The 72,089-nt window shown below is 37.1% G+C and overlaps 1 protein-coding gene across 17 annotated transcripts; it reads left to right on the forward strand.

Annotated features, from left to right (window-relative positions):
* Positions 1-1,568: 1,568 nt before the first annotated feature.
* LOC102615671 (ultraviolet-B receptor UVR8) lies at positions 1,569-26,747 on the forward strand. 17 transcript variants are annotated; one of them, XM_025092852.2, is made up of 19 exons: positions 1,581-1,917; positions 2,394-2,608; positions 2,738-2,767; positions 2,970-3,244; positions 3,546-3,622; positions 6,502-6,580; positions 11,421-11,480; positions 11,683-11,784; positions 11,902-11,995; positions 14,167-14,209; positions 14,329-14,374; positions 14,472-14,518; positions 14,627-14,729; positions 18,765-18,819; positions 18,947-19,013; positions 19,143-19,272; positions 22,607-22,686; positions 26,389-26,485; positions 26,612-26,747. In XM_025092852.2, exons 4-19 carry the CDS (start codon positions 2,983-2,985, stop codon positions 26,692-26,694), a joined length of 1,425 nt encoding a protein of 474 aa, XP_024948620.1. In that variant the 5' UTR covers positions 1,581-1,917; positions 2,394-2,608; positions 2,738-2,767; positions 2,970-2,982; the 3' UTR covers positions 26,695-26,747. The 17 variants fall into 17 exon arrangements, with proteins under 17 accessions (XP_024948627.1, XP_024948626.1, XP_024948620.1 ...); XM_025092855.2 differs by having other exon boundaries at positions 1,582-1,917; positions 2,738-3,244; positions 19,143-19,163; positions 19,236-19,272; XM_025092854.2 differs by lacking the exon at positions 2,394-2,608.
* Positions 26,748-72,089: the final 45,342 nt, after the last annotated feature.

Raw genomic sequence — 72,089 nt, forward strand, 5'->3', positions numbered from 1 at the left:
AACGATGGAGCCGTGGAGGAAGTTTATTTAGTATTTATGTTTAAGCTTTATTGTGTTTTGTACTTTGTGATTTGTGTTTTGGAAACTATTTGATTATGTTTAAATTTTGTGACTTTATGTTTTAAAGATTAACGTTTGTACATTGTGCTTTGGATGGGAACTATTAAGTTTGAATTTTGTGTTAATTTTATTTTTTTATTAAGTTTGAACTTTGTGTTAATTTTAATTTTTATTCATTTGAATTTGATTTCGTAGTATTTTCATTTTTTTTGGTTGGTTGAAAATCGGTAAAAAAGGATTACAATTAAGAAAAACAACTTAAAAAGCAATCTACAAAGCTCAAGAAAACAAAAAATAGTTCAAAATTGCATGAATCCAGTCTGACTCGAAGTAATCTGAATTTTATTTGATTCGATTTCACCTAACTCAAATTGACTCGAATTGACCCAATTAATCCAAATTGACCTATTTAATCCGAATCCAATTTGAATCGAATGCTGACATAATCCGATCCGATCCGAATTATAAATTCAAATTTTAAGTTTGGATGAATTTTTATTCAATCTAATCAACTCAAAATTCGATCGAGTTGATCTAAATCTGATCCGAATCTAATTTTACCCAATTAGAAAATGGGATCCAGCTACGGCACCACCATGGTATCCGTACCACTAGTTTTGTCTTTTGTGTCAGCAGTGTTGTAAAATTTCATTGAACCCCTTTCATTCATTTTTATTTAAACTTTACCTCATAAATATTAAATTAATTTCTATTGCATCCATATAAACATTATAATTAGCACCTTATACTATTTGTTATTTATACATTTTTCTTCTATATTACACCTTTATCACAATACCCCTCTCTTTATCACAAATACCGGCAAACCCGACCCGAATTTCGTTTCCATTTTCGTCCACGCCACCGGCCAAGGTTGGTACCGATCGGAAGATCGTGCGATGCCAGTCATCTCCACGCCATCCTTGTCACAAAAATAACCGGGTCAACCCGACCCGGATTTTGTTTCTGTTTCCGGCAACTCCACCGGCCAAAGTTGGTATCGATCGGAAGCTCATGCGATGCCGGTCATCTCTATGCTATCCTTGTTGCCGTAAAGCATTCGGAAAGCTGCCGATCGAAGCCGTGAAAAGTCACAGAATCCCCGCTTCAATTCGCCGTTGTTTCTCTAATTTCCGGTGACGCCACCACTTGAGTTTTGTTCTCTACAATTCCCTCTGTCTTTTCTGACCAACTACTGCCACCAGAGGAGCCGATTTGCTGTTGATCGGCCGTTGAAGGATTCACGGATTTGGGAAAAATGAACTTAATATTTGTGAAGCAAAGTTTAAATAAGAATAAATGAAAAGGCTTCATGAAAGTTTACACAAAAAAGATAAAAGTAGTGGCATGGTGCCACTATTGCACGATAGGCGAGTCCTAAAAAATGAGTCAGTGGTGTTTTTTAAAGTATAGCTGCCCAATCGATGCCGATAAGTTATGATACATAACCATTTGGCTCAAAACAAAATACTACGGTACACGTGGCTATAGATGTGGGTAGCCATTATTCACTTATTTGCTATGGGAGTATGGCAAAGGAAATTGCCGGAGGCCGAAAATCTTTAATTTTACTGATCATTCTGTTTAAACAAAAAAAAAAAAAACTTACTGATCACTCACAACTTTCAAAAGAAAGGAAAAAGCGAATCAATCGCAAAAAGGAAATTTTTTTTAACTTAACTGATCAATTACCACCACGAGCGGCTGCACCAGTCACCTCCACTGCCTGCCGTACTACGTTTGTCGTTCGTGGATATCAAAACCACCGCGAAGCCGAAACGAATAGACTGATGTCTCTGCCAAGATGAGCGCCGATAGTCGTTAATTGTCTCGAACGAGCTCTTGCTCTTGAGTACAGTAATCTACTCTTTCTTGATCCGTTTTCGCTTACCGTACACTTGTCTATATGACTGATGGCTTGTCATCTGGTGTTAGGGTCTTGGATTGATTAGAATAATATAGAGAATTAAAAGGAAAAAGAGAGGAAGAGAGGTCAGCACAATCTTAATTTTCATCTAACTATAACCCGAAATCCTAATTGAAAAAGGAAAGCATCCTAACACTAACAAATAAAAATAACCTAGAATCTAAACATCTCTTTGGTGCTTGTGAACAGTGGCAGCAGGAGGAAATAACTGATCAATATATTTATTTTTATTGGCGGGGTTGTTGTTAGTGAAATTAGTTTCATTGTGCTTAACTGATCGATTTTTTTTTTTTTAATTTTTTTTATGCTTTTGTGATTGTCTGTATTTTCTATTCGCATAAGATATACACGAAGTACAGGTTCCTACTTCCTAAATTGCTTCAATTTTTCAATTTTATACACCCAGATTTCTGCATTGTTATATGGGTTTTCTTGCCTGGATAAAATCTGGGTCTTTTATCAGATTCAGGAGCAGAATTTTGCTGCGCCTGGATTACCAAAATTCCTAGACAGAGATAGAGTGCATTTGCTCTTGCTATAGCAAATTGGAATAAGGAGTGTGAGAAATACAGTTTCCAACCAAGAACAAGATATGCTTTTATAATTTCTTTTATTGTGCAGGTGGGTGTTCATTTGAGTTAGAGAAATCAGCCGTTTTGTGTTCTTTCTTGCTAGTGAATTTCATTTCGCAGCTGAAGTCTGTTCCGTCCTGTTTTTGCTGCTTATTCTTGTTTGATTTCTCTTTTACAGGTAGCTTGCAGCGCTTGGTTTGAGAGATACGTAAGAGTAGATAAAGGACTAAACTTATTTAACTATAGCAACTTAGCAAGTTAATTAATATTTGAATTTTCATATATTCTGTCAACCATTTGAATTTTTTTTTTTAAATAGAATGGTTCATGCAAGATATCTCTAGTACTAGCCAAGTCCCTAAAAGAAAAAAAGACGACATTAAATCTTTTTAGATCTTTTCTTGGTCTAGTTGATGAAAGACAATGTTGGGTAGAAGTTTGACTGCAATGACAAAATACCATCTTAAACAAGATATAAAGTTAGGATCAAAATTAGGGATATGCAAAAGATGGATATCAAGCACACTGCAAAGGAGATTTGCAGCTTTGTGGGGAAATGGAGACTATGGAAGGTTAGGTTTGGGGAGCTTGGAGTCTCGGTGGAGGCCTGTCGTGTGTTCTGCCTTTGAGAAACACAGCCTCAAAGCCCTTGCTTGTGGTGGAGCCCATACCTTGTTCTTAACAGGTTTATTTCTTTATTTTTTTTCTAAGATAAATTACTTTAGACATTTTATGTTGTAATTATTCTCTTCTCTATCTAATAAAAGATATAGCATTCAGTCATGCCCTTTGTTTTATAAAAAAATTTGGTTTTATTCCTCATAAATTTGGTGATGAATTGTGAAGATTGTGGGCTGTGGCCTGTATTCAGGTTGGGGCTCACAAATCATTCTTCACCTTTGACTGTTCAGGTAGAGACTCATAAATTGTCCTCCACCTTTGAGTGTTCAGTTAGAGACTCATAATTCATCCTCCACCTTTGACAGAAACTGGCTGCATTTATGCTACTGGTCTTAATGATTTTGGACAGCTCGGCATATCAGAAAATATTGGTTACTCTTTGGTATGATAATTTTACTTTTCTGCTTAGACTTTTCCTTCATCTTTTGGGCCTTATTTTGGTTAACAATCACGTTTAGATTCAGCTAGACAATCACATTTAGATTCTCCCCTAGGGGCTTGACCAAGTGGCTTTCTAGCAGTTTTATTTGGCTGATCATTGGAGTTTGAATTTAAATGATTTTGTATAATTCCCTATTTTAATAAGACCATACAAGTAAAATTGGGTGTGGGTTTTGGCTTACTACCTGGAAGGAAAAAGGATTGAAGATACATTTTGTCATTTTACATGGTCCTTAGTCAAACCAATTAAGAGACCGTAATAAAATCTTATTTTGACTTTCAAATCAAGTGTTTCTCATGTGCATTTTTAAGCTTGTGAGGTGCATTCAGTTGTCATGCTTCTACCTGATAATGAATTTTAACTTTTACTTGTTTGGAACAATTAGGTTTCAGACAGTCAATGACTTATAACTCAATTTATCACTTTTTCCATCTATATGAAGTTTCCTTAATTCTTTACTGCCTTTTCAAATAGGTTTGGGACTATACATTTTCATTAGGGTTGTAGGAACTAACTTTGTAATTCCCTATAACTAAGAATGGTAAGTTTCCTTAGATTGTTAAATCTTACCCTATAACCCTACATAACAAAAATCATTAGCATTAGTTCATTTGAATTAAACAAATGATCTCAAAATTTACTTGGAATTCAATTTGGATTGCAGAAGCAACTCCAAAAATCACACAAAAATTTTCTCCAAAGTAGCAGAAGAAGAAAAGGGGGAAAACAGTGTTTGCTTGTACCAAAGAGCAAACAGCTTCTTCCAAGTCTAAAACTCTTTCTAGTTATTGAGGACTTGAGAAATTGAAGACTATTTACCTAAATGGCTTTTTTGTCGCCACTTTTTTGTTGTGTTTCTAATACTCCAGGATGTAAATCAGTTTAATAGAAATACAAGATCAGCTATAGTTCCTAATCAGCCCACTGTTGTTTTTAGCATTGAAAAGAACAACAGATCTGAACAAAAGTGAGGGTAGAGTCTTGATGTGAGAGAAAGAATAATGGGGTTGCTGTGGGCAGAAAATAGATTGAGAGACTCGAAATTGTTTGAGTAGGGAGAGAGATTGAGAGGCTGAGACATGAGAAATAGGAGACAAAGGCAGCTACATGAAGTGGAGGAGAGTAGTGAATGATGTTGGTTAGTTTTAGTTCTCTATTCCATTTTTCATAATTCAATTAAGTTCTCCTGAATCATCAATACATTTTATTTAACTTTTTCATGGAAATATAAGTTAAAACGTTTTGGGCAAGGTTATATAAGACAATTGAGCAGCTTTGGATTCTTGTGATACACTCCTTAAGGAGAATGCTTTTAGCTTATTTCATGGAAAGAGAAAAAAATTAAGCCTCTTTGTAAGAGTGCGATTCTTGTATTTTTATGTGTGTTTTGGGAAGAAATAAAGAAATAATGGATAATTTGGTTGCGGTAGAGATTCTTTGCTTCCCAGAAAGATCTACTTTCTCTACTTCTCTACGAATCTTGGTTTGGAAAGAGTTTGAATATACTTCTTTCTTCTTTATCCGTCATAATTACCAAGAGGTCGTGATATAGCTTGTGTAGTTGAGAGACCCTTGTTGGGGGGATCATAAGCATTTCTCATGGTATAACAAGTAGATTTTGTGATTTTTTAGTTCTTGGATGTTGTTTCATAATTGCCAAGAGGTCGTGATATGGTTTGTGTAGTTGAGAGAACCTTGTTGAAGGGATCATGAGCATTTCTCATGGTACAAGAGGCAGATGTTGTGAATTTTTTAGTTCTTGGATGTTGTTTTTTCTCATTATAGCTTTTTCTTTAGAGCTGTCTGTGGACATTTGGTCCTGTTTAGTAATTTCTTATGCTGAATCCATATCGTTCATTGTTTTAGTTTTCTTTCTATACTACTAAACAAGCTACCCTTATTTCAGTTGGAAGAAATTAGGTTTTTGTCTCTACTTTATCCTACACCAAGTAACTGGGTTCTTAACATGCCTGGTCTTGTCTGTTAGGGACTTGAATTCCCCTGTAGGAGCTCCACATGTGCAGTGAAATATGTTGATAAAGGTAGTTACCAGAAATATTTCATGCATTAAGTTCAGAAGTGGTCTTCAACTGGTTAACTAGTGGACAGTGTTTGAGTTCATCTTGGTTCCTATTTTTACCTATTAAAGTTTTTATTTTTGACCTAACAGCTGCCTTTGTCTTGTTTATGATTACTCTTTAATCATTGATTAGTAAAATACAAGTATTATATGTTTTCAAGATTTTCCTACACTTGTATGACCTAGAAACTTGAACTCTACCTAGTGGTGGCATGGATTTATATGATTATTCATTAATGTGTTTGAGTTGGATGCACTTGGATAGTAGTACAAGTGGTAAAGGCTGGTTGGGTTGTAAATGTTTTAGGTTCTGAGATTAACAAAGCCAGCAAGAAAGTAAAAATGTAAAGGTTGGATGTATTTGCTCAAGTCTTAGGAAATAGTTTTTTTATTTTCTTTTTTCCCTCCAAAAAGATAACTAAGGGGCAAAAAATGAAGTTTTGCTGTTTGCCCTTCCATTGACAAAACAGGAAAAAAAAATTAGGCATCACATGTATATATAGTTTTTTTAATATCATGATTAGTGCATTGTAATGAGTTTTATATGCTGTGATATGTATTTCAGATCACAGATGAGTGTGGCAGCACTGCATTGTGGTAGCTTTGGTCTATTGTTTTGTTTGCCTTCACCCTCATATATTTGGACTGAATGTTTCTATGGTCCTATTATTAAAGACAATGCCTTTGGAATATGAGCGTTCTTTTTGAATTTTCCACTTACCCTATTATTTTGTTGTAGGAGCCACTTAGGATTTCCGGACTCAAGAAAGAAGTTGTGCAAATCTCAACTGGTTACCATCACTCTTCTGCCATTACAGGTTTTGAGTTAGGCAGAACATTTATGTAGAGCTGTGCAATATCTATTAGTTGAACAGCGGTAGTCAAAACTTAGACCCCTTTTTTTTCAAAGAAAAATGCATTTTTGGAAGGGAATAGTAAATTGATCCATAAATCTAATAGAAACTGAAAAGAAAGAAGAGCTGAAGTCCAAAATATCTAATTTGGTAAAAGGTCTAATTTGACTTTTTATTCTTCCCATCAGCACATTCAAGGCTACATGAACAATGAGTACTACATCTACCAATTTTCACATTTCTATATCTTATGTCTGAGATCTTTGTTTATTCTAAACGCTAGTTTCATCTCTTGTGCGGATGCTGATAGGATTTTCATTTAAGAGGTGCTATAAAAATAATCAGGCACATTAGAGGGAGGGAGGGAAGAGATTTTGTGAATGCTCGAGCAAAAGAATAAAACTAGGTAATGCTCAAGAGTTATAGAAACAGGGTTCATGCATGCGATTAGATATAATATTGACTAAACATTCCACTCGGGAAGAGGAAGGTCCTCGCATCCATATGAATCAATGAACTAATAGTAATACCCCAAAATAATATCAGTTGTACTAAGAGTAAATAAATGATTGGGTGGTACTTGCTAAGTTTCAATGGTAAGCCCTGCCATAAACTGATAAGCCCTGAATTGAAATGGTTAGATAAACAACACAGTAGAGAGCAGAATGTTGTTGGAAGTAGGAAAACTTGTATTTATCTGCAGAAATAAACTAAAACACCCAAGCATTCAAGAGGCTTGGTATCTCTCCCAAAATGAGCAAGCTCACTACAAAATAATTCTCTAAATCCCCTTCCCAAAAACCAGCTCCTCTCCATATAACCTCCTCACTTCTACGCCCAAATAGAATAACAGAAAAACTCTTAACAAATTATCAAAACCGAAAACCATCAACTTATTACTAACAGAAATGCATAACAAACTCTTCTCTCTATACTACTTGATGACACGTCAACCACGATTGGTATTTCCGAAATTACCCTTGCGCCTTGCATATGTGAAACGCACTTGTGGCCTAACATTACCATCCGCCCAAACTTTCACCTTGTCCTCAAGGTGGAAATCGGGAAATTGTTGTTGGATCAGATGAAAATCCTCCCAAGTTGCCTCAAATTTAGGCAAGGATTTCCATTTGAGCAGCACCTCCACTTCACTAGATTGACCATTAACCTTAGGACGAACTCCCAACAATTTTTCAGGTTCCACCACGAGTTCAAGCTCAGGAGTCAACTGTGGGGGGATAGTGGGGGAAAAGGATGACATACCAAGTGCTGCCCTCAACTGCGAAACATGAAAGACAGGGTGGAGTTTTGCTGTTTGAGGCAGTTCTAGTTTGTATGCCACCTTCCCGATACGCTGAAGAACCTTAAATGGACCGTAGTAACGTGCAGCTAATTTCTCACACTTACGTTGAGCGAGGGAGCGCTGCCGGTAAGGTCTTAGTTTCAGAAATACCAAATCACCTGCATTGAACTCTACATGATGGCGCTTTTGATCAGCTTGCAGCTTCATCCGCTGCTGGGCACGAAGCAACTGCATCCTCAGATCGTCCAGTATGGCATCACGATCCTCCATTAACTGTTCCACCAAAGATACCGAAGCAGCTCCTTGCTCATACTGAATAAGAGGGGGTGGATCCCTTCCATAGAGAGCACGAAATGGAGTACAACGTGTAGAAGAGTGGAAGGAAGTATTATACCAATACTCAACCCATGCCAACCAGCGAGTCCAACTTCGAGGTTTTCCAAAAGCAAAGCAGCGTAGATACGTTTCCAGACAACGATTGACAGCTTGTCCATCAGATTGTGGATGATAGGCGGTGCTTCTTTTGAGAGTAGTTCCCTGCAGCTTGAACAATTCACTCCAAAAATGGCTCAAGAATATCCTATCTCGGTCAGAGATAATTGACTGTGGTATCCCATGAAGCCTAACAATTTCACGAACAAAGCTTCCAGCAACCGAAACAGCAGAAAAAGGATGTTTCAATCCTATGAAGTGAGCATACTTACTCAGCCTGTCCACCACTACTAAAATGGCATCCTACCCTTCAGAACGAGGCAGCCCCTCAATAAAATCAAGTGCGACTTCCTCCCAAACCTGGGCTGGTAGTGGAATAGGTTGAAGTAACCCCGCGGGAGTAGTGGCCAAGTACTTATTCTGCTGGCAGATGGTGCATTCCCGTACAAATCTGGTGACATCCTTGTGCATACCTATCCAATACAATTTTGCTGCTAAGCGTAGGTAAGTTTTTGTTTCTCCCGAATGTCCCCCAATCGGAGTGGTGTGAAACTCTCCTATGAGAGCAGAAAGAAGCTTAGAAGTCTGAGGAATAACCAGCCGACTCTTGTAGAACAATACTCCATGCTCAACTGAGAACCCCACGTGAGATTGTGTACCTGAAGTTATGTCTTCCCTTAGTTTTTTCAGAAAGGTATCCTCTGCCAACTCAACCTTTAAGGAATCCCAATGTTGCCACTGAGGAATCGCCAAAGCTGAACACTTTGCTGGTTCTGTTAAGCGTGAGAGTGCATCCGCTACTCGATTACTTGCCCCACTACGATATTGAATATCAAAATCATATCCCATGATTTTGGTGATCCATTTTTGATATTCAACTCCAACAATCCTCTGCTCCAAAAGGAATTTTAAGCTCTGTTGGTCTGTTTGCACAATGAATCGCCTTCCCAGCAAGTACGGCCGCCATTTCAGGATTGCAAACACTATGGCCATTAGTTCTTTCTCATATATGGACTTAAGGCAAGCCCGGGGCCCCAAAACTTGGCTGTAGTAAGCTACTGGCTGTTGCCCCTATAGTAGAACAGCCCCTAACCCAAAACCAGATGCATCAGTCTCAACAATAAATGGCTTTGTGAAATCAGGCATTGCCAACACAGGGACCGAAGACATAGCTTGTTTGAGTTCTTCAAATGCCGCTGCAGCTTCTGGACTCCACCCAAACCTATCTTTCTTGAGCTGATCAGTCAAAGGCGATGTGATTCTGGCATACCCAGCCACGAACTTTCTATAATACCTCGTCAATCCCAGAAATCCCCTTAACGCTTTCAGATTAGTGGGCGTCGGCCACGAGTTCATGGCTTGGATTTTACTTGGATCCGCTGCCACCCCTTGTCCAGAGATGATATGGCCTAAGTATGCCACTTGAGTCCTTCCAAACTCACATTTTTATCGGTTGGCATAAAGGTTGTTGGCCTGCAATATTCCCAAGACGAGAGCCAAGTGCTGCTGATGGGATTCCACTGAAGGGCTGTAAATTAGAATGTCATTGAAGAACACTAGCACAAACTTCCGAAGATAAGGCCGGAAGCATCATTCATCAAGGATTGGAAAGTCTTCGGGGCATTCGTTAGTCCGAAAGGCATGACGAGAAACTCGTAGTGTCCATCATGCGTTCGAAAAGCAGTCTTATGAACATCCTGACTACTGACTCTGATTTGATGGTAGCCCGACTTTAAATCTAGCCTGGAAAAAATTCTGGCACCATGTAACTCATCTAGGAGTTCATCAATGACAGGGATGGGATACTTATCTGGTACCGTCGCTTTGTTGAGAGCCCTGTAATCCACACAAAAATGCCACGATCCGTCTTTCTTCTTAACCAACAAAACTGGGCCCGAGAATGGACTATTGCTGACTTGGATTATTCCCGCATCTAACATCTCCTGAATCAGTCTTTCAATCTCATCCTTCTGGGCATGAGGATAGCGGTATGGTCGGACACTAACAGGTTGACTGCCGTCTTTGAGCAAAATGGAATGCTCATGTCCCCTGGTAGGTGGTAAGCCCATGGGCATGTTAAAAACCAATTCGTATTCAGCTAGGACTTGGTTTAGATTCGTTGGCACCTCAGGGCTCACTTCGCACTGACCTTCAAATTGATTACATTCCACCAGAATTCCAGCTCCCTCGTGCTTAATGGTGTGCATCATTGCCTTCAATGAAACCAAAGTCTTGCCAAGGGAAAGATCCCCTCGTAGAGTAACAGATTCATTTCCGACCATGAACTTCATCACCTGTGTCTTCCAATTTGTGTGTGTCATCCCCAAAGTTTCAAGCCACTGAACTCCTAATATAGCATCCGAGCTCCCCAACCCAAGCGGTAAGAATTCCTCTACAATATCTATTCCCTGTAGATGAACAATGAGTACTACATCTACCAATTTTCACATTTCTATGTCTTATGTCTGAGATCTTTGTTTATTCTAAATGCTAGTTTCATCTCTTGTGCGGATGCTGATAGGATTTTCATTTAAGAGGTGCTATAAAAATAATCTGGCACATTAGAGGGAGGGAGGGAAGAGATTTTGTGAATGCTCGATCAAAAGAATAAAACTAGGTAATGCTCAAGAGTTATAGAAACAGGGTTCATGTATGCGATTAGATATAATATTGACTAAACATTCCACTCGGGAAGAGGAAGGTCCTCGCATCCATATGAATCAATGAACTAATAGTAATACCACAAAATAATATCAGTTGTACTAAGAGTAAATAAATTATTGGGTGGTACTTGCTAAGTTTCAATGGTAAGCCCTGCCATAAACTACATAAATAGTTAGAGAAGAAGAGTCTGTTAGCTAAACACTAGCTACAGTGCTTAGATGAAATAGTTTTGTTTGGAAATGTGCTGCTTCTTTTATTTTTTTTTCATATGGGTTTTGAGAGCAATGTCTATTTATGGTTCAATATTGTACTAATATGCCTACATGTAAGTATAGCACGTGAGATTAGTTTGTACCATTATGCCTTTCTGATTGCCTTTCATTCTCTAATTTTTTTTCTTTTCAGTGGATGGGGAGCTCTACATGTGGGGAAAGAACTCAAATGGACAGCTTGGCCTTGGAAAAAGTAATAGTTGAACCTAAATTTTATGTTAGATAAGTGTGTGTTATAAATATACGCATATTTTCATGCATACATAAATTACATCTGCCAGGTAATAGCCTTTGTTGTATTGCTTTATTTGCTGAATTCGGAATTCCTTAATATAGTGAAGATGAGATAAATTTAAAGACATTTTCACCTAATGATATGTTGTACTGATATGCAGAGGCAGCAAAAGTAATTCCGATACCAACTAAAGTAGAATGCTTGAGTGGAATCTTTACCAAACAGGCGGCTTTGGGCTTTGAGCACTCAGTTGCTGTTACTGGTCTGGAACTAAGAAAAGATAGATTCTATTTTATATACTAGTCAGTATTGGCGTTTATTATTCGGAAATTCTAGGTACCAACCATTGTTGTTTCTTGGTTGTGCTTGCACTCTCCAGGTGGGGGAAAGGTCTTAAGTTGGGGGGCAGGAGGATCTGGAAGACTTGGTCATGGCCAAGAATCAAGCATTTTAGGGTTCTTAAGAAGCACCAGGTTTCTTTTGATGGCTTTATGACCTAACTTTTTTGTTAGACAAAGAAAAGTTAATACAATCTCTAAGACAATAATTGTCATCTTTGTATCAGGGTACAAGGTTGCAAGCTATTTCTGAGTGTACAATTAGAATAGAGCACTGAAATTGTAGATACATCCTGCAAGATAGGTACAACCTAAAAATCATGGATTCTGATATAAATAAAGTAAAAGTTGCCTATAATTTTTAACTGATTGCCTCTAGACTTTTCCATAATCCACCTCAAGTTGGCTCAAAGATGCGGAACATGCCCAGCTTGCTCTTCATATTCTCAGATGACTTTTTGTCAGTACTCTTCGTAAGAAATCCACCTACTGTTTGTTAGTAGGAAGAATGTCATACATACCACATCCCCCTCCAGCTTTTCCTTGATAAAGTGACTATCCACCCTAACATGTTTTGTACGATCATCACAATCCTGCAACTTTCTTCCCTTTGGCCCTCTGAAAAGACTTCTTAATGGTTCTTATCAAGCATATGTTCGCACATAATCAAGCTCTTTGTGTAGACCAGACAGGAATTCAAACACTTTGTCGTCTTGTGTTTTCTTGTAGTTGGCACTATCTGCTGCATGGTCGCACTTGAAGTCATAGTACTGATCCAGCTCCTGCCACAAGCCTATTATTCACTAACACCTTGGTCACCTCATTAAATTCTTTGATCATTGAACTTATCTCATAGATTTGCGTTGAGTCACGGAATAGGTTCCATCATGATGTCCCATTACTTCTTTCCTGTAACAGGTCTGGCTGTCCTATTTCGTGTTCCATAGAATTAATCAAGCCATAACGCGGTCGTTGAGTTTTTCAGAATACCATGTCTGAAACCCAAGGTCATGTTGCTCTGGTGCCTCTGTCAAACCGGTCAAGTACACAATCTACCCTTCTCGAATACCTGTTTTCATAAATAGGGACCGTTGAGAGAAAATTTTGCACATTCAACTTGTGTGTAGTAATCTTTAGAGATGGGCTATATTGTGCCTCAAACAGTTTTGGGATTGATTGCGTTGGCCTTATACAGCTGCTAGATATCCCTCTTTGTTGACTTCAGACATTGTGTCACTTCTGATAAAACCAGTCCTATTTTAGGGGGTAAAACCTATAGTGATTCTAGTGGGATAGGTTCTGATCAAATGAGCACATCTCTAGGCGATAATCATTATCTTGGATTGGTGTACATGCTATTTGTAGGTGTACAATTAGATTAAAGCAGGGAAATTATATATACATACATTCTACAAGATAGGTAACAGCCTAGAAATTAGGGATTGTGGTGTACAATTAAATTAAAATTAGAGATAATTTTTAATGAACGTTTATGGACTTTTGCACAAAAAACATATTTCTTATTCTTCTTAATTGTTTGAAAAATTTGTAATTCCACATTCCTTATTAACTGTCTGATGCATGGTTTCTCTTAATAAATCATAAAGTAATTACGAAATTTCGAGGTGGATAATGCTAAAGCACTTCATGTATGGTAATGTCATGCATATTGTGGTCTGAGTGGTATAAATTTAGTACTTGTCTATGTGTTTGTGTATAATCCTGCATAATTTTGAATGTTATCAGTTTCGGTACGTAGACCAAATAATACAATGCATATCTGGTGTTAATGCATATAACTGTGGAACTACATTTATTGTTAACTAGATTAATGAACATTTTTATCAGCAATCCTTTTCTAAGTGAGCAGTACTAGTGGTTATTAAGTGGGTTACAGTTCATTCAGGAAATGGTTTTGATGTGGGCTCTGCAAAAGAATTATGTTGGGATATACTCGTGCAATTTGATAAGTACCTATTTTAAGAATCAAGAAATTCTATGGTTTGAATCTTTGGTACTCTTTATATATTGTCGCATGTATTGTAGTTCAATTGTAATTTTTTGTTATGTTTGTTCCTACTTTCCATATTAATGTTCTATTAAGAATCTAAAAACAAAGATAAACTGTATCAATAAAGTCAACTCTTTTCTATGTGGCATGTGTACTGACTTGAGCATCTTGAAGCTTCCACATTTCTTGTTCTTTCTTCTATCCATTTTTTTTTTGAATTATTGTTATTTTATCCATGATAAGAACTGTATTTTTTTTTCACAGTTCTGTATTAATAGATGCTTTCTGTGTGCAGTGAATACACACCGAGACTCATAAAGGAACTAGAGGGGGTTAAGGTTTTATTCTTGTTATAAATCGAATGTTGATGGATGTTGTGATTATTCATATATATATATATATATCTTTGTCTTAGTATTATCGTGGTCTCCTAACCTTTTGGTTGATGAATTGTTAGGTTAAAATTGCAGCTGCTGGATTTTTGCATTCAGCATGCATTGATGGTATTTCATGGACCTTTCTTATAGCCAATCTGCATATGACTTGGCTTTCCAAATAATATTAACTTCCTTACATGTCATTGTTTGTCTAAATTTGCAGAAAATGGCCGTGTCTATATATTTGGCGATAGAGCAGTGGATAAGATGGTAAGTCCTTAATCTAATATTCTTTTGAGGATTTTAGCCATCAAAGTTACTTTCTGCTGTCATTTCTTTACGTGAGAAATAACAAATTCTTAATGAAATAAACTGTAGCTCTTTCAAGAGGGAAATCATGCGAGAAGGCCATCCCTGATTAGTAAACTTCCTTACTCAGAAGAAGTTGTATGTGGTGGCTATCACACATGTGTTTTGACAAGTAAATTTTTTCTCCTCGTGTGTTTCAATTTCATCTTGGGTTATGTTATTTTAAGAAAATCACAGGTTATCAAGGAAACATAGATTAAAAAAAACATTTTTTTCCCCTGATAAGAAATTCAAAATGTTTTAATGATGAAAAATTTCAAAACAGAAAGTGGACCAGCTGTCCACTAAGAAAACCCAAAACTTAAACCTATTTGTGTTATACAAAAGTATAGCCAATCACCTCTATAGTCTATAAAGGCTAGAATCAGCTATAACTCCCCATCTCAAAACCCCATCCCGGTTTAGATGTTCTTTTTTTTTGGTTGGGAGGGGGAGGGGGGGGGGGGGGGGGGAATGAATCTTGAAACTCCTTAGAAACTGAAGCCCTAAGTGAAGAAGAAGACGAATTCTATCCCACAGTTCCTCAAGATTATCTGCACTTTTCCCCTAAAAAATTTGAAAATTTCTTTCCTTCCATAATACCCAAAATAGAGTTGTTACTCTAAATTTCCAAGGAGTCTATGTTCCTCTACCTAAAGCAAATGAATACTCCATAAGAAGAGAATCGACCCACAAAATATTAGTTTCTTTGCACAACTTAACATCAGAACTTAGAAGCCACAAAACAATGAAAAAAAAGATGATTTGAATTTTTACACTTTTCTTGCATGTCACCAAGGAGAGACAAAAATTAGGAAACTTTCTTTGAATCACTTATCCAAGATTTAGTTTTCCCTGTGCCAAGGCCCACAAGAGATCTTGAATTTGAGGTTCGGATGGCAGCCTTCTAAATCATTTTGAAGTGTAAAAACTCTCCAGCAGAAACATCATTGTACAACTTCTTAGAATATGACTTGCAAGAATACTGTCCTGAGGCTTCCAACTTCCTTATCCTTTTTGTCTTCCTCCAATTCATCAATATTGATTTTTTCAATACTTAACATAAAGGTTGCAAGTTCTTAAACCACTCTATCATTCATATTTCTTTTAACATTGAACTTCTAATTCCAATTCGTATAGGGTGGAGAGAGAGCCATGCTAGAAAAAATTGACAAAACACAGAACCTGTACAAATGGAGGAATTTCTCACACCACAAAAAATCACCCCTCCACTGTCCTCCCAAAAACGAATGTCTTGCCATTCCCTACTTCTAAGGCAATATAACAAAGAAAAGAGGTTACTCTTTAGATATAGCTTTCCAAGGGCTTCTATTGGACCCATTCCTAACCATGTTTGCATTCAATCCATTTGGATGAGTTCTGTACTTGCTGCAGATAACCAAGTGTCAAAGAGAAGTCTTCTCCAAGGGAAACCTCCAATCCCATTTTGCCTAAAGACCTCTATTTTTCTTTTCCACATTGCCAGTTCCTTAACCGTCTCTATTTTTAGGCCTTGCAACCTTATCCCACTTCATAAGATGAGATCCATTGACATTTCCGTATCTTTCCCATCAGAAGTCTCTCATCATCTTCTCAATTCTTTTCACAATTCCCAATGAAATTTTGAAAAGAGAAAGAAAATAAATTGGAATGGCTGACAATATGGAGTGAACTAGAGTGAGTCTCCATCTTTGGAAAGGTAGGGATTTTTCTATCCTCAAGCCTCTTTACTGCCGGGTCCCAAAAACTTTTTATTTCTAGGATTATCGCCCAAAGGTGAACCTAGGTCCTTAAAGGCCAACTTCCCACTGTAAGCCCAAAATTATTTCCTAGGTTTTGACTTCATCCTCCACCGAGTTGATTCCCGCTATTGTACTTTTGGCCATGTTGACTTTAAGCTGTTCACAACTTTTAATAGGTTTGCAATTTCTTGTTCATCACCCACCGAAAATAAAAGAATACTGTCTGCAAATTGGGGGGTGATAGACCTCAACCTTGTCTTGGCCAATTGTTAGACCCATAGCTAACTCGGCTTCAACAACTCCAGTCATCGATCTGCACAAGCCATCAACCGCCAAAGTAGAAAGAAAGGGGGAGAGAGGATCTCCTTGTCTAATTCCTCTAGAAGCATCAAACTTTTGTTTAGGCCTTCCATTTATGAAGACTGAGAAGTTTACTGATTACAGGCAGCCCTTTATCCTTTTGCTCCACTTGCATCCAAACCCTTTTACTTGGAGAACAAGATCGAAAATATTCCAATCTAAGTGGTCGTAAGCTTTCTTAGAATCACTTTTGGTAAACATCCCCTCTTTTTACTTCTTTCTACAATCTCCTGCAGCTTTGTTAGCAACCAAGACAGAAATGTAGCCCTTTTACAAAAGGTGATTGAGATGAAGATATAGTTTCGGACAACACCTGTTTCAATCTTAAAGAGAGAACTTCATTTTTTTTTTTTTCTCCTCTTCTTGCTCAGAAACATGAAATATTAGGTGTAGGAAATGTACAGAGGAGGAACAAGAAGTCTATAATGATAAAAGACAAAAATCCGCAAGTAAGATAAAAAATTCTAACTAATGAAATTATACCATAGCTGCTTCCCAATTAATCAAAATAAAGAGAGACAAATTTTAAAACTCTGAAGATATAGAAGCCCATAAAAAAGCCCATTTAAGTCTGTCCCAATGAAACATGTAATCCTCCATCACTTTGTTCTAAAAATTCTTAAGTTTCTTTCAATCCATAGGACCCAAAATATAGCCACAACTGTGTAATCCCATAAGACACAAGCCTTCGCCCACCTTTAACTCTCGAAATTTTTTTTTAGAACAGAAATGCTTGTTGCAGGTGTTGCCCAACTCTTTTAAAAGCCCTAAGCAGCTTGGACCATAAGAAGAAAGCAGCTTGGCATTGAAGAAATAAGTGGTCAATACTTTCCGGAGTATTTTTACACTAGACACACCAATCTGGGGATAAAGCCATACTTGGTCTTCTCTTCTGAATTACATTACTGGTATTAATATTCCATTGAGCAACAGCCACACCATCATCTTCACCTTTGAGGGAACTTCAGCTTTCCAAATCAGATTAGTCGGGGCCAAATAGGGGTAGAGTTATTTATGAGACTGAGAAAGTACAATTTGGTAGAAAAGATCTCTGATAGGATTTAGAGATCACACTAGGCAAATTTAAAGAGAGGACTTTAGTTATTATCATGTACAATCTTGTCACCAGGCTGATTGGCCTAAAATCAGAGATCTTGATGGAATCTTTTTTCTCGGCAATTAGGCAGATGAAAGTAGCATTGGTGATTTTATCGATAACACCTTTGTCATAGATTAGAGAAGCCTTGAAGCTGATAACGTCAGCAGATTTTATCTACTAAAGGCCTTAAGTTTGCAATAAATAGCTAGCAAACCAATAATATTTAAGCTCGAGCACCCCCTCCTCCCCTCCCTCAGTCTTGCGATCGGCAATTTTCAACCTCAATCACAAACATAGCAATAAACATGAACACTGACACAGTTTACTGTGATATTATTTATACAGAAGGTTTGGATTCAAAAACTTGATCAATCTGACATGGATATTGTGTTTAGTTGCCAGGGACAAGTTTAATTATTGGGTTGTGTAGAAACTAAGAGGATAGATCTATGAGGTTATTTTAACACGTCTCATTGGCATTGCAGCGCATGGTTGGATTCTACTAGGCATCTCTCTTCTCCATATCTTTTATTAGATTCTTGTGGTGTATTTCATTTTTTTTTATTTTAATTTTAAAGAATTGGCCAATATAAATCCCATAGGCATATTTTAAATAGTCATTGTAACACCCATGAAATTATCCAAATTGTATTCTATGAGAAAACTCTTTGATCCATTGCTGCAATGTCTTTTTCTTTTGTATAAATAAACTTAAACTTGTGTACTGTTTCAATGAAAATTGTTTTATCTACAATGAATTGAAACTGATATGAGAGCTTACGTGAACACAACACTTGGTAATCTGGCATTTGCTTCTTAGGTCTGTGAAAAAAGTCTGTGTGCCTGTACTTTTTGGATTCTTATGCATGCCATTTCATTTACTCTTGCCACTTTTTGTACATGAAATGTGATCTTAAAGGGAATTTTCTCTTCTTCTTTTTTCCTCTTTCAATGAATTTACTCATAGGTGGAGGGGAACTATACACATGGGGCTCCAATGAGAATGGCTGCCTCGGTATTGGGTAACTTCCACTTTAAGACCTTGTTAAAAACACATCTTAGGATATACCTATGTTGTTATGTGTGTTTAGAATTTTAGCTTGTCATACGCTGGTTTTTCTTCTTTCTTAATGTATCTTTTGTTGTCAGTTCTATAGATGTCTTGCATTCACCTGAAAGAGTTCAAGGTCCATTTTCAGAATCCCCCGTTGACCAGGTTTGTATTAAAATTTGTTTAAAATGTTCAATGGGTTTCCATTAGCAATAGCGAGCAATGATGATGCATTTGCCAATGCACTTATAATTTCTAATTGAGTTATGATGGATGTACCTACTTGGGGAGGAGATATGCACGAGCATTGTACTGGTATGTAGCACTATGATGCTGACATCCTTGCATGAATCATACACTATCACTTTATTGAATTTTACTATACAGGTATCTTGTGGTTGGAAGCACACAGCAGCTATATCAGGTAAGGACTGTTTTGAGATTGAATTTCAATGCAGCGTAATTGTTATATACTGGAAAACTGGAATGGTGGAAAGTTGAGGATATAATTGTGACATTTACCTGTACTGTTTTAGAGAGATTCACTTTTATATTTGGAAAAAGTTTTTGCTATGCATTTCTCGTATAGAAACCAACCCATGTTTAGTTGGATTGGGTAAGAGGAGGAAAGATATTGGGACGTTGGTTAGACCAAATAAGAGGATTCCAATGTTTGTTTCGAAGAATTCTAGTAGGTCTTGGAATTTGGGATTTCAGTTGGACCAATTAATATAAAATGAGGATTACCTGAAGGGAAAGTTTGGGAGATAAGACTATAGAGGGATTGGACTAAGTTTTGGTCTCATATTTTTCTCTATGGCATGGGACAAAGTTGTCTCAAAAGAATCATTATACAACTAGTCCCATAACTATATTTCTAAGGAAAATAATAGATGGACTGAGTATTTGGCTGCCCAAGAAGACTGAAACGCAAATTGGCTTGTGTTTGTAAGTCTCAATAAGTCTCACATGGATTTCACGTGAGGAGCAGTAAATAAATTAAGAAAGAAAATTCAGCCCCCCAAAATCCCTTATCTCCAAATCGACATTCAGTTCTTCCTTTTCTTCTTCACTTGTATTTACCATGCAACACCACTTCTCTATATGTAACACCACTGCTTCAACACCCCCCACAAGTATGTTTTCCTTTTTTAGTTATCTTTATTTTGCTGGAAAAGTTCCTTGGAATAAAGTTGACAGTAAGTTTTTTGGAAAATTTCAAGCCATACACAGTTTAATGCTCTGGAAAATTTTTGTTCGGAAAGACAACAATAAGTTGAAAGCAGATACTGCAAAATTGCAGCAACAGTATTCAACAATGTCCTGATTACAACCCAACCTCTTCAAGCCTCATCCCCAGAATGTACAAGTAACTTGGATAATGCCCATTATAAATGTTTCATTATCAATTGACAAAAAAACCACTGTATTAGAAATGTCATCAAAACCACAAGAACACCACACAGAATCTTCTGATCATCAAGTTCAGTTGGATGTGTCAGGTAGATCAGTTGGAAGTTCACTTTGAGAGTTATCTTCCCTATATTGCTGAAGTAGTAGTTTATGAAAATGGGTATGACTTGGTTGAAATATATTGAATTCCTTGGGTTTCGTTTTGTTGGAGATGGGTATTATTTGGTTGAAATTTGAATAAGGGAAAGAAGAGAATGGCTGACTGGTCCTTTGTTACTGCTTTTTTTATTTTATTTTATGTTTTTTCACTTGAGTATGAATTAAACCACAAAATGCCAGAATTTTTGCGTTTGGTAGCCTCGGTTTATAATACTCGGTACATCTATCAATACCATATTTCTAATTATAAACTAGTGTTACACATAAAAAATTTATATCCATAAATGCAATATCTTCTTCTTGTCTGTGAGCTATCTATATCATAAATAATTTTGCATACACGCACTTGGAAGGGATTGGTTTCTGTCTTAAAATGTTAATTTTTTTTTTGTTATATTAAAATCTATCTCTTGCCATTGGACTCTCTTTCCCCGCTTTTTGCAGCACACTTTTCTCTCTCTACCCATTATTTCCATAAACAAATTGGAGGTCTAGATAACCGTTAATATACGAGCTTATGTCTGATATTTTTTTATATGAGCTTAATAAGAGAATGACCATTTATTATGTATGTCACACGAATTGGTATATTGAATAATTATTTGTTGATCTCTACCTTTCTTATAGAAGATAAGGTAAAGAGAAATTTTTTGGAGGAGTGGAGAGAGGCTATGAGTTTTTTTTTTTTTTTCAAAAGTTCGACAAAGCTAAATCAGAACGTTGTCTGTCAATATTTTTTCAAATACTTTGTCCTTTTTATTTTTCTTAATTTTAGATATAGAAAGACCATTATTATGTTAGAAATTTGTTGTCAAATAGCTTGTAGTGACAATAATTGAAGAGGCTACGTAAAACAAGCTCTCTTTCCATGAAATAACCTTGAATATGCTCTTTAGATATAATTTAATGAAAGCATTAAAATCAAGAAAGATATGGGATGAATCAAGAAACAAACATAAAAGCTACTGGTTGTTCATCTTGAATTATATACCACATGCCATCAAACGAAAATATCCCATAATTAAAATCTGTAGCTTTTGTTTAGGTATATGACAATTACGGATCAGATCCACTATCAAATTCACCTGGTTGCCCACACAACATAGCAATTCTTGACATTAAATTAGTGAATTACAAAATTTTTTAGAGAAAGCTGAAGAAAATCTGCAATTTTATTAACTAATAATCCATGTCTAGGGTTTTGAAATCAACTAATCGAAAAAAGTTTACTCACATGTCTAAGATATTCAAAATCAAATTCATCAGAGAAAACTAGCAAAAGACAAAAGAAAGATCTTATTGATTGAAATAGAGCTATGGCAGCTTGGTCTTCCCTAAACTGTCTCCTCCTCTTGTTGCTGCGTTCTCTTCTATTCTTGAATTAATTACTGACTTTTTGTATATATGTTTCAGCCCTAATCCTTGTTGGACTTGCTAAAATCGTTCTAGTTCTCCTTTTCCTAATAAGAATAGGACTTTGAACCAAGGAAATAAGTCCATGAGGCAAAATAGCTCAAAAATCAGTTTTTCATGTGGGCCCAAATAGGAAATTGGGCCAACGCTTCAAGAATCAATCTTTCTGGATCAAATCTGACTCTCAACCTTTGTACAAGTCTAATGGAGCCCAAGAATGTGAATGGAGCCTAGAAAATTCAGCCAAGAAGCAATTAGAATCCAGAAAATAAAATTGCACTTTGAGTATTTTTAATACCAATTTATAGCTTTTCTGCTCCTCTTATTTCTTTGCCTCAAAATCTCCTATGAAACATAAAAGGTCAGTAAAGATTCAAGAAGTTAAAGAAAATATCAAATAAATGCAAGGAATTAAAAAAGGGTAAGTACTTACAAAAAACTCTTGTCGCTAAGGCAGAATAACCTTTAGTCGCTGAGAACTCAGTAACTCTTATGTTGCCTTAGCTCGTTGGTCAATCCATTTTTTTGTGTATTTGACATAGTATTGCTGTTATTGTACTTTGAATAAAATGTTTTCCTTTCTAATCAACAATAGTCATGTATTGTTTATTTTGTTTTTGCTATTACTTTTGCACACTTTGCTTAAATGGATAATTTTCTGTGTTTTAAATCGTACTCTGCACTTTGAAGTATCTAGTTTTCTGTAAACAACTTGATGTTGATATATTTACCCTTTAACTTCTTGACTCAAATATGGGAATTTATTTTTACAGAAGGCAAGATCCTCACCTGGGGCTGGGGTGGTTCTCATGGAACATTCTCAGAAGATGGACATTCCTCTGGTGGACAATTGGTATGATTCCACTTTTCTTATATAATCTCTAATTTATGACAAATAATTATCATGATTATCATTACTATTTAGATGAAAGTATATTTGGTGAAGTTATTGAGCCTGAAGATATTTTTGAACTTTTTCAGTCCTAGTACTTGATTTTGGATATGCCAGTCATTGAAATCATAACCAAGCTTTAATTTGATTTGCCTTGCGGCATTTGGGTCTTATGATTACAAGGTTGTGTTATTGGTTTTAATTTTTTATTAAAAACTTTTTAATATAATTTGACCTGAAAGTTTAAGCTTATTTATAAAAAATCCCAACAATTGCATTTAGATTTTTACATTTTGTGTCACGTTTATATATGTGTGTGCGGGTGTGTATGTGTATTGAGTAATTTTTCAATAAGAGATCGCTTATTTTATTGAAGTAAATAAGCTAAAAGACAAGAAATGACACTCTAATGCAGTTGATTTTAAACTTTTAATTTGTAGTGTATTGAAATTTATATTTTTTTGTCTTTTATTTTATCTTTTATTTTAATAAAGTATAGATATATATGTATGTATAAAACGATATATGTTAATTAATCAATCACTCATTAAAAATAAAAGAGTTGTTAAAAAGATGGTGCAACTAGGTTTAGATCCTTGCCGGTGGAGATGATTTATAAAGGATCAGGTCAAACTTTTCTTCTCCTATAAATGAATGCTGCACTTTAGACCTCCAAAAATTTGGTATTGATTTTGTCTTAGTTGGCCTAAGGCCATTAACGCATCATTAAATTTTATTGGTCTGAGTTGGTTGAGGTTTGCTTGTATGATCTTAATCAAAATGACTAGTCCATTTGTCTTGGTAGCCAACGGTACTTTGGAAGCTTCATTTTCAAGGTTGAATGAGGCAAGTTCTTGTTCTCCTATAAAATATGCACTATAAAAATAGGATGAATTGTATTGGATTCTCCTCGACTAAAATTTTAATTAGTGTCATTTAGTGTTGTATAGACCATATTGTATATTCTAAAATTTTGTTAAGTCAATTATTAAAATTAAAAAGCTCACTGTTGGAATAGATCAACTGCAATTGGCAATCATTTGCAATGACCATTCTCTTACTGACATCAACCACCAGTTATCGGTGTCTGATGAAGAAAAAATCAGTACCACTTGAATCCTTGTCATTGGATCTATGTAATCATAAAATTATGACCGCTGTATGAGCCACCATCTGCTAGTGCCATGTTTGTCACGTTGCAAAAGATTGGCATAAGACAAAGGCGTGTACAGTGGTTAAAATTTTACTCTGAATTTTCCAATGAAGATGGCTCAAGCGCGGGTCACATTTGTATGATTGCGTAGATTCGGCATTTAGGATTCCAAAGTTAGTGAATTTGTTTTCAACTAATACCGCTAATCATCGGCTCACAATGGATGGCAGCAGTAAATGATTGCCAATCATAGTGTTTGTCAAAGATCGGTGCTGATTTAGCAGTGACTATTAATTATATTAAACTAATGTTATCAACATGGGGTTGGGTCTATTTCATTTAGAGCCAAACAGTAGATTGTAAACCTCAATACAGTCTAGTGTAACATAGTGTGCCAAATGCATGAAATTGTTATATTTATCGAAACTCTAGCCTCTTTCACTGTGAAGTTAAATTTTTCGTTTTGGTGGAACTCGGTGGTGCTATTCTTGCTGCTTAGGATAGAGGACAATTGACTCCTTCAGAGTAAATAAAATTTATCGCATGGTGGCAGAACTAGTATTTGAGGTCACAAGTTTGAATCACCATCAGCTCTCAAACATTGCTTCTCCCAAAAACGTGAGTATAAGTAGATATATTCCAAATATCTTGTTGGGACAATTTGGGATTACTGTTGGGATGACCAGATGTAAGTATTTAGATTCTAAGTAGACTTCATTTGTAAAATATGTAGATTGTGATAATTTTTTTAAAAAATGTCAATGTTTTGTTGTTTTAAAATGTAAATTGTATAATTAGGACAAACTGATTTTTAAAGGTGAGTTCGAAAGTGGAATGCGTATGAGGGAGTTGGAGATTGACTTGGAGTATCTAATGAAGATATGTTGTAGAATTTGGCAGTAAAGGGTTAATGTTAGGTTGCACCAAGTTGGGAATGATTAGTCGTCATGGATGGCTTCTGTAAGTTTTAGTGCTAAATAAATTACCCTTATATTATTTTGTCAAAGGAAAATTATTATTCGTATACTTTAAATTTGTTCTGTTATCACAAATATTATAACACTTTAAGGGTGTATCAATCGTCCACTGTAAATTGATAAAAGCTATCTGTTGACTACTAATCTGTTTGTAAGTTAACAAAATCGTAATAAAATGACGATTTTGCCCTTAAAACTCAAATTAAAGTAAACAGACATAATTAAATATTTAAATAAAATTTGATTAACATACAAAAACAATCCCTTTTTTAAATTAAATTTTAAATGATCAATGACTAATAGGAATTTTTGTAATTATGAACAGAGAAATCCCTCATTGTCTACATATGCGAACTACAACATTCTGAGAATACATTGAAGGGAAAAATCAGTAAAATCACATACAGATAATACTCATTATTTTTCTGTCACTCCCTTAAACAATACTACACTAACCTAACAAGAATTTCAAGTGCAATAAAGTATAACACCAAATACTGTAAGATAGAGGAAAGAATTCTTATAAACCAAATTAATGCGGACACTTATATCACCATCTCATGCAAGAAGTTTGTGTGTTTCAATTTGACTGTTTTTTAATTTTTTAAGTTTTGGACCTGCTGGTGAAATGACGCCATTTCATGTGGTGAAATGACGTTTCAGATAAGTGAAATGACATAATCGTTAAGAAACGATATGTCGTTTTTTCCATTCATTATAGGACGACAAGTCGTTTTGTCTAGGACGACATGTCGTTTTTTATGAGAACGATATGTCATTTTTTATGGGAGCTTCTTTTATTTCAAAGGACTAAATTATCCTTATGACGTCAGCACTTACGAATAGTAGCTAACAGATTAGTGGTCAGTTGATAGCTTTTGTCAACTTAAGGTAAACGATTGATACACCCTTAAAATATTGTAGTATTTTTATAATAGAGCAAATTTAGGGTATACGAATAATAATTTTCCTTATCAAATTTATCGTGTGTTTCTCATAACAGACGTTTCTCATAACATACACTCTTTTTCTAAACAAAAAATATGATGCAAAGAGCCTTTCTTTGGAGAGTTGTACAATTGTAACAAATGAAGTTGTAGACAACTGTCTTTATGTGTTAGTTTATTTCAGTTCATTATATTGCATAGTTCATTATATTGCATAGACAACTTGGGTAAGCAACTTTTGTGGACCCGTTCACTCCCCCAAGGGGAAGTACTGAGACCCTACTTTTATAAGGCTTTTGGAAAGTAGGATCTTACATCTTTAATTTTTTTCCTATAGTTGGTTCTCCTGTGATTTCTGTTTTAGTTTTATGAGTGGTGAGGAAAGATACCACCATTTACACATTTTCGTTTATTAGGACATGAATTGATATGGTAAATGCTTTTATTCCGTGGATTCGTGTGAAGCGTAACTGTAGAAATACTATTCTATATATCAAGTAGGTCAAAGTTCTTATTTTCAATGTAGTTATGTTGTGCAGTTAACACGTACGTAGTTATGCCACTGATGTTTTGTATTTATTTTCAGGGCCATGGAAATGATGTTGACTACATACACCCAACAATTGTAAACTTTGGGGAGAATGTGAAAGCATTGCAAGTATCATGTGGATTCAATCACACAGGTGCTTTACTTGAATATGTCTAATCTTGACCGCCGTTCCAGCTGCACTACAATTAGTTGGTTCTTTGGAGACAAAAATGTTCAAATTCCAACTGCCTGCGTATTGATTTTCATTTTTATGTTGTAGCACTTGCTGTCACCGAATGTGCAGCAACACTTTTTGCCCTAGAACTCAACATATCAGAATGTTACCTTGTACTTATGATGTGAAGGTAACATATTTTCTTATGATTTCTGTACAAAGATGAGAGATTTATATAGAATTTTTAGAAAACAAAATAAATAAATAATGGTGGGTTCAAAGAACCTATAAAAAAAATTTTTATGCCCACATTCTGATACCACTTGGAACAACCACTACCACCCAAAAGGGGAGCCACTCCTTGGTTGCTGGATAGGATAAACTGTGGTTGGAATGTCAGGATTCACAACCTAAAACTTTCTTATGCACAAGATCCTCAAAAGAGGTGAGTGCAGAGCATACTCATTATAGGATCGGAATGAACTATTACGAGAGTGTTGTTTTTCAAGAAAAATAAAGGAAAATGAAGAAGCTTTAGAATGTCATGTTATTAAAACACGATTTAATTCGATTCTTAAATGAGTTCTGCCTACAAACTGAAATAAGTTCTTATATAGAAGAACTCGTGGAGAGAGGATAGATATGACCCTATCTTTTTGTAAAAGTAAAAACATAATTATGAAAGGGATAGGACAGGATTCCTATCCTACTTTTCTTAAAGAAAACAAAGTAAAAGTAAAAGCAAGCTTTTAGAAAAGTAGATGTTTTGCTTTTGTAAAAGCAAAAGCGATTATTACGAACAAACAAAAACTTAAAGAGGCAGCAATCACAAGATTCATAGATAAGATCATTAATGGCTATGAGAGGGGGACATGTTGTCAACATCGCTATCGATTTCTGTGAAAGGTTCCTTCCACCAAGGCAGATGGGCATAGTATTGACGAGTTGGAGAATTTGTTGGTGGAACTGAACTGGTTGAAGGTTGCATCAGATGCTTCTGCAGGATGCAAGATTGAAGTAAATTCTTCCCAAGGATTTTGGGAATCTTGGAAAAGAATGTTGGTATAATCTGGTCTTTCTTCCTTAATTAATATTTCAGTGGATGGAGAATTATTGGATGAGGGAATTTTAGCAGTGGGAATGACCATAAGTTCATGGTGTGGATTTAGGGACATATATTGAATGCCAATTGGTGTGGGCTGAACATGGTTTAATTTAATGAGGTAGTTTTTCAGAGTAGAGATAAGGCTAGGGTCATGTGTCAGGGGAAAACTATGAGGGATGGTTTTTCACTCATAGGCTTGATCTTGTATCCAGAAGAGTTTAATGACAGGATGTTGAAAGTAGGGACAATGGACAATGAAGATCGAGGTGAATTGTTCACCTTGTTGATCAGGGAGAAGATTGAGGTGATGGTGATTTACGATGATGTTGAGTTGTTTTCTCCACGAAGAGAGAGGAGAGAATCATTCAAAGAGAGTCCATAACAAGGAATGAGCTTGGGTGGGGTTAGTGAGGTGTCTGAACATTGCCTGTATAGGAAAGACAAGCTTAATAGCATATAAAACAGTGAGACACCATATGTACCACAATTCATCTTCTGTGATATCTCTAGAGGGATCAATGGTGAGTCTTGTGAGAAAAAGGTGATCAGGGTGAAAACTAAAAAAATCAGATGATTGAGTATGATATATGTTCATGAAGTACCGGAAAATAAATTTCTTAGTAAAGTCTTGGATTTGATAGGGACTGAAAAACGTGAGATTACAAGGGAAAGATTTCCTTGTAAGAGCTAAGTTTGGCAAGGAGGAATTCATAAAGATCACTGGTACTGTAACAGAGGAGGAGATGAGAGTAAGAGTGGTTGAAGATGAAGGTCTAGGTAGTAGATCAGGAATGAGATTTTGATCTCCCTTGATATGCTGGACTGAAAAATCATATTTGGAAAATCATGTCTTAAGACAGAGAAGGTGTTTGTCTGAAAGTGTTTTATTTTTGAAATCAAGAATTTTCGGAAAATATGAGTTGTTTAATCTGACAAGAAAATTATGGCCAATGAGATAAAATTCAAATTTTTGAATTTCATATTTTACGGCTAAAATCTCCTTGTAGATTACGTGATAATGTTTTTTTATTCTTTGAACTGACCACTAGCATGAGTACAGTAAGATTCTTTTCTATCAAGCTTTTCCAAAAGTTTTGCTCCCCAGTACTCATCACTTGCGTCTGTTTGGAGGATGCACTGTCCTTCAGTGGGGATCTTTAATGGAAAAGGATGCTAAGTAATCCTTTTTAGATGTTGAACTGCAGCAGTCTGAGAGGGTCCCCATGATGGGGCAAATCTCTTAAGTATTTTTGACAACTGGCTGGTGTGGATTGACACATGAGGGAAAAAATCCCGAAGATAATTTACAATGCCTAGAAACTACTGAATTTATATTCTGGACAAGTGTTCATCAGGAAAATGGACCAATTCTTGAGCTATGTGTGGACCAGGGCGGTAATGGTCATCTTTAATGACCATGCCAAGAAATTCTACAGAATCCTAATCGAGGATACTCTTTTTGTCAGAAAGCATAATGCCATGTGATTCTATTATCTTGAGAAAGTGAGAAAGTAGATCGTGGTGGGAGTTATGGTCTTTAGAAAACAAGAGCACATCATCTATGTAGATAAGTGCATGATGGAGTATGGGCTCAAAGATTTTGATCATGGCTTTTTGAAAAAGTGAAGGTGCTACTTTGAGACCAAATGGCAGTAAATTGTTTGGAAAAACTCTGAGAACAAAAAGAGTTTTTTAAGGATCTGATAAAAAACAACCAGTCATTCAAAAGTGCCTGCAAAAAATCTCATCTCTCCATCAAGTGTAAAGGTGATAAAGATTGCACTTGTTCGACCATATCAATTAAAGTTCTTTTGATATAACTCTCTTTTCCATATCAATTCGCTTGTTTCTCTCTTTTTTTTTTCACTAATTGAAACTTTCTTTTTCCCACTTTTTTTTCTCTATTTTTAGTTTCAGCCTCTCTTGTTTTGAACTCTTACTCATCTTTTTCATATCACTCTCTTTCCTCAATCTCTCTTGATCATCACTTGGTTTAGGGATAAAGGTATAAGAGTAATTGATTTCTTATTAAGTACAAAAGAGTGTTTATTGGTATAGCCATTATGATCGACCTGCTTAACTGTTATTGTTAATGTGAACCTCACAAAGATAAGTGAGACCCTGCATTCAATGACGCTCCTTTTGCCAAGGATCGTTCTAATTTATATTTAAACAACCATGAAATAAAGACTTGACCCTTTATTTATAAAGATAAGAACAAGTGGTTTAAGGAACAAAAGGTTGATGCCATACTCAAGTGATAAGTCAAGAAATAACACCACAAAATGAAATCTTGATAATTTTTTAAAATGTTTTGAAATACCTAAGAGAAAAGCTATCGCTATCATTATAAACTTGGATTTGAAGTTCCCAATAGAATTATTTGGGTTTATAGATTTGAATTTTACTAATGGAATAAGGTTTTCCTTATTGCTAAATATAACCTAAAGTAAAAAGGAAATAAATGATCTTATTGATCTTAAAGTAAAGGGAAATAAAAGATCTTAAAGTAAAAAGGAATTAAAAGATCTTGTTTCCACAATAGATTATAAAACAAATATTGTGCCTGTTTGTTTTCCTAATTTGACAAGGCTTTGTTTATTCTTCGTGCAAGTCATTCCAAATCAAATTTAGAAGCTTGAATGACATTGACTACCTTGAACACTCAATCTGGGTAGATCAGTTTGATTAGACCTCTATGGATGTTCAACGGATCTCGTGAACCTTTAGCAACTTAGTTCTCATCATTCCCCCTCTCTTGAAAAGGATTTATCCTTAAATCTTTGCCTACATCAAAAGGAGATAAATCAACAACATTAAAGCTTGCACTTAGATTATACTCACCTAGAAAATCCAACTTATAAGCATTGTCATTGATCTTTTCAATCACTTGAAGTGGTCTATCTCCCCTTAAAGGTAGTTTTGAATGCCTTTGAATAGGAAACCGTTCCTTCCTCATATGCAACCAAACCCAATCTCCAAGTTTGATACAACTTTCTTGCACCTCTTGTTAGCTTGGTTAGCATATTGTTCAGTTCCCTTCTCAATATTTTGCCTTGCCTTTCCATAGATATACCTAACAAAGCCAGCTTTTTTCTTTCCATCTAAATTAATTTGCTAACCCATAAGTAAACAGGTTAAATCCAAAAGAGTTAATGAATTGAAACCATACACAATTTCAAAAGGTGAGAACTTAGTTGCGAATCTACATGTGACAAACATTCTTCCCATGTTTTCAAGTTCTTTTGTATTATAGCATGCAAAACGTGATTAATTAATCTCATAAAAATATTAGGTGCATCTATTAATCCAAACAACGTAACTAACCTTTTCTAAATGACATTTTGTTTTAAAAATAATTTTCGATTCATCACATTCTCTCATCCTAATACGATGATACATTTAAGATCAATTTTGAAAAGAAGCCACAAGTACTATATAATTCATCAAGCATATCATCTAATGTAGGATTTGGATGTCTATATATTACAATAACATAGTTGATGGTGCGGCAATCAACACACATCCTCCATGACCCATCCTTTTTAGGCACAAGCAATGCTAGAACCACACAAAGACTCACGCTTTCACGCACAAACCCCTTCTCTATAAGCACACTCACCTACTTTTAAAGTTCCTTTGTCTCCTCAAGATTGCTTCTATAAGTTGGCTGATGCGAACCCCATAATGAAACTTTGAATTCAACCCACACTCAACTTCCCAAGAAAGTTCTAAACATATTTAAATGAAACAAAAACTTTGACCCAATGTTTAAGAAAACAAGAACCCGAGGTATGGAGAATGATATGGATGCCATACTCAAGATTTAGATAAAAAGGTGAGTGATAAGTCTATTTTGGAACGCAACAAGAATGTAAATTCTTAATAAGTTTACTAGTTCTCAAAAGTACCAAAGAAAGAATGATCTTTCAAATTCAAAATAACATTAATCTCTAATTGTCTTACATAGAAATGTTATTGAGTTTAAATAGGCTAATAGAAACCCAATATCTTAAAAATACAAATGAAAATGGTTTGTAAAAGGATGCTTCAAAATTCTTCACCAACCCACCATTAGTAATGCTAGTTATCGACAAACTTAATGCTAACCTACTATAATTAATGCTATTATTGACAAACTTAATGCTAGTCTACCATAATTAATGCCGTCATTGACAAACTTAATGTTAGCTCACCATCATTGATGGTAGATTTACCTTACACATTAAAAAACTTGAAATAAAACAAACAAATGAAGTTGAGTAAACAAATGAGTCGTTGGAAATCTCAAGTCTAAACAAGCTGTAATAAATTTGTTATAACTCTTTTTAGAGAACTTCAAATCCAGCTGTGTAAATTGCATTGGAAAGTTAACTTAATTATCTTTCCAACGGTGTATAGCTTGCACATTACTTCTGGTTCAATCACTACCAGTTTTATTCCGAATTTGTCTTTTTTGCATTTGATCCAAATTGTGTATTTGGCTACCCAATAGTTTGAATAATGCCCACAATGCCTTGTCTTATCTCTAATCCCATTCATGATGTCATGGATCTTGAATTGCATTTTCAATCCATATTTTTTCAGTTAATTCATTTAAAGCAGCTTGCATTTTTTTGGCTCTAGCTCTTATAACTGGGCCTTCATGAATGTGCAAATGATCAGTTGAAGTTTTAACAGTATTCCCTTGATAGTTCTCATCATTCCCCCTCTCCTCAAAAGGATTCGTTATTGAATCTTCACCTACATCGAAAAGAGAAAGATAAAAAACATTAAAAGTAGCACTCGCATTATACTCACTAGGAAGATACAATTTGTAGGCATTGTCATTTATCTGTGCAACCAGTTGAAATGGATCATCTGCCCTTAGAAGTAACTTGGAACGTCTTTGTACTGGGAACCTCTCATTTCTCATGTGCACCCAAACCCAATCTCTAGGTTGAAAAACTACTTGCTTACGTCTTTTGTTGGCTTGAGTAGTATATTGTTCAATCCTCTTTTCTGTGTTGCTGCACTTTCTCATGCAATTGCTTAACAAATTCAGCTTTCTTTTTACCATCCAAACTAGCACGCTTATCAATAGGTAACGGTAATAACTTACCCCGTAAAGTTTGTGGATGGCAAGTAGTAGAAAACAAAAGTTTAGTACCTAACTTACCCCATAAAGTTTTCCAAAAGTAGCTCTAGAACTTAACATCTCGATCTAAAACTATGCTCCTTGGTACTCCATGTAATCTAGCTATTTCCTTGAAAAATAAATTTGTTATGTTTGTTGCATCATCAGTTTTGTGACATGGAATGAAATGTGCCATCTTTGAAAACCGTCAACAACAACAATAAAAATAGAATCATTTCCCCTTTTTGACCTAGGTAAACCTGAAACAAAGTCCATAGAAATATCAACCCAAGGTTCGCCAGGTATGGGTAAAGGGTTATAAAATCCATGGGGTAAAACTCTAGACTTAGGATGTTTACAAGTGATATATTTATCACATATTCTTTCAACATCACGTTTTATATGTGACCAAAAGAAGTGTTTTTTTTTAAAACATCTAAAGACTTTACAATGCCAAAATGTCTCATTAAACCTCCCTCACGAGCTTCACGCACAAGTAATTCACGCAAAGAACTATGAGGCACACAAATTTATTCTCTACAAATAAGAACCCATCATGCCTATAGAACTTACCAAATGCAACTTTCTCATAAGCATTAAACACGTTAGCAAAATCAGGATCATTAACATATAATTCTTTAATGTACTCAAATCCTAACAACTTTGTATTTAATGTAGAGATAAGTGCATCAGCCACCACACTCTTCTTACCTTGTTTGTATTTGATTACATAAGGAAATGGTTCAGTAAATTCAACTCATTTGGCATGTCTCTTATGTAACTTATCTTGCCCTTTCAAATGCTTCAATGACTCATGATCAGGGTGTATAATAAACTCTTTAGGTAGAAGATCATGTTGCCAAATTTCCAATGCTTTCACCAATGCATACATTTCTTTGTCATAGATAGGACAATTTAGGGCTGCTCCACTCAATTTCTCACTAAAATAAGCAATTGGACGCCATTCTTGCATAAAAACAGCTCCAATACCTATACTTGAAGCATTACACTGAATTTCAAAAGCTTTAGAAAAATCAGGTAAAGCAAGTAATGGTGCAGAAACCAATTTCTCCTTGATTAGATTAAATGCCCTTTCTTGTTTACTACCCCACTTAAATCCCACATGTTTCTTCGCAATTTCAGTTAATGGTGCAGAAGGGTGCTAAAATCTTTCACAAATCTTCTATAAAAACTAGCCAAACCTTGAAAACTTCTTACCTCACTTACACTTTCAGGTGTAGGCCACTCCTTAATAGCCTTTACCTTCTCTTCATCAACCTCAATTCCTTTAGCACTTACAACATAACCAAGAAAAACAATTTGATTTGCACAAAAAGAACATTTCTTCAAATTAGCATACAACTTTTCCTTCCTTAAAATAGTCAATACATTTTGCAAATGTTCAATTTGTTCATCTAGACTTTTACTATAGATCAAAATATTATCAAAATAGACAACTAGAAACTTACCGATAAAAGCACGCCAAAACATGGTTCATTAGCCTCATAAAAGTGTTGGGTGCATTAGTAACCCAAATGGCGTCACTAATAACTCATGTAAACCATATTTTGTTTTAAAAGCAGGTTTCCACTCATCTCCCTCTCTAATCTTAATTTGGTGATATCCACTTTTAAGATCAATTTTACTAAACACACAAGAACCATGCAATTCATCAAGCATGTCATCAAGTCTAGGAATAGGATGTCGATACTTTACAATAATTTTATTAATTGCACGACAGTCAACGCACATCCTCCATGTTCCATCGATTTGGCTTGCCTACAAGTGACACATCTACTAGAAAGTCTTTCAACATCTCATTTCATATGTGGTCAATAGAAGTGTTCCTGTCAAACTGCTAGTCTTTACAACTCCAAAATGCCCCATTAACCCTCCTCTATGGGATTCTCTTACTAACAAATCTCTCAAAGAACAGTTAGGCGCACACATTTTATTCTCTCGAAATAAATAGCCATCATGCCTAAAGTATTTACCGACTACGGTCTTTTCACAAGCTTGGTATTCAACACTAAAATCATGGTCATCAACATACAATTCATTAATATATTCAAAACCAAGTAGTTTAGTATTAAGTATTGAAATTAAGACATACCTGCGGGAAAACGCATCCGCAACAATATTTTCCTTACCTTGCTTATAACGAATGACATATGAAAATGTCTCAATGAATTCTACCCATCAAGCATGCCTCTTGTTCAGCTTGTGTTGGCCTATAAGGTGTTTCAAGGACTCATGATCGGTGTGAATCACGAACTCCTTAGGCCATAGGTAGTGCTGCCACATTTTTAACGCTCAAACCAACGCATACAACTCCTTATCGTAAGTAGGGTAGTTTAAGGTTGCCCTACTAAACTTTTCACTAAAGTAAGCAATTGGTCGTCATTCCTGCATTAGGACTGCGCCAATACAAATACTTGAGGCATCGCATTCAATTTCAAATGTTTTATTAAAGTTAGGTAAAGACAATAAAGGAGAATTAGTCAGCTTTTACTTGATTATTTGAAATGTCTTCTCTTGTGCTTCTCCCCACTTGAATCCAACATCTCTTTTTATTACTTCAGTAAGCGGTGCGACTAATGTGCTAAAGTCTTTCACACTTGACCCTTTATCTATAAATATAAGATTCAATAGTATAAGAAATCAAGGATAGTTTTGGAGTAGGCGTTAGATTTTTGGTCGAGCGAATCGGCCTTCGGATGTAGTCATGTTAGTTTTGCTTTCTCTATTGCATGATGAACCGGGGATCAAGAGTCACAATCAGAACAAAAGGAAGTTCATTGGGTATGTCTTTTCCTTCCAGAGGTTCAAATCCAGCTTATGACAAGATTTTGGTCTTTTAATAACTCATTGATCTTTATCATCAATCTGATTCGATGCTTATTATAAGATGAACTAGATTAATAGACTCCACCGGCTCCTCCATTGGGTGGTAGTGGTTGTCTGAGTGGTATCAGATCCAAACAAAACTTTTTGCCCACAAGCTAGATCAGTTTGTACTACTGGTATAACAAGCCACGTACAATTATTTTCTATCTTTGAGCATAATGCTTTCATAAAACTGAAGTGGTAAATATGAGATCTATTTATTCTGACTAGGGAAATAGGGAAAACCTCAAACAAATGGCGTCTTCATCAAACAACTCAGATAATCTTGCTCCTGTTACTCTTTCCTCAACCCTCTCACTTCCCAATTCTTGTTCTAAACACCTGGCTTCAAAAATAGAAAACCTTGTTGAGTATTCATATGTCCCAGAGTCAGCCCAAATAACTGAATCCTCCATGCTTCTAATTAGCCCATATAAGCTATACCAGAGATCTAATTCTTTTACCATAAGTATTAGGACTCTAATCTCTACTAAGAGACCAACTCCAAAAGAATATATCCAGTGTCACCTTTGAAATTCCTCCAAGATGGAGGATACACACACCCTTCATGGAAGAAAAGGCTTACCTGTCACTGCCAGACTAGCCTTACTAGATACCCGTTTCAAAGAATACCAGCATGTTGTCATAGGAACAGTCCTGACTACTCTATATGCAGGAAGTGTTCTCTTGACCTTCTACCCAAATTTTAACCTTTCACTAGATGATCCAAACCTCCCCACTACCCTAAAAGTTCAAATTCAGATCCAAGGTGCTGAACAAATATTTTCTTAAAAAATGACCACCTTACACCATCAATTGGTGTATCGGCTACAAAACCATGCCCTTGATCTACCAACACCTCAAACCACATCAGATGCTTTGATGATTCTTGCTTACTCAAATAGATCCAAAAGCAAGAATGGCTTAAACTAATGCCCCTAGAATGGCTTTCCAATTATGAAAAATTTCATCAAAACTCATAGCCGGTCCAAACATCTAATGCTCATTTTGAGAAAAGAGCAGATGGAACCGTAAAATTGATTTTTCAGTCACCATCCACTTCTCCGACACCACCTATAGTCTCTCATCCACCCTCTGAACAATCAACACCTAGAAATTCCTTTTCATACTCTTCTATGATTGCAGCTGTATCTACCGCATAAAAAAATCTTCCCATCCACGGATTTGCCCCAAATGGCTGTCCGATTTACCCAGATAAAATCAATGGTAATTTTTTATGGGATGTTCTAGGTTCCCATATGTGTGATCCAGATTGTCCTTGCTTAGAAGAAGAAGATGATGATGATTTTAATAGACGTCCTAGGCGGTGTAAAAAGAAAAGTCACAAGATGGATCCGTGCCACAGAAAGTCTCCTTTGCCCCCGAATGATCCAGATAGTCTATTGCCTTTACCTATCTACAGGAAAGGTTTAAGCCTAATATAGAAGGAGTACAAACAAAGAACCAAAACCTTTTATTCACTCTCCTATTACACAGCTAAAAGAACCAAAACCTTTTGAAGCTGTTCTAAAATGGCAAACTAAAAATGCCAAGGTATAGAACTCAGCTGAAATTGTTTAGTACGTCGTTTCCTATATGGAAATGAGAATATGGATTTCTTGAAATGATACCAACTGGGATTACTAGAATGACGTGGTTATGAGATACCAGACATTATGTATCTTACAATGAACTAAGAGCATAGACAACCCAAAAAAGACACATACTCTCCTTGGTCACTTTGTTTAAAGACAGGGTTTCGTCTATTGTCTTAGAACAAAAAAAATGACAGCCTGACTAGCTTTCTGGTGCATAGGATCCTTTTTCAAGACAAGTGCAGAGCATACTTGCAGAAGATGGATATTGAACAAGGGTAAGAGTTCTAAACCTAAAGAATCTTAGGATTAAAGAATAGAAACAAAAGTTTTAGTTATTCATAGGGTGGAATATTGAAACTTTCAAATGTTATCTAAAACTGTCATGTTTTTTTATTCAAAATAACTCTCCTTATATAAAGATAAGGAGAAGAAAAGACAAAAGCTGGATCAAGATCATTCCAACTGGCACACATATTTTACAAAAGTAGGTAGGGCTCACTGGAATAGTAGTGGCCAACAAAAGCAAAGTACATAATTACATAAGGACAAACAACTTTAAAAAGTTAAAGCATAAAGCACACAGTACTTTATTTTACATTATTACCAAGTGACAAATCTCTTTAAAGAGATATTGACGCGTCTTCGGATGAAGAGGAATCTGTCTCATCAGGATCACGATCAGGATCTTTGTCTTTCTTGAAGATATTTTCTGGATGAGAACATCCTGGAACACATGGCCAAGGGCAATATTGACTTTTAGGTGATGGAAGAGCTGGCTAAGGAAAATGATCAGGTTGAGAGGAAAATTGTGGATATGGAGAAGAGGATGATCCAGGAAATTCATATGGTGATGGTGAAGGTACCGGGGTAAAATCTTCATAAGGATCGTGGGAATCTTGGAATAAAAAGTCAGTGTAGTTTGGCTTTTCTTCTTTTATGATGATTCCTCGGTTAGGTGGCTGAGAATGTAAAGATGGTGTGGGAATCATGAACATTTCATGTTTTGGTCCAAGAGATGTGTGGAGGATATCTGGTTGGTCTGGAGGAATATGGTTAAGTTCCATGAGGAAGTTCTTTAAGGAAGTCTTGATTTGAAAATCTTGTGCAAGACAGGCAATGTGAGGAACAGTGATCCATTCATAACTCTGATTCTGTGTCAAAAAATCTTTGTTTTGAGGATGCTGGAAGTATGGACGGTGGATAATAAAAACAGTAGTGAACTGTTTTCCTTCTTGGTCTCGAAGTTCTAGAAGACGATGTGTGTCAGCAATCTGTTGTAGTTTTTTGCGGTGATTTTGTGGTGATTTAGGTTTATAAGGTTGGCATGAGGTTGGAGGTTTTTTCTTTTTGGGTTTCTTTTTCCTTGTGGTTGCATAATCATCGTCTTCTTCCCAATCATCCCAGTAGGGACATTTAGGGTCACACATGCCGGAGCCAGGGGCATCCCATAGGAAATGGCCATTTTGCTTGGCTGGATAAACATGGTAGGCTTCAGAATTGAACCATGTAATGGGCAGATCTTCCTGGGCTGTCTGAACAGCTGTGATCATTGAAGAATAGGTAAAGGAGAGCCGAGGAGGCTCTTGTGGAGCACTTGGAGGTGGTTTAAAAGTCATTTTGACTGTGCCATCTTGTCGTCTTTCAAACATGCTTTCAGATGTCTAAATTGGAGCTGTATTATTATGGAACTGTTCATAGTTGGAGATCCATTCAAGAGGCATAAGTTTGATGAGTTCATGACGGGGAAGTTGTATTGGGATCTGGATGATTGTGGGAATTTGGTTAGATTCTGCTAACACCATGAGGGTGTCAGAGTGGTGTTCTGGAGTGGGTAGTTCTAAGGCATGATTTTGAAGCCTATAGACCAGTTGGTGGTGTAAGGTGGCTATTTTGGCAGAGGAAATTTGTTCTGCACCTTGAATTTGGACTTGAACTTTCAAGGTTGTGGGCAAGTTGGGATCTTGGAGAGAAAGGTTGAAGTTTGGATAAAAGGTGAGTAAAACACTTCCTGCATGGAGAGTTGTAAGGACAGTGCCTATAACAGTATCTTGGTACTGTTTAAACTGGGTATCAAGCATAGCAATACGAGCTGTGACCGGTAACCCTTTTCTCCCATGAAGGGTAAGGATTAATCTGATGCCACCAAGATGGAGATGAGTGTAACCTTCTCTTTTCCAATTGGAAATTAACTCTGAAGGTATTTCCAGAGTGACATATTGCTTAGCAGAGGTTGCTTGAAGAGCACATTGGTCCAGGTGAGAAGACTGGATATATTCTTTAGGTTGGGGCCGTCGAGTGGAGATGAGAGTACGAATACTTCGGGTAAAGGAACTGGGGCGTTTGTACAACTGATAAGGGTTGATGAGAGGGTATGATGACTCACTGATTTGGGCAGATTCAGGGATGTAGGAATATTCTCCAAATCTACGACAGCACAAAGTCTGTCCTTAGGGCCAGTAGCCCGCAAGTTCTAGTTTCCAGTTGATATACAGTAAAACTTAAAACATTTCCTTTAAGGTCATATAACCCAAAACAGACTTTTCTTAGTCTTAAAACAGGGTACCAAACCATTTAAGAAATCATCATAAGTTTTCTGATGCACAAGATCCTTACGGGAAGGCAAGTGCAGAGCATACTTCCTTAAGGTTTCAAAATGAACAAATTTAATTCTTTATGCTTTTCTTTCTCTAGATCTTCATTTGCAGAGAGAGAAGAGAGTTTAGAAATTCATGGTAGTTTGAAACACACGAGAGTTTATTTCTTGGAAAGCTTCTATCTTACAAGGGAGGGGAGAATTCTTTATATAGGAGAATTCTCGGGAAGATAGGACAGGAGCCCTATCTTTTACAAAAGCAAAAGTAAAAGATACATCATGACACACAACTTTAATTATTACAAAGTGACAAAGTGGGCTTTAATAATTAAAGCATGACTTTGACAAAAGTAAAGCTTAAAGTAAAAGTAAACTTTAATAATTATACAAGACAAAAGCATAAAGTGAAACATAATTATTATAACAAGACAAACTACTTTATGGAGAGCGGAGATTCATGTAGTCGTCTTCAGATGAGCTGTCGGTTTCATCGGGGTCAGTGTCATGAGAGGTTGGTGGGAAAAAGGTTTTGGAGAGTTTTGGATGCTTACAGTGAGGACCACGGCAAGGTGGATAAGGGCAATCTCTTCGGTATCCTAGTTTGGAGGGTGATGACTAGGACTTGGGGCTTGGCATTTGAGTGGACTTGTCAACTTTGGAGGGTTGAGATGATGATCCTGGTTCATACATGGTTGGTTGTGGAAACTGTTGGAGATGTTGGCTGAGGGGAAGGAATTCTTCCCATGGGTCTTGGGAGTCTTACTAAAGGAAGTCAGTGTAGTCTGGTCGTTCTTTTTTAATGATGATGCCTATGGACTTTGGTTTAGATATGGCGGATGGAGTGGGGATCATGATGAGGTCATGTTGGGGACCTAAGGAGGTGTGGAAGATGTCTTTGTGGGGCGGAGTTTGGTGGTTTAATTGACAAAGGTAGTTGTGCAGGGTGGATTGGATTTCATTGTCAATGACAGCTGGGTGAGGTGCAGTAAACCATTCATATACCTGGTCTTGAGTCCAAAAAACATTTGTGTCTGGATGTTGGAAGTATGGCCTGTGAATGATAAATACTGATGTGAACAATTGTGCTTCAGAGGCAAGCATACGTTCAAGATTATAAATCTCTGACAGTTGTTGTAGCTTCTTTCTCCACCATGGTATTGGGGAGAACCATTCAAGTAATGTCCAGGTAAGAGAGGTGGCTTTGTCTGGATTAAGGAGATTGTTCAAAGTGGGAGTGATTGGCAGGACTAGCTTGGTGGCATAAAGAACAGTCAGGCACCAGATGTACCATAACTCATTTTCAGTGATCTCACTGGATGGAATGAGGGTTAAACCTGTAAGGAATAGACTTTCTGGGTGGAAGGTGGAAAATAGAAAGGAGTCTGTTACAAGATAGGCTTTCATGAAGAAGCGGAAAACAGCTTTCCGTGCAAATTCTTAGATGGCAAAGACAGAAGAAAAGTTTTTGTCAAAGGGAAAAGTTTTCTTGGTGAGGGCTTCTGGGGGTAGTGATGTAGCCATGGAGATGATCGGAAAGTGGTATGTTGTGGAAAATAAGGTGAGAGGGTTTTCTGGTTTTGAGAGTCTAGAGAGCATATCAGGGATGAGGTTTTGGGACCCTTTTATATGCTTAACCGAAAAATCATATTTGGAAAACCAATCTTTTAATCTGAGTAACATCTTTTCGGGAACAGTTTTACATTTGAAATTGAGAATATTGGGGAAGGCTGAATTGTCCATACAGATGAGAAAATGATGTCCAATGAGATGACACTCAAACTTTTTGATGCCATTTTTTACCGCTAAGATTTCTTTGAACACGCTATGGTAATGCTTCTGTGTGTCAGAAAATTATCCGCTAGCGTAAGCGATAAAGTGTTCTTTGCTGTTGATTTCTTCGAGGAGGATGGCACCCTATGATTCATCACTTGCGTCTGTCTGTAGTATGCACTTTCCATCAGTAATCAACTTCAAGGGAGGCGGATTTTGCGTAATTTGCTTGAGAGTAGTGACAGCAGTTGTATGGTCAGCATTCCACTATGGGGGCTTCTTTTTCAATAAAGCCGAGAGGTGGCGAGTGTAGTGGTCAACATGTGGGATGAAATCACGGATGTAATTGATAATGTTGAGAAACTGTTGAACTTGCCTTTTGGAAAGTCGCTGATCTGGAAAGTGAAGCAACTCTTGGGCAATATGCTTTCCTGGCTGATAATGACCATCTTTTATTATCATACCAAGGAATTCAATATTGTTTGTAGCAATGGTGCTTTTCTTGGCCGATAACATGATTCCATGACTTTGGACAATATCATAGAATTGAGTTAACAGCTGGCGATGTTCATCATGTGATCCTGAAAAAAAGCAAGATATCATCAATATAAATCAATTCATGATGCAGGATAGGCTGAAAGATGTTAACCATGGATTTTTGATAAATGGATGGGGCAGTTTTGAGCCCGAAGGGTAGGACTGTCCATTTAAATGGGCATTTGGGATACAAAAAGCAGTTTTGTAACGTTCAGAGGGTTCAATGCCTAGTTGCCAAAAACCTGATTTTAAATCAAATTTTGAAAAGATCTGGGCATTTTTTAGAAAAGTAAACATGCTTTGTCGGCGAGGCAAAGGAAACTTGTCATCTTGCAAAAACATGTTTAATGGCTGATAGTCAATGACTAGGCTTTTTTTTCCTCGGACAATTTCAGAATGCTTTTCAACATAAAAGGCTTGGCAAGCCCATTGAGAACTTGTGGGCTCGATTAGACCTTGGGCTAACAGTTGGGAACATTCTTTTTGGGGTAGGAGTAAGTCAGAGGGACTCATTCCTAGATGAGTAACTTTGGTCGGGTTAATGTCTTCATTGAGTTTGAAAGGTAACTTAATGAAGAAAGACGGGTTTTTCTATAATGGAGTTGGATGGGTGAACTCAGAATGGGATTCTGGGCAGAAATTTAAAAGTTTAGTCGAAATATCCTGGTAGGACTAGGGGGATTCAGACAGATTGTAGAGTTTCAGAATGTTTGTGAATGGTTTGAACATGGACTTGACTCGAATTCCAGTGGGAATGATTTGAAGGTGTTTGATTTGGTGAAGGATGTCAAAACCTAACAAGAAATCCTTATTAGGAAGGGTTGATCCGATAACCTTAGTCCAAATGACACAATTGGGGAAGATTTGGATACCAATAGGTTTTTTGATAATCAAAGAGGTGGTGAATAGTTTGCCATTGACGGCTTTGAAATGTTCTTTAGACTTTGTCCAGTAAGGTGATGGAAGAATATGTGGGTTTAGCATGCTACGTTGGGCGCCAGTGTCGATGAGACCAATGGCTGGGATGGGCCTTTGGAATTTTGAGGGCAAGATCTGGAGTTTAATGGAAGGTATAGGAACAGTAGTGTCGAGGGACAGTAACTGTTGGTGGAAAATCACTTAGGACTGATTACTGTCTGAATCATCAGAGGAATTTTGCAGTACGAACACAGTTTCATCATTGGGTTCATTTTGTTCAGAGAAATAGAATTCAAGTTCATCCTTCTCGTGAGAGTAGTCTGTAGTGGCTTGAAGATGCTCAACTAGCCGAATAGATTTTTCCTGTTTGTTGGGACAATCTTTGGCGTAATGGCCTTTTCTCTTGCAGATGAAACATCTGCTTGATTTTCTCCATTTAAAGTCTCTGGAAGAGGATGACTTCTTTCTGAAGAATCTGTAAGGCTTTCTAGATCTGCAAGGTCTGGATGAAAATTCTGGATTTGTAAATTTCCTAAAATGCCTTTTCTTCTTAAAACTGCAATCACAATCCTTTTTCTTCCGACATTTGATCTGCAAATAAGGCTTTTTGCAAGCACTCCGGAATGGTTCTTTATCTTTCAACAATTCTTTGAAAAATTGTTTCTGCTCACAAAGTTTGTCAAGACAAGTTTTGGCAAGCTGGAAGATTTTGCCAAGGGAGATGTTGTCAAGAGCAAGATTAGATGCGGTGAGTTATCTCTGTATGTCTGGTTGGAGTTCGTTTGGAAGGGAAGCTAGAAAGACATGCTTTAATGTCGGCTCATTGAATCCATTAAGCTTATAGAATAGCAGGGACATTCGTTTATAATGGAAGTCAAGATCCTTAGCATTGAGTTAGCAGCATTTCATGTTGAGATAGTCTCGGCGTGTAGCTTCAAAAACTGCAGAAGGGTCTCCAAGGAATTGATCATGGATAATCGCAAGGGCACTTGAGACTTTTGGTAATTGAACAAACTGTAATTGCCTGTATTGGCCTAAAGAATCAAACTAATCTCTTAGAGCACCTGTAAAACGAGTAGCATATTCTCTAAGGACCGATTCAGTTGTGGCTCATGGCCTTAGCATTTGGAGGTCAATCCAAGCAGACATTTCATTAAGTCGGTCACGCCATTTAGGAGATGGAAGATCATCAAATGTGAACCATGGACCATTTGATGATTTCTGACTGGGTGGAGTGGGCTGGGCCTGGGTTGGAGGGGGTTGGTGTGTGGCAGAAGATTCAGGCATTTCTTCTTCAAGTTCGGAGGGAATATCAACATATGGTTCTGTATGAGAGGTTTAGCCTTGGGCAGGTTGAGCCATCAAGATTCTGGTGATATCAGCATAGGACTTTTCAGAGTCACTAATGGATGCTGAAGATTCTGTGTCAGTTTCGGTATGGCTATCAGAAACAACTAGATTTGAATCAGAAGTTTGGTCATCTAGGGAAGACGAGTGGTCGACTGGGTGGGCACTAAACTGGTGCATAGGTTCTTTGTCCTTGGATTGAATAGGAGGTTGGGATAAAGATGGTGATGGAGGTGCGGGCGGTGATGCCGGCATATAACCAGGAGATTGTTGGCCAGGGATGGAAATGGATAACTGATGAAATGTGACGGGTCGCGGTTGTGGTTTAGGCTTTGGTTTAGGTTTAGGTGGTGGCAATGGATTATCCCGAAAAAGAGTATGAGTCATACCAAATAACTTGGAAGGATCATACTGTCGAATAGGAGAAAGCATAGAAGCAAATGGATGGTAAGTTGGACCGATGGAAGGGATAGGAGGTGATGTGGTAAAAAGGGTAGGTCTTTGTTTGTCAGATTCAATATGAACAAGCTCAGCTTTTAAGCGTCTGATTTCCCTTTCTTTTTGATCAAATTCTGGGCCAGAATAGCGCTGGGCCAACATGGTTCGTAACTCAGAATCGAGTTGAGCAATTCTGGACAAGAGATTTTGGTGGTCTGCTGCATCTGGGCAGTGATGGAATCAACTTTCGTCTCAAGTTGTTCAGTTCGTAAACTGATTTTTTCAACTTTTGAATTGATATGCAACAAGGTATCATTCTATGCTCTGGCATTTTGGGTTTGCCAGTTAAGGACTGATTCAAAAGGTTTGGGAGGTTCTAGGTAGCCAGTTGAGGTAATAGCGGAAGGGATAAAAGGTTTGGATACTACATTTCGGTGGGAATCTGTGTGAATTTCTAAAGAAGGAAAGGAGGAAGAGTAATCTGAAGAGGTAGAAAAAAACATCATACAAGCCAGTGGTTGTACAATAGGTGGTGAATTTGGAATAAGAGATGGAACCTTAGGTTTGCAATGCTTTGCAATCCATTAGAGTTCTTTTTTGTAGATGGGTAATGGAGCTGGTGGAGGACGAGGATCTTGTGGTGATTTAGGTTCATAAGGTTGGCATGAGGTTGGAGGTTTTTTCTTTTGGGGTTTCTTTTTCCTTATGGTTGCATAATCATCGTCTTCTTCCCAATCATCCCAGCAGGGACAATTAGGGTCACACATGCTGGAGCCAGGGGCATCCCATAGGAAATGGCCATTTTGCTTGGCTGGATAAATAGGGTAGCCTTCAGAATTGAACCATGTAATGGGCAGATCTTCCTGGGCTGTCTGAACAGCTGTGATCATTGAAGAATAGGTAAAGGAGAGCCGATGAGGCTCTTGTGGAGCACTTGGAGGTGGTTTAAAAGTCATTCTGACTGTGCCATCTTGTCGTCTTTCAAACATGCTTTCAGATGTCTGAATTGGAGCTGTATTATTATGGAACTGTTCATAGTTGGAGATCCATTCAAGAGGCATAAGTTTGATGAGTTCATGATGGGGAAGTTGTCTTGGGATTTGGATGATTGTGGGAATTTGGTCAGATTCTGCTAACACCATGAGGGTGTCAGAGTGGTGTTCTGGAGTGGGTAGATCTAAGGCATGATTTTGAAGCCTATAGACCAGTTGGTGGTGTAAGGTGGCTATTTTGGTAGAGGAAATTTGTTCTGCACCTTGAATTTGGACTTGAACTTTCAAGGTTGTGGCCAAGTTGGGATCTTGGAGAGAAAGGTTGAAGTTTGGATAAAAGGTGAGTAAAACACTTCCTGCATGGAGAGTTGTAAGGACAGTGCCTATAACAGCATCTTGGTACTGTTTAAACTGGGCATCAAGCAGAGCAATGCGAGCTGTGACTGGTAACCCTTTTCTCCCATGAAGGGTAAGGATTAATCTGATGCCACCAAGATGGAGATGAGTGTAACCTTCTCGTTTCCAATTGGAAATTAACTCTGAAGGTATTTCCAGAGTGACATATTGCTCAGCAGAGGTTGCTTGAAGAGCACATTGGTCCAGGCAAGAAGACTGGATATATTCTTTAGGTTGGGCCCGTCGAGTGGAGATGAGAGTACGGATACTTCGGGTAAAGGAACTGGGGCGTTTGTACAGCTGATAAGGGCTGATGAGAGGGTATGATGACTCACTGATTTGGGCGGATTCAAGGATGTAGGAATATTCTACAAGGTTTTCGATCTTATTGGTGGTATGGGAAGTGTAAGAGTTAGGTAAAAAAAGAGTAGAAGAAAGAGTAATAGGATTGGAAGAAGCTGAAGATGAAGTGGAAGCCATGAATAAGAAATCTCTCTGCGCCTGAAGGACTAGAAATCAAAGTAGAACAAAGAATTAAATCATACCATTTTGGTCATGAAAAACGGAAATTGAGAAAACAGAGAAAGTTTCAAGGACGAGTATGGTAGGTTCTGCCATAAGGAGTTTAGAAATATCAGCTAGATTTGAATTAGAAGTGTCTGAGTCAGACAAATCAGATGACTCAGTGGATGATGAATTTGATTGTAAAGGGGAATTTTCAATAAAAGAATCTAGAGGTGGAGAATGAGAAATTTGGTGAGCAGAATATTGGTACATGGGTTGTTTTTCTATGGAAATGGGAGTCTAGACTGGCGGTGGTTGAGTATATTCAAGTAAAGAAGTTGGTGATGGAGAGGGTGATGGTTCAAATTAGGATGTCTGAGGATTTTACTGAGGAATGGATTTTTGAACTGGGACTGATTTTGGGGTTTGCTTTGGTTTTGGCTAAGGTCATGGATGTAGAGGAAACGGGGTATGGGTCATACCAACAAGTTTAGAAGGATCATATGTTCCGGAAAAAATTGATGGTAAGAAATGATGATAGGTAGGATTAATTACTGGTAAAGGAGCAGAACTCGTAAAAAGGGTAGGCTGGACTTTATCTGAATCAATTTTGGCAATTTCAGCTTTCAAAGCTCTTATCTCAGCTTCCTTTTTTTTTTTAATCAAAATTAGGACTATAAACTCGTTGATCAAGCATAGCTCGTAGTTCAGAGTCAAGTTGAGTAACTCTGTTATGCAGATTTTGATAAATCTGAGTCAAGAGCTTCCGAATTACGCAAATTCGGAGTGGTTTTCGCCATTACCATGGTGGCGCAAAAAACTACAATAGATTGCTGACACACATCGTCTTCTAGAGCTTCTAGACCAAGAAGGAAAATAGTTCACTATTGTTTTTATTATCCACTGTCCATACTTCCAGCATCCTCAAACTAAAGATTTTTTGACACAGAATCAGAGTTATAAATGGATCATTGTTTCTCACATTGCCTGTCTTGAACAAGATTTTCAAATAAAGACTTCCTTAAAGAACTTTCTCATGGAACTTAACTATATTCCTCCAGACCAACCAGATATCCTCCACACATCTCTTGGACCAAAACATGAAATGTTCATGATCCCCACACCATCTTTACATTCTCAGCCACCCCAACCGAGGAATCATCATAAAAGAAGAAAAGCCAGACTACACTGACTTTTTATTCCAAGATTCCCAAGATCCTTACGAAGATTTTACCCTGGTACCTTCACCATCACCATATGAATTCCCTGGATCATCCTCTTCTTCATATCCACCATTTTCCTCTTAACCTAATCATTTTCCTCAGCCAACTCCTCCATCACCTAAAAGTCAATATTGCCCTTGGCCATGTGTTCCAGGATGTTCTCATCAAAAAAAAAATCTTCAAGAAAGACAAAGACCCTGATCATGATCCTGATGAGACAGATTCCTCTTCATCTGAAGACGCGTCAATATCTCTTTAAAAAGATTGTCACTTTGTAATAATGTAAAATAAAGTATTGTGTGCTTTATGCTTTAACTTTTAAAGTTGTTTGTCCTTATGTAATTATGCACTTTGCTTTTGTCGGCCACTACTGTTCCAATGAGTCTTACCTACTTTTGTAAAATATATGTGCCAGCTGGAATGATCTTGATCCAGCTTTTGTCTTTTCTTCTCCTTATCTTTATATAAGGAGAGTTATTTTGAATAAAAAGAGAAGACAATTTTAGATAACATTTGAAAGTTTCAATATTCCACCCTATGGATAACTAAAAGCTTCGTTTCTATTCTTTAATCCTAAGATTCTTTAAGTTTAGAACTCTTACCCTTGTTCAATATCTATCTTCTGCAAGTATGCTCTGCACTTGCCTTGAAAAAGGATCCTGTGCACCAGAAAGCTAGTCAGGCTGTCATTTTTTTTGTTCTAAGACAATAGACGAAACATTGTCTTTAGACTAAGTGACCAAGGAGAGTCTGTCTTTTTTGGGTTGTCTATGCTCTTAGTTTATCGTAAGATACGAAATGTCTAGTATCTCGTAACCACGTCATTCTCTAGAGAAAGTTGCTTCTCAAGTCAAGTAAACCGATACAAAGGTTGACAGAATAACAACCCAGCTTGAACAGATGACATGCAAAATTGAGTCTCCCAACTTGATTCAGATCTTCAATCCATGATTCAAAATAGATATTGGGGTCCTGAATTCAACCAAAAAGAAGCAGAAATCAAGCAATTAAAGCTGAATTAGCCATGATTGATGCTGACAAATAACAACCTTCATTGTTTGCAACATCCCCTACTTTACCCTTACATACACCAACTTTCAGTACTTACCAGCCTTTCTACACATCATCCACCTCACGAAAACCTGTAGATTATGCCAAATTCTTTGGCCTGTCCCATCTCAAGCATGCTCCAACTCATGCTCCTCCAAAACCACGGACCAAACCTCCTAAGCCTAAACCACCTCCAACTTACTACCAACCCTCTAATCCATAATCTTCGCCAGAATCACAATCTACTCAGAAAAACAAAGAACCTATGCACCAATATTCATCCCAAGTTCTACCACATCTTTCAGAATCAGATGAAACTTCTCCATCCCAAACAGAAGAAACATCTACAGACGAGGAATCCTTTTCTACTTCAGATTCTGAAAAAGAATTAGCTAATGTTTCCAAACTTCTCATGGTCCAACCATTAATAGGATCAAATGAAACTTCTCCATCCTCTCCTCCTCAAACACATATAGTTGAGGAAGCAGATTCTGATACCAATCCTACACCTCATCAAGAAAATTCTTCTCCTAAACCTTCCAAAGACCCTTGGTTTACTTTTGATGACATTCCAAGAGTAAAATGGCCAGCCAGATTTCAAGAATTTTCTGCTTGGATCGATGTTCAAATGCTCAGAACTGGAGCAACAACCCAAACAGTCCTTAAGGAGTTCAATTCTCGCTTCACTGGATCTTTACGAGATTGGTTTGAAAGTCTGGGTCAGTACCGTCAACTCTAAGTCATTCAAGCTCAGATTTCAAAAGTTCTGGGAGTAATCTATTAACGGTTCCTTGGAGAAGCTACAGTTGCTAATGAACAAACCAGACGAGAATTCCATTTAATGAAGTGTTGTTCTCTCCAGATTAAAGATCTGGATTTTCACTACAAGAAAATATCTACGACGTATTACAAGCTCAATGGTTTTAATGATCCTTTATTAAAACATGTCTTTGTTGCGTCTCTTCCAAAGGAGATTCAACCAGAGCTTCAAAGATAGTTCACAATCCACCAGCTGGACATAGCCAACCTTTCTTTGGGAAAAATCTATCAGTTGGCAATCAACTGTCTAGAAAGACTTTGTGAGCAAAAGGAATTCTTCAAAGACCTCATTGAAAACAAGCAGCCCTTTAAAAGTGCTTGTAAGAAATCCCATCTTTCCATTAAGTGCAAAAATGAGAAGGATTGCACTAGCTCAACCAAAAAGAAATCCCACTTCCGAAAATTTTGAAATTCAAAAAAGAAAAGCCATACATCTTCCAGATCCAAAAAGCCTTATCGATTTTTCAGAAAAAAGAACCTTGACCAGTTCTCTAAATCTAAGAGCAGTCGTTGTTTTATCTGTAAAAAGAAAGGGCATTTCACGAGAAATTGTCCAAATAGACCAGCAAAGTCAGTTAGACTTATTGAGCATCTTCAGGATTCCATGTTACTTTCAGAAAGTGATGATGTTGAATCTTTCTTTTCTGAACAAGAAGATTATGATTAACAAACAACTTTTGTTCTTGCTGAAAAAGAAGATCATTATGAGTCAGAACATGTTTTTGTAATCCAAACTGTTCAACAGATTCATAAAGTCCAACCAGCCATTCCTATCCCTTCAATTAAAATCCACATTCTCTCTGGAAAATTTGACAAACCAGTTCCAATAATTGGTTTTGTTGATACTGGAGCCCAAAAGAGTATGCTTAATCCTTCAATCCTTCCATCCCATTTTTGAGAAAAGCATACAGAATATTTTAAGGCTGCCAATGAAGAATTGTTTCATATAGATTTGATTATCAAGAAACCCATTAGAATTCAATTCTTTCCAGGATGTGTCCTTTGGACCAAGCTTGTCGAGTCCAATCTTCCTGACAAAGACCTTTTAATCGGAGTTGATGTCCTTCACTTGGTTAAAAAGCTCCATATAACAGCCTCAAGAATCCTTTAGAAACAGATGTTTCAACCTTATATTGATTCCCTGAAATTTTTTCCCATCTCGAGCTCTCCTCCTTCATATGATCCTCTCAAATCCCGTTTTCTTCTCCATTGCCTAGAAAATCATAGTCAATTTAATCATCCTACCCCTCTCTAAAAAAATGAAACCTTCTTCATTAAGCTCCTTTTCAAGCTTAACGAAGACATTAACCCAACCAAAGCTACCCATCTAGGAATGACTCCTACAGATCTGAAACTGGCCCAAGAAGAATGTTCTCAATTGTTAAAACAAGGCCTTATGAGTCCACAGTTTTAGAATGGACTTGTCAAGCCTTTTATGTCAAAAAACGTTCTGAAATAGTTAGAGGCAAGAAACGTCTTGTTATAGATTACCAGCCACTCAATTGTTTTCTCAAAGATGATAAGTTTTCTTTGCCAAAAATCCAATCCTTATTCGTCCATATCCAAAATGCAGGTTTCTGGCAATTAGGAATCCATCCTGATGATAGACCTAAAACAGCCTTTTGTATACCAAATGCCCACTACCAATGGAAAGTAATGTCGTTTGGCCTTAAGGTAGCCCCCTCACTTTTTCAAAAGACCATGATCAAGATTTTTGAACCAATCATTCATCATGCACTTATCTATATAGATGACGTGCTATTATTTTCCAAAGATCATGATTCTCATCAACAATTACTTTCCCATTTTCTTAAGATAGTGGAAACACATGGCATAATGTTGTCTAACAAAAAGAGTATCCTAGGCCAAAACACTATTACCTTTCTTGGCATGACTCTAAAAGATGGATATTACAGTCCTGGCCCACACATAGCCCAGGAACTCATTCATTTCCCATATGAACATTTGTTGAAACAACAGATTCAACAATTCTTTGGTATTATCAATTACCTTCGGGAATTCTTTCCACATGTAGCAGTTCATAACAGTTAGCTTTCAACAATGCTCAGAAAAATCAACCCCACCATGGGGCCCCTCTCATACTGCTGCTATCCAATACCTCAAAAACATCACCCAACATCCACTTCCTTTGAGAATCCCCACTGATGGTCAATGAATTCTGCAGACTGATGCCAGTAATGAATACTGGGGGGCCGTTCTTTTAGAAAAACATGATGGTAAAGAATCTTATATTGCTCATGCAAGCGGACAATTTAAGGAGTCAGAAAAACATTACCATGTGATCTACAAAGAAATCCTAGCCGTTAAATATGGAATTCAAAAATTTGAATTTCATCTTATTGGCCATAATTTCCTTATCAGATTAGACAATTCTTCTTTCCCAAAAATCCTTGAATTAAAAAATAAGGTCCTTCCAAATAAGCACATCTTCCGGCTCAAGACTTGGTTTTCAAAATATGACTTCACCGTCCAGCATATAAAAGGAGACCAGAACCTCATCCCTGATCTCCTGTCCCGACCTTCTTCTCCATCCCTCAAAGTCTATTTCTCTTCAGTACCAGTCATCTTCATGGCACCCATCTTCCCAACACGACCTTGACAAAAAGGTCTTTTCCTAACAACCTCACTTTTTCCAAGAATTTGTAAAAAAGTTTATTTTTCGATATTTTATAAATATCTATCGCACCTAAATAACCGGATTCCCAAGCTTTCATCCAGACCATCTCTTTCTTACAGGCCTAAAAATCAATCCTTCCAGGGATGTCACAGAAGACGAATTGTGGTATATATGGTGTCTCACTATCTTATATGCCACCAAATTAGTCTTTCCAATATATCCTTTGTTTCGGTGTCTCATTGATCCAACCCAGGCTCACTCTCTCACATGGACTCTTTTTTAATGGTTTTCTCCTCTCTCCTAGTGGAGAAAACAACTTGATCTCATCATCAAGCATCACCATATCAATCTCCTCCCTGACCAAGAAGGAGAACAATTCACCTCAGTCTTCATTATCCATTGTCCTTATTTCCAGCACCCTGTTACCAAACTCTTTTGGACTCAGGACCAAGCATATGAATGGAAAATGGTTCCTCATAGTTTTCGCCTGGATCATGACCTAAACCTTGTCTCTGCCCTAAGACAATACCTTTTTGAACTAAACAATGTCCAAACCCCTCCTATTGACATCCAGCATACCTCCCTTGGACCACAACATGAACTCATAACCATCCCAACTACTAGGTCACCTACATCTAGTAATCCTCCTCCCTCTGGAATTTTGATCAAAGAAGAAAAGCCTGATTTTACCGATGCCCTGTTTCAAGATTCACAAGACCCATGGGAAGAATTTACCTCAATCTTTCATCCTTCTGAAGCATCCCATACCACACCAACAAACTCACATGCACCCTCTACAAGTATTGTTCTACCAATGATGACAGATACACCAACAAGCTCACTAACCAGACCATATCATGAAAACCTACAGTGCTGGCAAGTACCATTTGGAGAAGTTGATAGTGATGTTGACAACCTATCTCCCTCGCACAGCTTTTGAGGGCACTTTATTTTGTAATAATTGCTTTTGCTTTTGCAAAAGCAAAGTGCTTGCTTTACTTTATCTTTACTTTAAAGCATCTTCATTTTGCTTTATCTTTAGCTAACTTCCAAAAGACAGGGGTCCTATCCTGTCGGGAATCTTTTGCTTTTGCTTTTGCTTTTTGAAAAAAAGGATATGGCTGGTTTCGTCCTCTTCCTTGGAATTTCCTATATAAGGAGAATTCATCTTTAGTTGTAATCAGATCAGTTTTTGGAAATAATAATCCGAGTTTTCTAATATCATGTCTCACTAAAAATTCTCTCTCTTTTCCTTTATTCCCCTAGGAAGGATAACATGTTCTCATAATAGTTCACTTCAATATCTTTTAACGAGTATGCTCTGCACTCGCCTCGTTGTAGGATTTTGTGCATCAGAAAGTTTTTGGGCAACCACAATTCATCCTGAATTATAGCCAAGGAGTGGCTTCTCCATTGGGTGGTAGTGGTTGTCAGAGTGGTATCAGAAGATTGTGAGTGATAAGTCAAGATAGAATGCAACGAGATGAAGTCTCGATAAGTTCTAAAATTTCTTTGAAGAACCAAAAAGAAAATCTCTCATTATTATTATAAACACTTATATGAAATTTCCAATAGGGTTATATGAGTTTATATAGTTGAATTTTACTAACAGACAAGGTTTTCCTGATTGCTAAATATAACCTAAAGTGACGTGAACCCCACAGTAACCTAAATAGGTTTAGGCCTAACAAAAACCTTGACACAATATTTAAGAAAACATGAATCAGAGGTATAGAGTATGATGTTGACACCACACTCAAGATGTAGATGAGAAGGTGAGTGAATAATAAGTCTAGTTTGGAACCCCACAAGAATGCAAATTTTTGATAAGTTCACCAGTTCTCAAAATGATGAGATTGAAGACAAAGCTGTCACTAGCACGTGGGAAGAGGCATATTTAGATCTTATTCAAGTTCCCATCGGACCTGTCATAAGAGCTTGTGTAAATACATTCAAAGAGGTGCTTAATGGGCCAATTCAAACAATTTGGGCTCAATCTAATTTTTGGAGGCCTATTAAAGGAATTGCACATGATATTCAAGCTACCAAATGCATGATTTAAACTCTTGAAGTTTTCAAATAATTATTACCATGACATCATCAAGTTAGCTTGCATATTATTGCTGGAAAATATGCTACTTTCCTTTTAGGATACTTTCCCGTTTCTTGAGGAGGCAAGTTGCGAGACAATTCAAATATTTCTCTTTTAATTGCCTAGCTTCCATTTTAATTGATGTGAGGCATTAAAGCCATTTAAGAGACTTTGCTTATTTGCTTTAGAGTAGGCATTTTCTTAGGGTAATTAATTTTGATTTCATTTTGGTTTAGGATTTATTTCTAAATTTCCAAGGGCAATTATGGGATGAAAATTCTTGTAACTAGGGCTATATAATGTACTCTCATCCATTAAAGAAGATTGATAATTTTTTATATAATTTGCATGAGAGTTAAATATCTTTGGTTCTTGAACCAACTTTTTAAACTAATTGGATTTCCATGGCGTTTAAACCCTTGACTTATCAATCAGCCCATTCACAGCTAATTGTGGCATCCTCACATACCAAGGTTCATGCCTTCATTGAGCACCCACTTGTGGTTCCATACAATTTCAGTTCTAGAATTTGATCTTAAAGACTAAATCAATTATGGTTGCGTCAATTCTTAGTAGGGTTCGTGCCATTTGGTATTAGATCAAGGTTCTGTCTAAGTTTTGTTTATCCTCTTGTTTAGTTTTTGATTCTTGTTAATCGTAAGTCTTAATTCCCATAGTCCCAAATTTAATTAGGAAAATCCCTAAAACCTTTTTGGTCGAATTTTGCACCCTTTCTAGAATTTTCTTGTTTTTTTATTTGGATTCATTGAGTTGTGAGTCTTGCTTTAATTTCTAAGTCTTGTTAGACTTCTATATTGATTCATACTAAAAAAAATAGAGAATCCAAAATAAAAAAAGACACAAAGAAATAGGAGAAGAAAAAAAATAGGATAGTGAGAGTAAAAAAAAAAGTCCATGAACTTTGTTTAAAATTTTTTGATTGCTTCCTATTATTAGTGTCTAAGAGAGCCCGGAATTGATTTTACCCCGTAGTTTGAAAATTTTCTTTTGCTCAAAATTTGATAATTTGTGCTACCAAAACCTGATCGTACATGTTCATTACATTCTTGCTTTTGAAATTCGAATCTCCTTGGTACAATCTTTGTGAATGGTTGCTAGATAAAATTTGTAAATTTAAGCATTGATTGGGGAGATGAGATGGAAGATGTGGGCTGAATCGGAGCATATACATAAGCGTTTGGATTAAGTAGAGAACACACATGCAGGCAACTACAACTCATTCTGTAAGCACGTAGGAGGGAGATAGTTTCGACTAGAGAAGAGATTGATGACTATTATAGTGATGGGCATAAATAATTCACATATTTTTACTCTAATCCTATTTTTTTAGTCATTTTTATTTACAAGTTCAGTTATTAAATTACTTTTATTGAACAGGTTAATAAATTGAAGATTATGGAACAAACATGCTTAAAGTGATTAAAATTGGAGATAATTGAAGGCCATCAGTTTAGTTACACTTGGAGCTGATCATGACATGGAAGAGAAGTTCAAAATGACTTTTCTTCTTCTTTTGAAAGGTCATTCAATCTTTGAAAAAAGAGATGGTGACATGCTTGACTTTAGGAGTTGGCAGCCACCTATTCTATTCTCCATTCACACCATGATGAAAAAGGTGTCTTTGCTTGTTAAAATGCAAGAGAACTCATCTTCATAAAAAAGAAAGAACCTCATTCAAGAAAAAAAAAGACAGAACACTTAACAAAACGAAATTGAAGGAATGCTTTGAAGGATAACATGCTGTCATAGTTGGAATTCATCAATAAGCTTTTCTTTCTCTTGTATTTTACTAGTTTTCTTTAAATGACTTTCATTTATAATATTTTAGACATGAGTAAGTAATCTTTTTGTTGGTTAAGGATTGATTTTGATACCCTAGATATGATTTTTAGTTAATAAAGTTTCAGAATTTATTCATCTTTCTTTTGAAGATATTATATTTCATTGATTTAATATCTCAAGAACTGGTATCTTGTTTAGGGCTTTTGTTTGATTGCTTGTGGAATATAATTCAAGATAAACAAACCAAGCTTGTGTGTTTGTCTCTTGATTCAGCCTATATCTTTCTTGATTCTAATGCGTTCATTAAATTAAATCTACAGAGCTTGTTCTTGGTTATTTGATGGATAGAGATTAAGTAAAGAGCTTGTTTTACTTAACAACTAAGGAAATATCAAGATAATTGAGCTTGTAATTATTTTAAGAGAAAGTGAATGATAATTCTGATGATTGACTAAGTCTAATGTTTAGTAGTGGAGAATGATTCCTTAACTGTATTTCTTATCAAATTTAAATTCTCTTGAAGTTGTTTTCTATAAAATTCAGATTTAGCTTAGTTTTACATAGTAAATCAACTCCAAACCCCCCCAAATTTTATGTGTGACTTTATTAGTTTGTACTTATTTGATCTGGAAATTTTGAGTCAATTTCATTAAGTAAAGATAGGGTTTTTAATTTAATCTTGGTTGCTGGTCAATTTGTGTGTTTTGAGTGTTTTATGTTCATAACTTATTAATTGACAACAATCCTCTATGGGAATGACCCTTGCTTACCTCTATACTAAAGAAAAAATGATAATTTTTAAAGCAAGGTTGGAAGTTTGTGCTTTTTGAGCGCATCATATAGGAATAAGTATGATGAAGAGGAGGATTCTATGGGTAGTTATAAGAGAGATGGAGGGTAGGAGAGTTAGGAACTAGGGTGACAGTTTGATGGATAATGGTTTGATTGGAATAAAGATGAAGATTGAGTTTTCTGACTATGCTATTACTTTGTGGGATTAGCTTGTTATAAATAGGAGGCAAAATAAGGTACGTTTAGTTGAGACGTGGGAATGAAATGAAAATGTTGATGAGAAGGTGTTTTGCACCTAACCACTACTACCGAGACTTATACCAAAAATTACAATGTCTTACACAAGGTAGCCAAAGCGTTGGAGGATTATTACAAAGAAATGGAGATTGCGAATGTGGAGGAGGATAGAGAAGCTACCACAACATGATTCTTGAATGGCTTAACTGAGAGATTGCAAATATGGTTGAATTGAAACATTATTGCAAATATGGTTGAATTGAAACATTATTTGGAGATTGAGAAGATGGTCCACAAAGCAATTAAGACAGAGCAGCAACTCAAGGGGAAGGGTAATAATTGTGCAGCCCCAAGCTCGAGTTTCACACCTTAAAAGTCAAGCTATGTGAAGTGAGACGAGAGGCCACAAATTTCTATTGCACCTAAGGCAAGATCAGAGTCCTCCATGCACAATTCACCAGGTAACACAGTAACTTCCACTATTAGAAATCGTGACATTAAGTACTTTAAATGTCAAGGCAAGTGACACATAGCAAGTGAATGTGTCAATAAGAAAGTTATAGTGTTGCGGGCAATGAAGAGATTATAACTGAAGATGAAACGGAGGATAATGAGATCTCACCATTGGAGGACATTGAAGATAAAGTGTATATAATGCCTAGGGAATTGACTTTAGTAGCTGGGAGAGCTTTGAGTATGCAAGTAAAAGAAGACGAAGCAGTGCAACGGGAAAACATTTTCAATACTAGATGCTTTGTTCAAGTCAAAGTGTGTGGTATGATTATTGATGGAGGAAGTTGTACTAATATTATTAGTACTATCATGGTGGAGAAGTTACGGCTTCCGGTACTTAAACATCCACGGCCATACAAACTACAGCGGTTGAATGACAATGGTAAAGTGAAAGTGAACAAGCAGGTATTTGTGACTTTTCAGATTGGCAAGTATAAAGATAATGTGCTATGTGATGTAGTAACAATGCAGTTTGGACGCTTGTTACTTGGGTGGCCTTGGTAATTTGACAGACGTGTGAAGCATGATGGCTTCACCAATAAGTATTCATTTGTGTTTAAATCAACACAACATCACCCTTCTTCCATTGTCACTAAAGTAGGTTTATAGAGACCAAGTGAGTCTAAATGAGAGAGTGATCAAAAGAAAGAAAGTCAACAAAAGAAAAAGATAGTGCAAAATCAAAGAGAGGCCGAGAAAAATGAGAGAGAAAAAGAAAAGAAAAATGCGGCTATTGAGAGAAAATTAGAGGGAAAAAAAAAGAATTTCTATGCAAGAGCGAGTGAAACAAAAAAAGCGATGTTTTTCTATTAGCCAATGACTGTATTTTTGTACAAAGAGGCATTTTTAAACACTAACGAACTTGTTTTGTCTAGCTCTATTACTTCTCTTTTGTAGGATTATAAGGATGTCTTTCCTAAAGAAACACCACATAGTTTACCTCCAATTCAAGGAATTGAGCATCAAATTTATTTCGTGCCCGATGCTACCATTCCAAACTAACCAGCCTATAAGAGTAACCCAGAGGAAACAAAGGAACTTCAAAGTTGGAACAAGGGTACGTGAGAGAAAGCATGAGTTCATGTGCAATTTCGGTTTTGCTAGTTCCTAAGAAAGATTGAACATGGAGGATGTGTGTCAACTGTCGACCCATAAACAACATAACGATAAAGTGTCAACATCACATTCTTAGACTAGATAACCAGCTTGATGAATTGCATGGGTCTTGTGTATTTTCTAAAATTGATTTAAAAAGTGGATATTATCATATTAGAATAAAAGAAGAAGATGAATGGAAAACTACTTTTAAAATAAAACATGGCTTGTATGAATGGTCAGCCATGCCTTTTGGTTTAACTAGTGTTCCAAGCACTTTTGTGAGGCTTATGAGTAATCTTTTGTGAGCTTTCATTAGCAAGTTTGTTGTTGTTTATTTTGATATATATAGCAAAAACTTGGACGATCATGTAGTACATTTGAAATCTGTTTTAGATGTGCTTAGAAAAGAAAAGTTGTTTGATAAACTTGTGTTTATAGGATTTGTTGTCAGTGCACAAGGTATACAGGTTGATAGGGAGAGGTACATGCAATCTCAGAGCCATACCCGTCCTTGAAAATTTCTATGTTTTCTAAATATCAGTTTTCATAACCAAAATGGTATGATTTAATTCTTTGTTCTACTTTTATTTCTAGTCCTTCAGGAGCAGAGAGATTTCTTATTCATGGCTTCCACTTCATCCGTTTCTTCCAATCCTATTACTCTTTCTTCTACTCTTTCTTTACCCAAATCTTGCACTTCTTATACCACCAATAAGATCGAAAACCTTGTAGAATATTCCTACATCCCTGAATCAACCCAAATCAGTGAGTCTTCCTACCCTCTCATCAACCCTTACCAGCTATATAAACGCCCCAATTCCTTTACCCGTAGTCTTCGCACCCTGATCTCTACCAGACGGCCACACCCTAAAGAATATATCCAGTGTTCTCGCCTGGATCAATGTGCTCTCCAAGCAACCTCTGCTGAGCAATATGTCACTTTGGAAATTCCCTCCGAATTGCTTTCTAATTGGAAAAGCGAAGGTTATACCCATCTCCATCTTGGAGGAATCCGATTGATCCTTACCCTTCATGGGAGAAAAGGGTTACCAGTCACAGCTCGCATTGCTATGCTTGATACTCGGTTTAAACAATACCAAGATGCTGTTATAGGCACTGTCCTTACAACTCTCCATGCAGGAAGTGTTTTACTCACCTTTTATCCAAATTTCAACCTTTCTCTTCAAGATCCCAATTTGCCCACAACCTTGAAAGTTCAAGTCCAAATTCAAGGTGCAGAACAAATTTCCTCTGCCAAAATAGCCACCTTACACCACCAACTGGTCTATAGGCTTCAAAATCATGCCTTAGATCTACCCACTCCAGAACACCACTCTGACACCCTCATGGTGTTAGCAGAATCTAACCAAATTCCCACCATCATCCAGATCCCAAGACAAATTCCCCGTCATGTACTCTTCAAGCTTATGCCTCTTGAATGGATCTCTAACTATGAACAGTTCCATAATAATACAGCTCCAATTTAGACATCTGAAAGTATGTTTGAAAGACGACAAGATGGCACAGTCAGAATGACTTTTAAACCACCTCCAAGTGCTCCACAAGAGCCTCCTCGGCTCTCCTTTACCTATTCTTCCATTATCACAACTGTTCAGATAGCCCAAGAAGATCTGCCCATAACAAGGTTCAATTCTGAAGGCTACCCTATTTATCCAGCCAAGAAAAATGGTCATTTCCTATGGGATGCCCCTGGCTCCGGCATGTGTGACCCTAATTTTCCCTGCTGGGATGATTGGGAAGAAGACAATGATTATGCAACCACAAAGAAAAAGAAACCCAAAAAGAAAAAACCTCCAGCCTTATGCCAACCCTATGAACCCAAATCCCCAAAAGATCCTCCACCTCCACCAGCTCCATTACCCATCTACAAAAAAGAACTCAAATGGATTGCAAAGCATTGTAAACCTAAGATTCCCTCTCTCATCCCACACTCAACACCTCTCGTCCAACCGCTAGCTTGTATGATGTTTTCTTCTACCTCTTTAGACTACTCTTCCTCCTTTCCTCCTTTAGAAACTCACACAGATTCCCACTGAAATGTGGTATCCAAACCTTTTATCCCTTCAGCTATTACCTCAACTAGCCACCTCGAACCTCCCAAACCTTTTGAATCAGTCCTTAACTAGCAAACCCAAAATGCCAGAGCACAGAATGATACCTTGTTGCATATCAATTCAAAAGTTGAAAAAATCAGTTTATGAACTGAACAACTTGAGACGAAAGTTGATTCCATCACTGCACAGATGCAGCAAATCCACCAAACTCTCTTGTCCAGAATTGCTCAACTCGATTCCGAGTTACGAACTATGCTGGCCCAGCGCTATTCTAGTCCAGAATTTGATCAAAGGAAAGGGAAATCAGACGCTTAAAAGTTGAACTTGCTCAGATTGAATCTAACAAACAAAGACCTACCCTTTTTACCACATCGCCTCCTATCTCTTCCATAGGTCCCACTTATCATCCATTTGCCTCTATGCTTTCCCCCATTAAACAGTATGACCCTTCCAAGTTATTTGGCATGACTCATAACCTTTTTCAAGATAATCCATTGCCGCCACCACCTAAACCTAAACCAAAGCCTAAACCACAACCACGACCCGTCACATTTATCAATCATCCATTTCCATCCCTGGCCAACAATCTCCTGGTTATACGCCGGCATCACCGCCCGCACCTCCATCACTATCTTTATCCCAACCTCGTATTCAATCCAAGGATAAAGAACCTATGCACCAGTTTAGTGCCCACACAGTCGACCACTCATCTTCCCTAGATGACCAGACTTATGATTCAAATCTAGCTGTTTTTTATAGCCATACCGAAACTGACACAGAATCTTCAGCATCCACTAGTGACTCTGAAAAGTCCTATGCTGATCGGCCTGCCCAAGGCCAAACCTCTCATACAAAACCATATGTTGATATTCCCTCAGAAGTTGAAGAAGAAATGCTTGAATCTTCTGCCACAAACCAACCCCCTCCAGCCCAGGCCCAGCCCAATCCACCCAGTCAGAAATCGTCAAATGGTCCATGGTTCACATTTAATGATCTTCCATCTCATAAATTGCATGACCGCCTTAATGAAATGTCTACTTGGATTGATCTCCAAATGCTAAGGCTAGGAGCAACAACTGAATCGGTCTTTAGAGAATATGCTACTCGTTTTACAGGTGCTCTAAGAGATTGGTTTGATTCTTTAGGCCAATACAGACAATTACAGTTTGTTCAATTACCAGAAGTCTCAAGTGCCCTTGCGGTTATCCATGATCAATTCCTTGGAGACCCTTCTGTAGTTTTTGAAGCTGCACGCCGAGACTATCTCAACATGAAATGCTGCTCACTCAACGCTAAGGATCTTGACTTCCATTATAAACGAATGTCCTTGCTATTCTATAAGCTTAATGGATTCAATGAGCCAACATTAAAGCATGTCTTCCTAGCTTCCCTTCTAGACGAACTCCAACCAGATATACAGAGACAACTCACCGCATCCAATCTTGCTCTTGACAACATCTCCCTTGGTAAACTCTTGCAGCTTGCCAAAACTTGTCTTGACAAACTTTGTGAGCAGAAACAATTTTTCAAAGAACTGTTGAAAGATAAAGAACCATTTCGGAGTGCTTGCAAAAAGCCTTATTTGCATATCAAATGTCAGAAGAAAAAGGATTGTGATTGCAGTTCTAAGAAGAAAAGGCATTTTAGAAAATTCAAAAATCCAGAATTTTCATCCAAACCTCGCAGATCCAGAAAGCCTTACAGATTCTTCAGAAAGAAGTCATCCTCTTCCAGAGACTTTAAACGGAGAAAATCAAGCAGATGTTTCATCTGCAAGAGAAAAGGCCATTACGCCAAAGATTGTCCCAAAAAACGGGAAAAATCTATTCGGCTAGTTGAGCATCTCCAAGCCACTACAGACTACTCTCCCAAAAAGGATGAACTAGAATTCTATTTCTCTGAACAAGATGAACCCAATGATGAAACTGTGTTCGCACTGCAAAACTCCTCTAATGATTCAGACAATGATCAGTCCCAAGTGATTTTCCACCAACAGTTACTATCCCTCGACACTATTGTTCCTATACCTTCCATCAAACTCCAGATCTTGTCCTCAAAATTCCAAAGGCTTGTCCCAGCCATTGGTCTCATCGACACTGGCGCCCAACGTAGCGTGCTAAACCCACATATTCTTCCATCACAATACTGGACAGAGTCTGAAGAACATTTCAAAGCCGTCAATGGCAAACTATTCACCACCTCTTTGATTACCAAAAAACCTATTGGTATTTAAATCTTCCCCAATTGTGTTATTTGGACTAAGGTTATTAGTTCAACCCTTCCTAATAAGGATATCTTGTTAGGTTTTGACATCCTTTACCAAATCAAACACCTTTAAATCATTCCCACTGGAATTCGAGTCAAGTCCATGTTCAAACCATTCACAAACATTTTGAAACTCTACAATCTGTCTGAATCCCCTCAGTCCTACCAGGATATTTCGACTAAACTTTTAAATTTCTGTCCAGAGTCTCATTCTGAGTTTACCCATCCTACTCCATTATGGAAAAACCCATCCTTACACATTTCTTTCAAACTCAATGAATACATTAACCCGACCAAAGCTACTCATCCAGGAATGAGTCCCTCTGACTTACTCCTAGCCCAAAAGGAATGTTCATAACTGTTAGCCCAAGGTCTAATAGAGCTCACAAGTTCTCAATGGGCTTGCCAATCCTTTTATGTTGAAAAGCATTCTGAAATTGTCCGAGGAAAAAAATGCCTAGTCATTGACTATCAGCCATTAAACATGTTTTTGCAAGATGACAAGTTTCCTTTGCCTCGCCGACAAAGCATGTTTACTTTTCTAAAAAATGCCCAGATCTTTTCAAAATTTGATTTAAAATCAGGTTTTTGGCAATTAGGCATTGAACCCTCTGAACGTTACAAAACTGCCTTTTGTATCCCAAATGCCCATTTCCAATGGACAGTCCTACCATTCGGCCTCAAAACCACCCCATCCATTTTTCAAAAATCCATGGTTAACATCTTTCAGCCTATCCTGCATCATGCATTGATTTACATTGATGATATCTTGCTTTTTTCAGGATCACATGATGAACATCGCCAGCTGTTAACTCAATTCTATGATATTGTCCAAAGTCATGGAATCATGTTATCGGCCAAGAAAAGCACCATTGCTACAAACAATATTGAATTCCTTGGTATGATAATAAAAGATGGTCATTATCAGCCAGGAAAGCATATTGCCCAAGAGTTGCTTCACTTTCCAGATCAGCAACTTTCCAAAAAGCAAGTTCAACAGTTTCTTGGCATTATCAATTACATCCGTGATTTGATCCCACATGTGGACCACTACACTCGCCACCTCTCGGCTTTATTGAAAAAGAAGCCCCCAGAATGGAATGTTGACCATACAACTGCTGTCATTACTCTCAAGCAAATTGCGCAAAATCTGCCTCCCTTAAAGTTGATTACTGATGGAAAGCGCATACTACAGACAGACGCAAGTGATGAATCATGGGGTGCCATCCTCCTCAAAGAAATCAACAGCAAAGAACACTTTATCGCTTACGCTAGTGGACAATTTTCTGACACACAGAAGCATTACCATAGCGTGTTCAAAGAAATCTTAGCGGTAAAAAATGGAATCAAAAAATTTGAGTATCATCTCATTGGACCTCATTTCCTCATCCGTATGGACAGTTCAGCCTTTCCTAATATTCTCAATTTCAAAGGTAAAACTATTCCCGAAAAGATGTTACTCAGATTAAAAGATTGGTTTTCCAAATATGATTTTTCGGTTAAGCATATAAAGGGGTCCCAGAACCTCATCCTTGATATGCTCTCCCGACTCTCAAAACCAGAAAACCATCTCACCTTGTTTTCCACAACATACCACTTTCCGATCATCTCCATGGCTACATCCCTACCCCTAGAAGCCCTCACCAAGAAAACTTTTCCTTTTGACAAAAACTTTTCTTCTGTCTTTGCCATCCAAGAGTTTGCAAGGAAAGCTGTTTTTCGCTTCTTCATGAAAGCCTACCTTGTAATAGACTCCTTTCCCTTTTCCACCTTCCACCCAGAAAGTCTATTCCTTACAGGTTTAACCCTCGCTCCATCCAGTGAAATCACTGAAAATGAGTTATGGTACATCTGGTGCCTAACTGTTCCTTATGCCACCAAGCTCATCCTGCCAATCACTCCCACTTTGAACAATCTCCTTAATCCAGACAAAGCCATCTCTCTTACCTGGGCATTACTTGAATGATTCTCCCCAATACCATGGTGGAGAAAGAAGCTACAACAACTGTCAGAGATTTACAATCTTGAACGTATGCCTGCCTCTGAAGCACAACTGTTTACATTAGTATTTATCATTCACAGGCCATACTTCCAACATCCAGACACAAATCTCTTTTGGACTCAAGACCAGGTATATGAATGGTTTACTGCCCCTCACCCAGCTGTCATTGACAATGAAATCCAATCCACCCTGCACAACTACCTTTGCCAATTAAACCACCAAACTCCGCCACACAAAGACATCTTCCACACCTCCTTAGGACCACAACATGACCTCATCATGATCCCCACTCTATCCGCCATATGTAAACCAAAGTCCACAGGCATCATCATTAAAGAAGAACGACCAGACTACACTGACTTCCTTTACCAAGACTCCCAAGACTCATAGGAAGAATTCCTTCCCCTCAGCCAACATCTCTAACAATTTCCACAGCCAACCATGTATGAACCCGGATCATCATCTCAACCCTCCAAAGTTGACAAGTCCACTCAAATGCCAAGTCCCAAGTCCCAGTCATCACCCTCCAAACCAGGATACCGAAGAGATTGCCCTTATCCACCTTGCCGTGGTCCCCACTATAAGCATCCAAAGCTCTCCAAAACCTTTTTCCCACCAACCTCTCATGACACTGACCCCGATGAAACCGATAGCTCATCTGAAGATGACTACATGAATCTCAGCTCTCCATAAAGTAGTTTGTCTTGTTGTAATAATTATGTTTCACTTTATGCTTTTGTCTTGTATAATTATTAAAGTTTGCTTTTACTTTAAGCTTTACTTTTGTCAAAGTCATGCTTTAATTATTAAAGCCCACTTTGTCACTTTGTAATAATTAAAGTCGTGTGTCATCATGTATCTTTTACTTTTGCTTTTGTAAAAGATAGGGGTCCTGTCCTATCTTCCCGAGAATTCTCCTATATAAAGAATTCTCCCCTCCCTTGTAAGATATAGAAGCTTTAAAAGAAATAAACTCTTGTGTGTTTCCAAACACTATGAATTTCTAAACTCTCTTCTCTCTCTGCAAATGAAGATCTAGAAAAAGAAAAGAAATAAAGAGTTAAATTTGTTCATTTTGAAACCTTAAGGAAGTATGCTCTGCACTTGCCTTCCCGTAAGGATCCTGTGCATCAGAAAACTTATGATGATTTCTTAAATGGTTTGGTACCCTGCTTAAGACTAAGAAAAGTTTGTTTTGGGTTATATGACCTTAAAAGAAACGTTTTAAGTTTTACTGTATATCGGCTAGAAACCAGAACTTGCAGGCTACTGGCCCTAAGGACAGACTTTGTACTGTCGTAGATTTGGTAGAACAACGCCACGTACAACTGTTTTATTGCGCCTTCTATGCTATTTGAAGTGGTTTAAGAATGTTCAGGAGGAACAGTTTAAGTATGGTACTCATGATTAACAATGATAAGTAAAAAAACTTAATGGTTAAATAAACACACTTATGCAAAAATAATTTCAATTAGAAAAAGAATAATAAAAAGAAAAAAAATCAAATCACCGAAAAGAAAAGAAAATCAATTCAAATCTAGTGGGTCACTCAAATTTATTTTGATGTCCTCTCCATGTGGTTGGTACTCTAGATATGGCTTTAATCTTTGACCATTAACTTTAAACGTGACACCGTTCTTTGGGTCCTTAATTTCAATTGCCCCATGTGGAAAAACAGTATGAACAATAAAGGGGCCAGACCAACGAGAGCGTAACTTACCTAAGAATAAGTGCAAGCGAGAATTGAATAAAAGCACTTTCTGACCTGGAGTGAAAGATTTTCTCATAATTTGCTTGTCATGAAAGACTATCAGTCGTTGCTTGTAAACCTTGGCATTTTCGTATGCATCATTGTAAATTTCTTCAAGTTCTCCCACTTGTAATCTTCTTTCTGAGCTGGCTTGCTGCATGTCAAAGTTGAATTTCTTGATAGCCCAATATGCACAATGCTTGAGTTCCACAGGTAGGTGGCAAGCTTTTCCATACACTAGCCTGTAGGGTGACATCCCAATCAGGGTCTTGAAAGCCGTTCTATATGCCCATAATGCATCATCAAGTCTTAATGACCAATCTTTTATGTCCAACCTCACCATCTTTTCTAATATGTGCTTTATTTCTCGATTTGAGATCTCAACTTGGCCACTGGTTTGCGGATGATATGGAGTCGCCACTTTGTGAGTGATTGAATACTTTGTCAAAAGAGTCTTGAATGCTTTATTACAAAAGTGGGCACCACCATCACTGATTATTGCTTGAGGGAATCCAAAGCGTGAAATAATGTTACTTTTCAAAAATCCTATCACCACCTTATGATCATTGGTTCTACATGGAATTGCTTCTACCCATTTCGATACGTAGTCAACAATAACCAATATGTATTGATGGCCAAAAGAAGGGGGAAAGGGTCCCATGAAGTCGATACCCCATAAGTCAAAAATCTCAACCACTAAAATTGGATTTAGTGGCATCATGTTCCTTCGTGTAATGCTCCCCATTCGTTGACACCTATCACATAAAGAACAGAAAGTGTAAGCGTCTCGAAATATAGTTGGCTAATAGAAACCACATTGTAAAACTTTAGTAGCTGTTTTCTTAGCACTGAAATGGCCTCCACAAGCTTGTTTATGGCAGAATGAAAGGATATTCTGAATTTCATTTTCTGGGACACATCATCTAACAATTTGATCTGCACAATATTTGAACAAATACGGGTCATCCCAAAAGAAATTCTTTATTTCTGCAAAGAATTTAGCCTTGTCTTGCTTGGTCCAATGCTCTGGAAGTTGACCTGTAACAAGATAATTAACGATATCAGCATACCACGGTAATATTTCCACACTCATCAATTGCTCATCTGGAAATGACTCATTCAATGGTAATGATTCCATAATTGTGTCAAAATGGAGACGAGAGAGATGGTTATATACAACATTCTCTGTGCCTTCCTTATCTTTAAATTCTAAGTCGAATACCTGCAAAAGTAACACCCAACGAATTAGTCTAGCTTTTGCATCTTTCTATGTGAGAAGATATTTAAGAGCAGCATGATCTGTGAATTCAATTATTTTACAACCAATCAGATAAGATCAGAATTTTTCTAATGTAAATACTACCGCTAGCATTTCTTTTTCAGTAGTTGAATAGTTCAACTGTGCATCATTCAATGTCATACTAGCATAGTAAATAACATGAGGAATTCGATCAACTCTTTGTCCTAATATTGCTCCTACTACATAATCAGATGCATCACACATGAGCTCAAATGGTAAGCTCCAGTTTGGGGGCTGAATGATGGGTGATGATGTCAACAACTACTTTAATTTTTCAAATGCCACAAGACATGAATCATCAAAGACAAAAGGTACATCCTTAGCAACTAGATTGCATAAGGGTCTAGAAACTTTGCTAAAATCTTTAATGAAACGTCTATAAAAACCATCATGTCCAAGGAAAGATCTTACTTCTCTGACTGTTTTGGGTGGAGGAAGATTAGAAATGAGATACACCTTGGCTTTGTCAACCTCAATACTTTTGCTCGAAATGATGTGACCGAGAACAATACATTGTTTTACCATAAAATGACACTTCTCCCAATTTAAAACTAAGTTCTTCTCGATACATCTCTGCAGAACTAGTGTTAGATAATGTAAACATTGATCAAATGAATCACCAAAGATAGAAAAGTCATCCATAAAGACTTTAAGGAATCGTTCAACCATATCAGAAAAAATGCTTAACATGCATTGTTGAAATGTGGCAGGTGCATTACATAATCCAAATGGCATCCTTCTATATGCAAATGAAAGTGGTCTTCTCTTGATCTTTTGGTGCTATGGGAATCTGATTATATCCTGAGTAGCCATCTAGAAAGTAATAAAATTCATGACCTGCTAATCTATCAAGCATTTGATCGATAAATGGTAAAGGAAAATGGTTTTTACGTGTGACAGAATTCAACTTTCTATAATCAATGCATACACGCCATCCTGTAGTTACTCTAGTTGGTATCAATTCATTATCAGCATTGGTAACTACTGTGACTCCTAACTTTTTAGGGACAACTTGTACAGGACTGACCTATGAACTATCAAAAATTGGGTAAATGATACCTGCATCTAATAGCTTAAGGACTTCAGTTCTGACAACTTTTTTCATATTAGGATTTAACCGACGTTGCATTTCCCTAGTAGGTTTAGCATTTTCATCAAAGTGAATGTAATGCATGCAGTCTACTGGGTTTATACCTTTAATCTCTGCTATGGTCCATCCTAATGCTCCTTTGTGCTCTTTTAAAACATCGAACAACTTACCTTTTTATTCGTCATTTAGGGATGATGAGATGATTATTGGTAGAGTACTTTCTTCTCCCAAAAATGCATATTCCAAAGTGTTGGGCAATGGTTTGAGCTCGAGTTTCGGTGGTGATTCTGATGATGGGATGAGTTTCTTCTCTGATGGTGCTAGTTGTTCAACTCTTGACTTCCATTTATTAGTGTCCATATATGGTGTTGAGTCAAGCAGGGCGTTGACCGCATCAACTGATCTGTCAATATCAAAATCAAAACCAAAGTGAGTTAAACATGTTTGTAAAGGGTCATCACTAAGGTTTGAAACAAAAGTATCATCAACTAATGCTTCAATTAAATCCACATCAACAATTTCATCATTTGCATTGTGAGGTTGTTTGGCAATGTTGAAGATGTTCAGCTCCATAGTTATGTTGCCGAAGGACAACTACATATTTCCAGTTCTGCATTGAATGTGAGCATCCGTAGTTGCCAAGAAAGGTCGGCCTAAAATAATGGGGATGTGCTTCCTTGAATCCTATATTGGTTAAGTGTCAATTACAATGAAATCAACAGGAAAATAAAACTTGTCTACTTAGATAAGCACATCCTCCACAATACCATGAGGTATTTTCGTAGACCGATCTGTAAGTTGTAACACCACTGGAGTTGGGTGTAATTCTCCCAATCCAAGTTTCACGAATACAGAGTAAGGTAACAAATTTACACTAGCTCCTAAATCCAACAAAGCATTCTCAATTGTGTGGTTCCCTATACTACATGAGATAGTGGGGGAGCCTGTGTCTTTGCATTTTAGAGGAATTTTGTGTTGGAGTATAGAACTAACGTTTTCTATTAAAAATGCCTTCTTTTGAACATGAATGTTTCTCTTTTTAGTACAAAGGTCTTTAAGAAACTTGGCATAAGATGGAACTTGCTTTATAGCATCAAGTAAAGGGATGTTAACACTTACCTGTTTCAAGATTTCGAGAATCTCACCTGTGGATTTTCCCTTCTTTCCTTTCACTAACCTATGAGGAAATGGAGCTTTTGGAACGTATTCTCGTGGGTTAGTTTCTTCTTTCTCCTCCGGTGATGAGTCCTCAACACTCACAGGTACAATTTGATTTTCTTTTGTCACCGGCATCTCCATTTTGTTGTCAACTTCTTTTCCTTTTCGCAAGGTCATGACTGCTTTGACCTTTCCATACTGCTATGGTGAACTGGTACTTGCTTCATGTACTCCTTTAGGATTAGGCACTGGTTGACTTGGAAATTTACCTTTCTCAACTGTCATTGCCGAGGTCTAAACTGAAGAAGCAAGTTGTCCCACCATCTTCTCAAGGCTTGAAACTGATTGAGCTTATGAGTTGAAGCCTGCTCTCAACTCATTTCATAGTCCATCAATGGTGCGGTTCTGTTGCTCAATCGTGGAGTGAGTAACATTCTTGAAATTCTGGAATGCATCCTCCCATGGTGGTTGAGAGTAGTTCTGGTTTTGATTGTATGGTCTAAATGGTGGCTGAGAAGCTTGAGGAACTTGAGGAATTTGTTGAATTGGTGGAGCTGGAGCCACTAGTCCATTTTGTTGGAATCCTTGAGACCAGGAAAAATTGGGGTGGTCTCTCCATCCAGGGTTATATGTGTTGGAGTATGGGTTGTAATTTGATGGTTTTCTCATTACACTTATGGCATTAGCTTAATCTGAGTATGAGTCATGGTCATGTGGCTCTGTTCATTTAGCAGTCGATAACGATGCTATTTGTCGAGCGAGACCTTCAACCATCTCTTTGACTTCTTTGATTCCTGAAGTTGACTCGTCAATGTGAACTTCATTCACTCTTTTAATTCTTTTAGTATTCCTGAGTGATCGACTCCGTTGTTGGGAATTATCCGTTTGTTGCTAGAAGAATTTCCAAATCTCTGATGCACTTTTTGATATTGACATTGGTGCCATTTCTCGTACCCATGATGTGGACACTTCAAGAGTAGTCCATTGAATCGCTCCCATGTTTTGAAAAACTGCTCGTCTTCTCTTTGGGTAAACTCTGAAATTTCCCTACGAATAGCATTGGTTTTATGCACTGAGAAATATTTATTCAAAAATTTTGTTTTACATCATCATCTGAAAAATTCTCATATTTAAATGTTTGACAAATAGCATGAAAATCATTTATTAAAAAATTCTCATATTCAAATGATTATATGGGTCCTCATTTTCTAAACTATAGAATGTGGGGAGACAATTTAGTACACTAGGTTTTAGTTCAAAACTCCTAGCAGCTACATTTGGGTATCTTATACATGATGTGCTAAAATTAGCTAAAGGACTGAAGTAGTCCTTAAATGGCCTCTCCTGTGGTTGCAAATCCATTTTATTTTTAACTTGTTTGTGTGTGCGAAGTGTTTTCTCAAGTTCAAGGTTTATAGGTTCAAAACTAGGTAATAATGACCTTCGACCATGCATGCAAAATAAAATAAAAATAAAGA

This window comes from Citrus sinensis, chromosome 7, assembly GCF_022201045.2.
Source record: "Citrus sinensis cultivar Valencia sweet orange chromosome 7, DVS_A1.0, whole genome shotgun sequence".
NCBI lineage: Eukaryota > Viridiplantae > Streptophyta > Magnoliopsida > Sapindales > Rutaceae > Citrus > Citrus sinensis.

Excerpts from the sequence above, each read along its gene's own strand:
- LOC102615671 (XM_025092852.2), top strand. The coding sequence starts at position 2,983 with ATGTTGGGTAGAAGTTTGACTGCAATGACAAAATACCATCTTAAACAA. Across the intron at positions 3,623-6,501 it reads AAAATATTGGTTACTCTTTG|GAGCCACTTAGGATTTCCGG; the intron begins GTATGATAATTT and ends ATTTTGTTGTAG. Across the intron at positions 14,210-14,328 it reads AGGAACTAGAGGGGGTTAAG|GTTAAAATTGCAGCTGCTGG; the intron begins GTTTTATTCTTG and ends ATGAATTGTTAG.